Genomic DNA, 72,089 nt, shown 5'->3' on the forward strand with positions numbered 1-72,089 from the left:
TATAAATGTGGAAAACCAGGCCACATTATTAGAAATTGCCCGAACCAGGAGAACACGAATGGACAAGGCCGTGGAAGAGTTTTCAATATTAATGCGGTAGAGGCACAGGAAGACCCGGAGCTTGTTACGGGTACGTTTCTTATTGACAATAAATCTGCTTACGTTTTATTTGATTCGGGTGCGGATAGAAGCTATATGAGTAGAGATTTTTGTGCTAAATTAAGTTGTCCATTGACGCCTTTGGATAGTAAATTTTTACTCGAATTAGCAAATGGTAAATTAATTTCAGCAGATAATATATGTCGGAATCGAGAAATTAAACTGGTTAGCGAAACATTTAAGATTGATTTGATACCAGTAGAGTTAGGGAGTTTTGATGTGATAATCGGTATGGACTGGTTGAAAGAAGTGAAAGCGGAGATCGTTTGTTACAAAAATGCAATTCGCATTATACGAGAAAAAGGAAAACCCTTAATGGTGTACGGAGAAAAGGGCAACACGAAGCTACATCTTATTAGTAATTTGAAGGCACAAAAACTAATAAGAAAAGGTTGCTATGCTGTTCTAGCACACGTCGAGAAAGTACAAACTGAAGAAAAGAGCATCAATGATGTTCCCATTGCAAAAGAATTTCCCGATGTATTTCCGAAAGAATTACCGGGATTACCCCCACATCGATCCGTTGAATTTCAAATAGATCTTGTACCAGGAGCTGCACCAATAGCTCGTGCTCCTTACAGACTCGCACCCAGCGAGATGAAAGAACTGCAAAGCCAATTACAAGAACTTTTAGAGCGTGGTTTCATTCGACCAAGCACATCACCGTGGGGAGCTCCTGTTTTGTTTGTCAAGAAGAAAGATGGTACATTCAGGTTGTGTATCGACTACCGAGAGTTGAACAAACTTACCATCAAGAACCGCTACCCACTACCGAGAATCGACGACTTATTTGATCAACTACAAGGCTCGTCTGTTTATTCAAAGATTGACTTACGTTCCGGGTATCATCAAATGCGGGTGAAAGAAGATGATATTCCAAAGACTGCTTTCAGAACACGTTACGGTCATTACGAGTTTATGGTCATGCCGTTTGGTTTAACTAATGCACCAGCTGTGTTCATGGACCTTATGAACCGAGTGTGTGGACCATACCTTGACAAGTTTGTCATTGTTTTCATTGATGACATACTTATTTACTCAAAGAATGACCAAGAACACGGTGAACATTTGAGAAAGGTGTTAGAAGTATTGAGGAAGGAAGAATTGTACGCTAAGTTTTCAAAGTGTGCATTTTGGTTGGAAGAAGTTCAATTCCTCGGTCACATAGTGAACAAAGAAGGTATTAAGGTGGATCCGGCAAAGATAGAAACTGTTGAAAAGTGGGAAACCCCGAAAACTCCGAAACACATACGCCAGTTTTTAGGACTAGCTGGTTACTACAGAAGGTTCATCCAAGACTTTTCCAGAATAGCAAAACCCTTGACTGCATTAACGCATAAAGGGAAGAAATTTGAATGGAATGATGAACAAGAGAAAGCGTTTCAGTTATTGAAGAAAAAGCTAACTACGGCACCTATATTGTCATTGCCTGAAGGGAATGATGATTTTGTGATTTATTGTGACGCATCAAAGCAAGGTCTCGGTTGTGTATTAATGCAACGAACGAAGGTGATTGCTTATGCGTCTAGACAATTGAAGATTCACGAACAAAATTATACGACGCATGATTTGGAATTAGGCGCGGTTGTTTTTGCATTAAAGACTTGGAGGCACTACTTATACGGGGTCAAAAGTATTATATATACCGACCACAAAAGTCTTCAACACATATTTTATCAGAAACAACTGAATATGAGGCAGCGTAGGTGGATTGAATTATTGAATGATTACGATTTTGAGATTCGTTACCACCCGGGGAAGGCAAATGTGGTAGCCGATGCCTTGAGCAGGAAGGATAGAGAACCCATTCGAGTAAAATCTATGAATATAATGATTCATAATAACATTACTGCTCAAATAAAGGAGGCGCAACAAGGAGTTTTAAAAGAGGGAAATTTAAAGGATGAAATACCCAAAGGATCGGAGAAGCATCTTAATATTCGGGAAGACGGAACCCGGTATAGGGCTGAAAGGATTTGGGTACCAAAATTTGGAGATATGAGAGAAATGGTACTTAGAGAAGCTCATAAAACCAGATACTCAATACATCCTGGAACGGGGAAGATGTACAAGGATCTCAAGAAACATTTTTGGTGGCCGGGTATGAAAGCCGATGTTGCTAAATACGTAGGAGAATGTTTGACGTGTTCTAAGGTCAAAGCTGAGCATCAGAAACCATCAGGTCTACTTCAACAACCCGAAATCCCGGAATGGAAATGGGAAAACATTACCATGGATTTCATCACTAAATTGCCAAGGACTGCAAGTGGTTTTGATACTATTTGGGTAATAGTTGATCGTCTCACCAAATCAGCACACTTCCTACCAATAAGAGAAGATGACAAGATGGAGAAGTTAGCACGACTGTATTTGAAGGAAGTCGTCTCCAGACATGGAATACCAATCTCTATTATCTCTGATAGGGATGGCAGATTTATTTCAAGATTCTGGCAGACATTACAGCAAGCATTAGGAACTCGTCTAGATATGAGTACTGCCTATCATCCACAAACTGATGGGCAGAGCGAAAGGACGATACAAACGCTTGAAGACATGCTACGAGCATGTGTTATTGATTTCGGAAACAGTTGGGATCGACATCTACCGTTAGCAGAATTTTCCTACAACAACAGCTACCATTCAAGCATTGAGATGGCGCCGTTTGAAGCACTTTATGGTAGAAAGTGCAGGTCTCCGATTTGTTGGAGTGAGGTGGGGGATAGACAGATTACGGGTCCGGAGATTATACAAGAAACTACCGAGAAGATCATCCAAATTCAACAACGGTTGAAAACCGCCCAAAGTCGACAAAAGAGCTACGCTGACATTAAAAGAAAAGATATAGAATTTGAAATTGGAGAGATGGTCATGCTTAAAGTTTCACCTTGGAAAGGCGTTGTTCGATTTGGTAAACGAGGGAAATTAAATCCAAGGTATATTGGACCATTCAAGATTATTGATCGTGTCGGACCAGTAGCTTACCGACTTGAGTTACCTCAACAACTCGCGGCTGTACATAACACTTTCCACGTCTCGAATTTGAAGAAATGTTTTGCTAAAGAAGATCTCACTATTCCATTAGATGAAATCCAAATCAACGAAAAACTCCAATTCATCGAAGAACCCGTCGAAATAATGGATCGTGAGGTTAAAAGACTTAAGCAAAACAAGATACCAATTGTTAAGGTTCGATGGAATGCTCGTAGAGGACCCGAGTTCACCTGGGAGCGTGAAGATCAGATGAAGAAGAAATACCCGCATCTATTTCCAGAAGATTCGTCAACACCTTCAACAGCTTAAAATTTCGGGACGAAATTTATTTAACGGGTAGGTACTGTAGTGACCCGAACTTTTCCATGTTTATATATATTAATTGAGATTGATGTTTACATGATTAAATGTTTCCAACATGTTAAGCAATCAAACTTGTTAAGACTTGATTAATTGAAATAGGTTTCATATAGACAATTGACCACCCAAGTTGACCGGTGATTCACGAACGTTAAAACTTGTAAAAAAACTATATGATGACATATATATGGTTATATATATAGTTAACATGATATTTTGATAAGTAAACATATCATTAATTATATTAACAATGAACTACATATGTAAAAACAAGACTACTAACTTAATGATTTTGAAACGAGACATATATGTAACGTTTATCGTTGTAACGACATTTAATGTATATATATCATATTAAGAGATATTCGTACATCATAATATCATGATAATATAATAATTTAAAATCTCTTTTGATATTATAAACATTGGGTTAACAACATTTAACAAGATCGTTAACCTAAAGGTTTCAAAACAACACTTACATGTAACGACTAACGATGACTTAACGACTCAGTTAAAATGTATATACATGTAGTGTTTTAATATGTATTTATACACTTTTGAAAGACTTCAATACACTTATCAAAATACTTCTACTTAACAAAAATGCTTACAATTACATTCTCGTTCAGTTTCATCAACAATTCTACTCGTATGCACCCGTATTCGTACTCGTACAATACACAGCTTTTAGATGTATGTACTATTGGTATATACACTCCAATGATCAGCTCTTAGCAGCCCATGTGAGTCACCTAACACATGTGGGAACCATCATTTGGCAACTAGCATGAAATATCTCATAAGATTACAAAAATATGAGTAATCATTCATGACTTATTTACATGAAAACAAAATTACATATCCTTTATATCTAATCCATACACCAACGACCAAAAACACCTACAAACACTTTCATTCTTCAATTTTCTTCATCTAATTGAACTCTCTCAAGTTCTATCTTCAAGTTCTAAGTGTTCTTCATAAATTCCAAAAGTTCTAGTTTCATAAAATCAAGAATACTTTCAAGTTTGCTAGCTCACTTCCAACCTTGTAAGGTGATCATCCAACCTCAAGAAATCTTTGTTTCTTACAGTAGGTTATCATTCTAATACAAGGTAATAATCATATTCAAACTTTGGTTCAATTTCTACAACTATAACAATCTTATTTCAAGTGATGATCTTACTTGAACTTGTTTTCGTGTCATGATTTTGCTTCAAGAACTTTGAGCCATCCAAGGATCCATTGAAGCTAGATCCATTTTTCTCTTTTCCAGTAGGTTCATCCAAGGAACTTAAGGTAGTAATGATGTTCATAACATCATTCGATTCATACATATAAAGCTATCTTATTCGAAGGTTTAAACTTGTAATCACTAGAACATAGTTTAGTTAATTCTAAACTTGTTCGCAAACAAAAGTTAATCCTTCTAACTTGACTTTTAAAATCAACTAAACACATGTTCTATATCTATATGATATGCTAACTTAATGATTTAAAACCTGGAAACACGAAAAACACCGTAAAACCGGATTTACGCCGTCGTAGTAACACCGCGGGCTGTTTTGGGTTAGTTAATTAAAAACTATGATAAACTTTGATTTAAAAGTTATTATTCTGAGAAAATGATTTTTATTATGAACATGAAACTATATCCAAAAATTATGGTTAAACTCAAAGTGGAAGTATGTTTTCTAAAATGGTCATCTAGACGTCGTTCTTTCGACTGAAATGACTACCTTTACAAAAACGACTTGTAACTTATTTTTCCGACTAGAAACCTATACTTTTTTTGTTTAGATTCATAAAATAGAGTTCAATATGAAACCATAGCAATTTGATTCACTCAAAACGGATTTAAAATGAAGAAGTTATGGGTAAAACAAGATTGGATAATTTTTCTCATTTTAGCTACGTGAAAATTGGTAACAAATCTATTCCAACCATAACTTAATCAACTTGTATTATATATTATGTAATCTTGAGATACCATAGACACGTATACAATGTTTCGACCTATCATGTCGACACATCTATATATATTTCGGAACAACCATAGACACTCTATATGTGAATGTTGGAGTTAGCTATACAGGGTTGAGGTTGATTCCAAAATATATATAGTTTGAGTTGTGATCAATACTGAGATACGTATACACTGGGTCGTGGATTGATTCAAGATAATATTTATCGATTTATTTCTGTACATCTAACTGTGGACAACTAGTTGTAGGTTACTAACGAGGACAGCTGACTTAATAAACTTAAAACATCAAAATATATTAAAAGTGTTGTAAATATATTTTGAACATACTTTGATATATATGTATATATTGTTATAGGTTCGTGAATCAACCAGTGGCCAAGTCTTACTTCCCGACGAAGTAAAAATCTGTGAAAGTGAGTTATAGTCCCACTTTTAAAATCTAATATTTTTGGGATGAGAATATATGCAGGTTTTATAAATGATTTACAAAATAGACACAAGTACGTGAAACTACATTCTATGGTTGAATTATCGAATTCGAATATGCCCCTTTTTATTAAGTCTGGTAATCTAAGAATTAGGGAACAGACACCCTAATTGACGCGAATCCTAAAGATAGATCTATTGGGCCTAACAAACCCCATCCAAAGTACCGGATGCTTTAGTACTTCGAAATTTATATCATATCCGAAGGGTGTCCCGGAATGATGGGGATATTCTTATATATGCATCTTGTTATTGTCGGTTACCAGGTGTTCACCATATGAATGATTTTTATCTCTATGTATGGGATGTGTATTGAAATATGAAATCTTGTGGTCTATTGTTACGATTTGATATATATAGGTTAAACCTATAACTCACCAACATTTTTGTTGACGTTTTAAGCATGTTTATTCTCAGGTGATTATTAAGAGCTTCCGCTGTCGCATACTTAAATAAGGACAAGATTTGGAGTCCATGCTTGTATGATATTGTGTAAAAACTGCATTCAAGAAACTTATTTTGTTGTAACATATTTGTATTGTAAACCATTATGTAATGGTCGTGTGTAAACAGGATATTTTAGATTATCATTATTTGATAATCTACGTAAAGTTTTTTAAACCTTTATTGATGAAATAAAGGTTATGGTTTGTTTAAAAATGAATGCAGTCTTTGAAAAACGTCTCATATAGAGGTCAAAACCTCGCAACGAAATCAATTAATATGGAACGTTTTTAATCAATAAGAACGGGACATTTCATATCACTAACCCTTGGACAACACATATCCGTTCATAAGACCGTTAGGGTACAACACATATATCACTAACTTGGACAACATATATCCTTTCATAAAATCCGTTAGTGTACAACAAATATATCACTAACTCGGACAACACATATCCATTCATAGAATACGTTAGTGTACAACAACATATATCAGTAACTCGGACAACACATATCCATTCATACAAATAAACACATCATATACGTACATGTATACGTATCCCACTCACCTTAACACGTCGGTGATGATCAAACACTTCCGTATACTTCAAAGCAAAGTACCTAATACATTAAGTACACATTCAATACACAAACTTGTGGAACTAACCACATTACTTAACTCTTGAGCATTTAATGACCCAAATGCATTAAATGACCCATTTACACCAAAACCGCCCATTAAAGGCTGAGACTCATTATTAATCACTAAAAGCTAGTGATTAGAGTCTACTAACACCAACTAACACCAACTTAGGGTATTTCATACCCATTTCACCCAATTAGGTCAATCATTACCCATTTGACCCATTTTAATACTTAGGCTTACAAACTAGGTCAAACTTGGACCCATTAACAATCTTTCATCATTTAACTAGTGTATTAGTGACTAACAACATCATTTAACACTTACAACCTCAATTCATAAGACCAAACCTAAGATTAAAGCTATTAGGGTTTCCTTACATCATTATAACCCAAATTCACCCATTTTAGCCCCAAATGGGTCTTACAAGTTCCAAGTGAACAAAACCCTAGCATAAACTAATTAAAACTCAAAACATAGAGTCAAGACTTACCAACACTATCAAATCGTAGCTAGAGATGCAAGGAAAAACTTTAAAACTTGGACTTGGGTGAGATTTGGCCTCCTTCTTCTCCAAGTGAGCTTTCACTCACTAAACCCTAGCGCTCTCTCTCTAAAATTGAATGGGATGTGGTTGAGAAAGTGTTTAATGTTTTAGGATAAGCTTGAACCAGCCTTTAAGTCTCCAAAACCGGACATAAGTGAAAAGACCTAAACACCCCCAAAAGATGCCATTTAAAATGGCTAAAATTGTCAAACAGCAACATCTGTCGCGTTTCGCGACAACCTGTCGCGTTACGCGACAACCATAACGTGACAACTCACACTAGGACAGGATAGGGTAGACAGAACTGGGTTTCAGAAGCTGTCGCGTCCCAGCCAGCTTTGTCGCGTATCGCGACAAGCCAGGATGCGATGAGACACATCAAAACACGATGATGGGCCTGATCAACCATTTTTTCCAAATTTTCAAGATTTAAACTATAAACAAACGATCATAGATGCAATATTAATGGTACACGAGGTTAAATACGCACCTTAAGTCATAATCGAGGAAAATGGGATGTTACAACTCTCCCCCACTTGAATCGGAGCGCGTCATCGCGATCCAAGCCGCATGACAAGCCGGAAGATACACCAATACAAATTCTTCGGGTTCCCATGTAAACTCGGAACCTTTATTTCGACTCCATTGAACTTTAAAAGTTCTCACCTCTTTATTCCTCAACCTCTTTACCTTTTCATCGAGTATAGCAATCGGCTTCTCAACATACTCTAACTTATTGTTCAGTTCAATCTCGTCTAATGGCACTCATGAAGAATCATCCGCAAGACACTTACGGAGATGGGAAACATGAAATGTATTATGGATCCCCGCAAGCTCTTCGAGTAATTCCAAACGATACGCAACTTCACCAACACGAGCTAAAATCTTAAAAGGACCAATAAACCGAGGAGCCAACTTTCCTCGTTTTTGAAACCGAATAACACCCTTCCATGGCGAAATTTTAAGCATCACCATGTCGCCTTCTAGAAACTCAATCGGCCGCCTTCGTTTGTCGGCATACGACTTTTGTGTATCTTGAGCCTTTTTCAAATGAGCCCGAATCATATCAATCTTGCTATTCGTCTCTAGAACCAAATCGGTACTCCCGATTTCTCTTTGTCCCACTTCACCCCAACATATAGGAGTTCGACACCTTCGCCCACAAAGCATCTCATACGGTGGCATCCCGATACTAGTATGATAACTATTATTGTACGAGAATTCCACCAAAGGTAAGTGCTCATCCCAACTATCACCGAAATCGATAATACACGCCCGTAACATATCCTCCAAAGTTTGATTCGTACGTTCGGTTTGGCCGTCCGTTTGAGGATGGTACGTCGTGCTCAATTCCAATTGTGTACCAATATCTTCATGAAACTTTTCCCAAAACCGAGATGTAAAACGAGTATCTCGATCCGAAATAATAGATATAGGAACCCCTTGCCTTGATATCACTTCCTTGATAAACAACTTAGCCAAAGTCTCTGACGATATCGCTTCCCGAATGGAAATAAACAAAGCACTTTTCGTCAGTCGATCAACTATCACCCAAATCGAATCAAATTGGGTTCTCGCCGTCTTTGGTAACTTTGTAATGAAATCTATGGTAATGTGCTCCCATTTTCATTTCGGGATTTCGAACGGTTGTAACATACCATACGGCTTTTGGTGTTCGGCTTTAACTTGCAAACACGTGACGCATTGTTCAACATACTTAACAACATCATGTTTCATGCCCGGCCACCAATACTCCTTCCTTAAATCAAGATACATTTTCGTCGCGCCCAGATGAATGAAATACTTTGACTTATGTGCTTCATCAAGTAGCACTCGTCGATTACCACCCATCTTAGGCACCCAAACACATCCCTGAAAGGACAACAAACCATGCGGGCCTAAGGTAATAGACTCCGTTTGCCCCACGATTCGTTCATCATGCTTGTTGTTAACAAAAACCTTAATTTGAACCTCACCAAGCTTTACAAGGAAATCGTTAGTAATAATCATGCGTAACGATCCTACTCGTATTACCGGATGTTGACTCTTTCGACTTAACGCATCCGCGACCACATTCGCCTTGCCCGGATGATATAAGATTTCACAATCATAGTCTTTCACCACATCCATCCATCTACGTTGACGATAATTCAAATCTCGTTGATCAAAAAATTGTTTCAAACTCTTATAATCCGAATAAATCGTACACTTAACACCATACAAATAATGGCGCCAAATTTTCAACGCATGCACAACCGCCGCCAACTCAAGATCATGAGTCGGATATCTCGTTTCATGTTCCTTTAATTGTCGAGAGGCGTAAGCGATGACTTTACCTCTTTGCATTAGAACACAACTGAGCCCATTTAATGACGCATCACAATAAACCATCATGTCTTCTACACCTTCCGGTAACACTAACACTGGAGCTTGACACAACTTCTCTTTTAACAATTGAAAAGCAATTTCTTGCTCGTTTTATCAATTAAATCTCGCGTTCTTTCTCGTCAACTTCGTCAATGGAGAAGCAATCTTAGAGAAGTCGTGAATAAACTGACGATAATAACCGGCCAATCCGAGAAAACTTCGGATTTCCGTAGGCGTAGTCGGTTGTCCCCAACTCTTCACCTTTTCTATCTTCCCCAGATCTACTTGAATACCATCTTTGTTTACAATATGACCAAGGAATTGAACTTCCCTTAGCCAAAACTCACATTTGGAGAGCTTAGCATACAACTTCTCCTTCCGCAACGTCTTCAACACACCACGCAAATGATGTTCATGTTCTTTCATACTCTTCGAATAGACAAGTATGTCGTCAGTGAACACTATCACTGACTTGTCCAACATAGGTTGGCACACTTGGTTCATAAGATCCATGAATGCCGCCGGTGCATTCGTAAGGCCAAAAGGCATAACTACAAACTCAAAATGCCCGTAACGCGTTCAGAAAGCCGTTTTCTCAATATCTTCCTCACGGACCCGCATTTGATGATAGCCGGACCGTAGGTCAATCTTAGAGAAATACGTTGCACCTTGGAGTTGGTCAAACAAATCGTCAATCCGAGGCAATGGATAACGATTCTTGATCGCAACTTTGTTCAACTCCCGATAATCGATGCATATCCGCATACCACCATCCTTCTTCTTCACGAATAAAATCGGAGCACCCCACGGTGAGGCACTCGGTCGAATAAAACCCTTCTCAAGCAACTCTTGGGTTTGATTTAACAACTCTTGCATTTTCGTTGGTGCTAAACGATAAGGAGTTTTAGCAATGAGGGTAGCCCCCGGAACCAACTCGATGCGAAATTCAACTTGCCTTTCCGCCGGAACACCCGGTAATTCATCCGGAAAAACGTCTTCGAATTCATTAACAACAGGAATTTCACGAATGGATGGTGGCTCTTCGCGAGTATCAACTATATGGGCAAGAAAAGCCATACCACCGCTAGTAAGGAAACGACGTGCCCGTGCAATAGTGCATAATGACACAAGTCTTCACCGCTTCTCACCATGAATAATTAACTCTCCCCCACTAGGGGTCTTCACACGGATAGACTTTTCATGGCATGCGATATCGGCTCTATAATGATCGAGCCAATCCATGCCAATGACAATATCGAATTCACCCAAAGTCATCGGGATAAGATCAATTTTAAACGTTTCGGAACCAAACACAATATCACAATCATTACAAACATCAACCCCTAGCACCGTCTTACCATCCGCTATTTCAACTTCTACCAGATGACTTAACTTAGCTAGTGGTTTATCAAGCTTAGACACAAATCAAGGAGACACAAACGATAAATTAGCACCGCTATCAAATAGTACACTTGCCGGATTAGAGTTAACCATGAAAGTACCTGAGACGACTTCGTTGGATTGCTTGGCCTCATCATTGGTCATCAAATAATTACATCCCCGAGCAGTACCCGCCACCTTCTCTAACTTCTTAACATTGTCGGTGTTCAAATCGGGACACTCAGGCCTTCAGTGCCCTTCTTTACCACAATTATAACAAGTGAGTTTGGGTGTAGATGATTGTTTCGGGCAATCACGAGAGATGTGACCTTTATGCCCACAGTTGTAACAAGTGACCACATGACCACCGGAATTGCCCCTCTTCACACTACCAACGCTTTCGGAGCCCTTCTTGCTCTTATTGTTTGAAAAGTTCGAATGACTCGAACTCTCAAACTTTCTTTTACCGGAAGTAAAGCCACTCTTTCTCAAAATGAGCGCTTCAAAACCCTTTGCCATGTTGAACAATTCATCAAAACTTTTTACCACACTTACACTAATCTTTTCTTAATAGTTATCGTTCAAGATTCGGTAAAAATCTTCTTTCAACATTTTATCATTCCCGACATATTCCGGGCAAAATTGGGTCTTTGACAAGAAAACGGATTTGAGAGTGTTTAAATCCATCGACCCTTGCCTCAAGGAACGCAACTCGTCCTTGAGTCTAGTAAGATAGGCCGAACTTCGGTATTCGTCGAAAAACTCCTTCTTGAATTCATCCCAAGTGAATTCCATGCATTGTTCTTCGCCATAAAGTTGATCTTCGCGTCCCACCACAATTTAGCATCACCTCTTAACATGCTACAACCATACCTCGTCTTTTTATCGAGAGGACATTCACATGTACGAAAAGCCCCCTCCATATCGGAGATCGAACGGGCACTCTTAAGTGGGTCCCGTTCGCCATCAAAGGTAGGAGGTTGTGAATCCTTGAAATTCTTATAAAAGAAGTCCCTTCTTTCAACATTATCCTCTTGAAGGACAACCTTAATTTGTTGTTTTACTACGTTGACTAGTTGCTCGTCAATCGTATCTAGAAACATCTTCTTAACGTCTTCGAGAAACTTCGCTTTATTGACGTTTAAAGATAGCCTCAACCTTTGCTGTAAACTCGGCATCCTCACTCGTACCACCGTCATTGGTGTCGTGTCCGTTTCTCATCTTCATACTATAAAACGGAAATAGATTAAACAACGACACGAAGGACATGCCACAAAATATACACATATACACCTCACCGCCCCATCTTGCTCAAAAATCGTCGTACATCACTTGTTTGACACGATTTGAACCCGTAACAATGGTAGCTAATCATTGTTATGTGACCACGTCGCATCAACTTGCTAGTACAACGTCTATCTCGCTTGATGATTGCAAAAACAACACAAAACAATTAGCGCATAGTTAGTTCACCTAAACCTAGGCACTAACCAATCCCCGGTCCGACCCGTCTCCTACAAGTCCCACATACAACGCATACATAAATAAGTCTAAGTCTAGGCACAAATCTCAAGTCGCATAAATCCCTTAGACCATGCTCTGATACCACTTGAAACAACCCAACCCGTATTTAACATGAGTAATTTTTTTTTTTTTGTAAAGTAATTAAAACATTTACGCGCCATTCAAAAGGTGTAAACCAATCAATACAACCTGTTAAAGCTTACAACAAGTTTAATGATTACAAAAGGCACGAAGGCCAATGATTTAAATGTAATACAAGTTCGACCCATTAAATTGATAGTTTTAATCCAAACTACACCCGAGCATGGTTTGGGGCTAAACTACCCAAAAACGCTAGGTCGACTTCCAAAAGCTTCAACAATAGTCCAACATAGGGAACTAGTATCCAACAACCCCCTTTCCCTTGTCCGCACCTGCATCTAAAAAGATAAACAACGAGAGGGGTAAACTAACGCTTAGTGAGTGCAATAATTATACATATGCATATATAATCTATCTACTTGCATTCACTTACACAATACCACATACAAGCTAGCAATTTAATAGCATACCAATCTCAAGTATAATGCTACAAACCTCCGACCACACAAGCTAGCACGACAATAGCATATAACGCGAACAATATGATATACTACACTACAACACACAACCATGGTTAACCAATCGTACAAAGGGATGGTACTTGAACTTCCCATCGGTGTTCATAACAACCGCTAGTGTACAACAACATATATCACTAACCCTTGGACAACACATATCCGTTCATAAGACCGTTAGGGTACAACACATATATCACTAACTTGGACAACATATATCCTTTCATAAAATCCGTTAGTATACAACAAATATATCACTAACTCGGACAACACATATCCATTCATAGAATACGTTAGTGTATAACAACATATATCACTAACTCGGACAACACATATCCATTCATACAAATAAACACATCATATACGTACATGTATACTTATCCCACTCACCTTAACACGTCGGTGATGATCAAACACTTCCATATGCTTCAAAGCAAAGTACCTAATAAATTAAGTACACATTCAATACACAAACTTGTGGAACTAGCAACATTACTTAACTCTTGAGCATTTAATGACCCAAATGCATTAAATGACCCATTTACACCAAAACCGTCCATTAACACCAACTAACACCAACTTAGGGTATTTCATACCCATTTCACCCAATTAGGTCAATCATTACCCATTTGACCCATTTTAATACTTAGGCTTACAAACTAGGTCAAACTTGGACCCATTAACAATCTTTCATCATTTAACTAGTGTATTAGTGATTAACAACACCATTTAACACTTACAACCTCAATTCATAAGACCAAACCCTAGATTAAAGCTATTAGGGTTTCCTTACATCATTATAACCCAAATTCACCCATTTTACCCCCAAATGGGTCTTACAAGTTCCAAGTGAACAAAACCCTAGCATAAACTAATTAAAACTCAAAACATAGAGTCAAGACTTACCAACACTATCAAATCGTAGCTAGTGACGCAAAGAACAACTTTAAAACTTGGACTTGGGTGAGATTTGGCCTTCTTCTTCTCCAAGTGAGCTTTCACTCACTAAACCCTAGCTCTCTCTCTCTCTCTAAAATTGAATGGGATGTGGTTGAGAAAGTGTTTAATGTTTTAGGATAAGCTTGAACCAGCCTTTAAGTCTTCAAAACCGGACATAAGTGAAAAGACCTAAACACCCCCAAAAGATGCCATTTAAAATGGCTAATATTGTCAAACAGCGACATCTGTCGCGTTTCGCGACAACCTGTCGCGTTACGCGACAACCTGTCGCGTTACGCGACAACCAAAACGCGACAACTCACACTAGGACGCGATAGGGTAGACAGAACTGGGTTTCAGAAGCTGTAGCGTCCCAGCCAGCTTTGTCTCGTATCGCGACAAGACAGGACGCGATGAGACACACCAAAACGCGATGATGGGCCTGATCAACCATTTTTTCCACATTTTCAAGATTTAAACTGTAAACAAACGATCATAGATGCAATATTAATCGTACACGAGGTTAAATACGCACCTTAAGTCATAATCGAGGAAAACAGGATGTTACAAAATTGTAGATTTTTGAGCTACTTTTAATTCAAAAGAGTGAAAAAAGTGTGAGTGATTCTATAGAAGATAGAGATAGGTGAGAGACAGTGGGTAACCGTTGAAAAAAGGCTCACGTTTAAAGGCCGTGATCTTTTGGGTTTTTTTTGCTGGATGCTAAGCAAAGGACTAATCATGTGAAACACATGAGTAAAGGAAGAAAAGACTGGGAAATGGTAAGGATATGTGTAGTGGCATTTGTTATGTTCGAGTGATGGATCTTTGGTTCGGTGATGCCTTTGTCAAATCTAGGATTTTCTTTTGATTGTTACTATGGTTTGAGTCTTAAGGCGGAAAGATTTGAAGGCTTATTGGCTCAGTTTCATTTTAGGCAATTTGGTGGGTTATGAGTCTAAAGTGAAGATGTTTTTGTGTTTTTGGTCTGTTTCCTTTTAGTGCAACAACAAAAAATTTGTTTCTATTATCTGCATTGTGTTTTGTCTATTGAGTTTTAGTCGAATGGGCATTGAAAAGCTTGTAAGCCCTTTGTTGACTTCCTTATGTAATCGTATGATTTTTTCACTTTTTTGTGAAAATTCATTTTTAATTTCAACTCATGTTTTTTTGTCAAAACAATAATAATCCATTTGTCAAGAATATGGAAGGACTTGGTGTATTTTTGGGAGAGCTTACGGAACTCTTTCGGGATTAATTCTCAATAAAGTTGTGGAACAATTTTTCCATATGTCGCCTAAATGACAGGGGGTTTGGAATGTTCTAATTCATTTTTCATTGACTAAGTTTGATGATTGGTAACTGAATCGGTTAAGGAGCATATTGTCGAAGCGACAGTATACGTATTTTGATGCATCTGTATGTCGAGGCGTCTCCGGCGCAAGCCTCATTTATTTGGAATTCCATCGTCCTGACAAAGGTTATTATCTTTTAGTGGGTTGCAATTCAAGGTACTATCTCGTGAAAATTGTGCTTTCCAATAGATACGTATAATAGATTGGTAGTGATGTGAGATGTATTTGGTGCTAGGAAAGATTTGAATCAATAGAGCATATTCTATTACATTGTCCTCGTTTCTATAGCAACTACCCACTTAACGACGCTTCAACCAAATGACAGCCCGAATCGCTAACATTTCTTCAGCCGACAACGACCCAACCCCACCTAAACCACAAAGTCTAATTACTATAATAAATAGAAAAACACTATCAGTAGAACACAAAACACCGAACTAGTGACCGCCAAAGGAATCATCCTAAACCGCGCCATAACTCCACAAACCTACACTGGGGAACTCAACAACACCGCCTTCAAGACCGTCTACTAGAAATCAAGGAAACTAACGCTCGATACAATAAGCCAAGCCAGTTTACATAAACTATAAAAATCATAGAACGAACCCGCAAAACCACCATATTAAACCACCCAGCGGTGATTAAACTCTTGAAAATCCGAAAGCCAACGAGAAGAAATTAAGATCAGCAACAATGCCATATAAGAAGCTAAGCTAAGATGAAAGCAACTTTACATACTTGTATTGATGACTCAAATGCTAATAATTGCAATGTACCTACTTGCGATGTTTAAATTTTTTTTTTTTCCCTGAAAAAAACTAATCATATAACTAATTGGACATTAAAAAAAAAAAGGAATGAAGACCGAAATCTATTACATTCTATGAAAATGCCATTGCCATGACATCATTTCATAATTTTAACCTTAGCTTAAAAAATTATATGGGACACATGTCACATATCTAAGACATCAATTGTTTTTGAATTTAAAAAATAATACATTAACCAATAACAAATATTTTTTCAGTAAAAAAAAATCTTAAAAAGATAAATACAATAAAGGGTTGTTTTAAAGACTAAACAAAAAAAAAAGGAAATAAATATGGGTAATAAAAAAAATACGGAGCCGTGTATAAGTCCTGACAAATGACAAAAAACCTCGCTCACACTCGCCTGCACCTGTTCCAGACTGTCTCTCTCTCTCAACTCTCATGCATCATTCTTTTCCCAAATCCAAAAAATCCTAAATGTTTCAATTCCAATTCCAATTCCAATTCCAATTCCATTTCCATTTCCATTAAACAACAATTCAAATTCAAATTTATACGGAGTAGTATCTTTCTTCTTCTACAGATCTCTTTGCTTCCATTTTTTAATCTCAATTTTTCCTCATTACATCTCAATATTTTTCTACAGAACCGAGTTGCTGCAACATTTTTCTACAGATCTCTTTGTATTTTATAATACATGTTTCATCTAATATGGGTGTTGTAATAAGTGTTGTTTTTTTCAGAATATACAGCAAATCGGAAGAGAAAAAGAAGGCGGAGGAAGACTTAAAACCAGCTGCCGGAGATAAAAAGGTGGGTATGGGTTCGTTGTTTCTTCCATTCCTTCGTGATTTTGTATTTTTTTTTTCTTAATCTAATGTTTTTGTTTGCGCTGCTTTGCTTTCTTTTGTTTATGTGTCATTTTGCTGCTTTTTGTAGTGCCTGCATCTTTTTTATTGTGTTTATATTATTTTTCCAGGTTGTTGAATGACTGGATAATTTTGCTATTGAGGTTTTTTCAATCGAGGTTTTTGCAATTGAAACCCTAATTTTATCAACTGAAAAGTAAGTGACATGTTTATACTTCTCTGTGTTTTTAATTGTTGTGTTACCGTATAGTTACAGCTGTAAACACAAGTGCCATGTGTATGTTCTGTGGCAGTGTATACAGATTCACTATCTATAACTACTTGCATATGCTGCTGTTTATGTATTAGGGTGTTGGTTACCTTTTACTTGGTAAATGATTTCTATGGATGAATAGTTATTCACATGTAGGTTTTTTTTCTGTTTACGATGGTGGTTAATTCTATTTCTTCTTTATTGCTACGGTATCTATGGTGTGTGTTATCATGGCTATCTTAATATGTTTTCCTCTTATACTGTGTTTTGCATTCTGCCTATTTATAGCACGTTTAAAACTAAGTGGTGTTCATGGGGTGGGCGATGAAAAAATGATGGAGGATTTAGTGTAGCAGTATGAGGAAGTGGCTAAGTCTCGGATATATTACAAAATGATGATTCAATTGTTTTTTTTTTTGTTAATGTATATATGCTTAGTAAATTCGGTTGCTAATGTTGTTCTCAGTTTGGCAGACATGGAGCTTATAGTAGACGCAATGATGTAACATCTTTTGTTCAAAAATATTCTTCATGAATTCATGAAAGAAATCAGATAAATATATCTGAAATGGCTAGAAGAAAATGAATCTGAACTTACCAAAGAGGAATACATATGTGACTTACATCGACATAAGCTCATAAAGAAATTAAATATTGTTTTTGACACCGAGCCTGGTAATTTCAGCAAAATCATGGAGCTTATGCAAAAGATTTTAAGAATGTAGCCAACCCCTAAATCATATTGAGAAAGAGATTGTTGTTGACTTTGATGCATCATTTGTCAGTCAACTGTAAATACATTTTCTCATTAACTATAGTATTTATATTGATATGCATATGTTGAATGACAAATTATTAGCTTCTACCATTAAACTGAGTAAGCCCGTTCAAATGTGTAAGGTACATTATTTTGCCCATTTTTGAATTTTTTATTATTTGTGGATAAGTTCTACTGATTTTAGTGTATTGTGTTGTATTCGCATTTCAAATAGTTTTTCAACTTTTAATACTGTATAACTTAGTGGTGACAATTTTACCTACAATTTATATTAAAATAGAGAGGGGGGTAATTTCTCTGAAGGATTTAATGAAGTTTTGGAGCATTGTGTATGAATTTATTTTGTTGCTTCATGTTAAGGTAGGGTTCATTTTATTAGAATTTTTTCTTATATCATGTTTATATTGTAAAATTTCTGAAGTACCCACTTTTTTCAGTATCATAATAATTTGTATGTTATCTCCTTCAATGAATGTCTACTTATTTGGTTGATTATTATTAGGTAAGCAATGACAATTCCTAAGATCGATAAGAAGATTGTCAAGTAAGCAATGACAATTCCTAATGTCTACACATTGTTTTGTAAATAATTTTTTAGGTGATGAATTTTCTAAATGTTTTCCATTGAGTTGGGTAATGCATGTTTTGTCTTGATTGGAGTTTCTTACATATTACGGAGTACGAATTTACTCTGGTCGTAGTGGTAGTGAGTGGGCACATTATCGATTTACTGAGATGTTCATTTGTGTAGGGAAAAATGGCATATTGGACTAGGCATCAGTGTCTGTTGAATCATATTTTCGGGATAAAACTTCTATTAGTGGTATTAGTCTTTCAGGTTTGTAAATGTCTTTTTTTCATTGTTTGGTGACATCAAATTATTTCAGCTGGGATAACTACATGTGTCAAAATGGGTAACACAAAGATTTTGAGTAGCGGTGAATGACCCAGATAGTGGGGTATAACTAGGTGTGTCAAAATGGGTAACACAAAAGTTTTGAGTAGCGGTGAATGAATTATTGAATGACCAATGGTTCACTTGATTTCATAAGCATCATTGTTATGGTTCATTTGATGTGGTTTCATCTATGTGCAAGAGTTTGTTCATGTGTAGATGAAAATGGTACAAGTTAATTACTTTTCTATACTGATTTCACTTAATTTCTATCATATTGTTGCCTCAAGTTGAATGAGCGTGTGTCTATCCAGGTTATCTAAATTTTGATGATGATGTGTGTGATGTTGATGGTGATTGTGCACCTGATGTGGAAACAACACAGGTTTTTGAGTTTCAATAATTGATACATTCCTTTCAAAAATTAAACAGAGTAACCATACATCATAAAAAGATAGGTTTGGTGAATTTTATTTGTTGCTTTTGCATTTCCCTTATCTTTTTCGCTTAAAATTTAATTGTGATAATTTGTGTTAGGTTCTTGATTTCTATGTATACTGTGGTTGTTTTAGTGCAAATTCACAATGACTTAAAATGTCCATTCAAACCAACCATTCTTATGTGTATTATGTAGTTTTTTTTTTTTTTTTTTTTTTTTTTTTTTTTTTTTTTTGCCTAGCTGAAGTGTGGAGGCCTTTATTATGGGCAAGTTATTGATCATATTATTCAAGTATTCGGTTAAACATTTTGTTAAACATTATTCAACATATCATTCAAGTATTCGGTTATTCACTTAAACATTGTTGTTTTCTATTTCGTATAACTTGAAAAATCATGTTATTTTATCTACATGTTGATTGTATAACATATCATTCAAAAAAGTTTTCTTTAAAATCCCGTGATTCCACGGGTCTCTGCACTAGTTTATGTTATATTCTAAAAGCCAAAACCATATATTGTTCAATTTATCGCATGTCATTTCCCTTTATTTTTAATATTATTATTTTTTAACTAATTGCAAACAGTTATCAACATAATTCTCAGAATACCCTTTCAGGAGAAGAACTGAAACTAGCTCGACCCAAACAAAAACAACCAAACTTCAACAAACACAAACAAACAAAACTAAAAACACTTTCTTGCAATGTTGCAATGTACTCCTAATACTATAATTTACTATGAGTACAAATTGTATTTACGTTAATAGAAGTGTCAGAGTATATTAACAACACGTAATATCCTTACCGTCCATTTTATATTTTAGCTAACATCTTTTCAACAATACAAAAAAGTGTTTATGTCTATCGACGTTAGTAGAAATAGATAAAAATAAACAATTTAAATTAAATTAAAATTATAAGTTGCATTTGCTTTCGATTGCTTTTGATCATTTATCTATTGTCATGATTATGTAGAAAGAGATATTTATCTACAGAAAATATTTCCATTTATAGCATGGTGGGTTTCCCACACTTTGGAAGCTTCCTTGATATAACAAAACATAATAATTACAGAGTATATAAAATTCATAAAATAAATAAAAACTAACAAAAATAAGACTTTAACATGTTATTCTCAAAAGTATATACATTATTATATACTCCGTATTAGCTAGTTAAAGATCGGCAGTTTCGCAGGATTTTTTAAGGGTCTAATCATTTAAGCTATAAAATTAAATATATAAATTAAAGAAACTATTATTACATTAAACCAAATGTTTTTTAAGGGTTTGAAATTTTTAAAGTTTCAAAATGTACTAACGAACTATTATTAAATCTATGATGAACATTAAACCAAATGTTTTATAGGGAATTCAAATTTTTAAAGTTTCAAAATGTACTAACGAATAAATAAAAAAATAAAATTTTGATTCAAATTAAATAAATCATCTCCGATGTTGTGATGCAGTTTTATGCAATTGAATTAAGAATTGTGAATTGTTAGATGATCATGAATTGTGAATAATGTCATAACTCTTTGTCTTGTTGTTAGTACTTTGTGCATCCGTGAGAAAGTCTTCTGTCGTAATTCGCCAGTCTATAATGAATTGAAACATTATATGTAATAAAATGCATAATATTGTAATATTTTTTTTTTAATTGTTTAGAAGATGTATGAAGTTTATGATTTAGTATACCTCATCCATATATTTGTGCATAATAGTAAGTTTACCAACTAAAAATGACTTAGAATTGTAATAATTTGACATTGCCACTTTGTCTCCTTTATTCACAAAATGTTTTCCTGTTAAAGTATTTGATATTGTGGCTTCTATATTTTTAAATTTTGTAGTAAGTGCAATCTCTTCGTTCGTAATTTCAGATGTTAAAGATTTCATTTTTTCAAGTTGAGGTCCAAAAACTTCAACATGATTGTTAATTAACTGTCACAATCAAGATCAAATTAATGTATGTTAATCTCGAAATTGAAATATGAAAAAATAGTTAATATAAAACTAATAATAATAAATAAGGTAAAGAAATAGTTTCATGTACTTGCCTGTAGCATATCAGTTGGATGTAATCCACCAATCCACATTATACACCGCTGAGTAGAACACATCCAAGTACCATAAGTAATAATAAAGACATCAATTTAGTAGCAAATTTTTTCATATTAAATAAGCTATAAAGATGTGATAATATGTTTTCGATAATCGGTAGAATGTCGTCTTCAATGAATTCTCCAATCAAACTTCTACATAGTTGTAATATACGTTGGTGATGTTTAGCAAATCAATCACTATACTTTTTGCTAAAGTTAATCGGATCCTCAGGAAATATTTAAACAAAAACTTATAATATATACATAGTATTTTTTTTTATAAGATCAAAGTATATAAATTATATTAAATTAAGATGTACTACGATTGGGGTCTTGGTTTCTGGCAATATGTAAATGTGATATAATACTTTAGCAATGTAATTGTAAATGGATTGAGAATGAAAGTCATAAATTCGTATATTTTCTTGGTGAACATGTATTAAAAAAGTACCTTTTTGTGGTAGTCGTTTTTTAGTTGTATTTCCCTGTTCAGTTGTATAACGTTTTCTTCCATCTTAGTGAAGTACGTTTACAATAAAAAACAAAATTGTACGTTAACTATAACAGTTTGAAATTAATAATTACTATTGTCATTATAACAATTGGAACCTTTTCTTTTCTTTTTTTTTCTTTTTTTGGTGTTTCATAACTGCTTTTCTATTCTTTGCTTTTTTCTTTTCTTTCTGCTAAAAAAATAAATAACATATTAATTATATTTGACTCATGTAAATGTAGTTAGAATAAATTATTTCAATTTTTGTAATCTCATACTTTATAAGTTAATAAAACATATTATTAATGCTTTTGTTATTTCAGAATTTCTACCAGAGTAAATATTGTGCATATAACCCAATATGACAACATAGCTAAAAAGGAAACAAATAATTTTGGATAATTCCATTACTACTATTTTCAAGAAATAGTCCGGTTCATAACTCAATATGACAAACAAAAAACATCAAAACATTATAACCCAAATTTGCATTCAAAAATCATGTTGACCCATCATGACTTTAAAATACGTAATAACCCATTATAACCTTAATTTTACTTTTAAAACCCATTATAACCCTAAATTGACTTTTCAAACCGGTTATAACCCATATAATCATGTTGACCCATTATAACTCAAACCCATTATAACCCTAATATGATTTTTCAAACTCATTATAACCCTAATTTAACTTTTAAACCCCATTATAACCTATTATGACCAATTATGACCCATTATGCACATCAACGCAATCAGAAAGTCATTCTGATTCTGATACATATTAAAATTACATATATATTATCAAATTTTTGTAGTCATCGCAGAATTAAACCGTGATACGATAAAATTGGTAAAATTACCATGAGAGTGCATCATTTGCTTCAAGATAAGATGATTCATCGAACCAGAGAAATTCAGTATTGCCTCCATATTCATGCATTTGCTACATACATTTAAAAAAAATAAAAACAATCCATTAGTAACAGTTTAGTAATATAGTTGAACACAAATTAAGTAATGTGCATGATGAGTAAATGTAAACTACAATAGGGAGATGTCTGGGTGATATTGAACTGTTTCACTTTGTTAACCAGCGAGCCTGACCCGCCCATTTTACTATCTATACAACAAAAAAAGATATGTAAACAAAGAGGAATGAGCAATTGGCTAAGTTAATTGAAACTAAATTATTTTCATTGACAATAAGCACAACCAATGTATAAACCTATATAAATACTAAAGTAAGTTCAAATATTATCAAAACAATAACAAACTTGCTGTAATAAACAATTGGCGCAATATCATTTGAGAAAAGACCCAACAAAACTAAAATACCCCACTCACAGACCCAAACCTATATATATTAGAATTAAAACTAAGCATATTCTAGCTAATGTTCTTTAATAAGAATCAAATTATATAAATGCATACATCCAACATCTAACAGTAGATACCATTTCTCAAACAAAGCATCTAGCTTTGATCTAATATATTTTCATTAGCAAAAATAATTAAAATTATTCAGCTAAAATCTACTAAAAAAACACTTCAGACTGTTATAACGAATGACAAATTATGACCCACTGAAAGTTCTATTAAACGTGTTTGTAGATTCAGAATCCCTTATACCAAAAAAAATGTCACACAATACTCAAATTACACTCCGTATTCTCTAGGAAATAAGCAATCATTATCGATCCAAAAAATATGAACATAACATACCCTCAGTACAACAATGATACATGCACCTCTGAGTTACCATGCTCAACATCTTCAAAGAGATCCACTTCCAAAACACGACCTACAGAGGTATGTATGATGATATCATCAGATAAAGTCAAAAGTAGCAAACAAAATGAAAATACCAGAGTATTGACATACAACATAATGCTTTTACCTGTTCCGGCATCTGATGCGATAAACAATCGGACGATCCAACAAAACCTAGTAAAAAATAATAAAGCAAATAAACCTCAAATCAAATAAAGAACAATATCATTGGAAATAAAAAAAATACAGTTAGGCAAAAATATTGAAAGAATAACAAAGCAAATAAACATTAAATTAAACAAAGAGCAATACCTTTGAAGCATAAGCAAAGTAATTGTAGTTATCATTGACTGATTACGATGTGTTATCACTGGATCGACTCACGTAAGCTCTCATATCAACTAAAATTAGTATATCGTATTTGACAATTATAGATATTCAAGAACATGTTATCTTACTAAAGGAAGATGAATTGTGAAATTGATATATAATTATGTATGAAATTGCGAAAACATTGCTACAAATTGATCGAATTTATTCAAGAAAAACTATCAGATTGAATGTTTGATTGTGAATTAGGGTTAGATAAAGTTTAAGAATTAATGAATTTGTTGGAAACGAAAAATGATGATTATGAACGTAATTTTGACTATCAGGGTTTTTAGGGTTTGTAATCGGGAATAGGATCACTTGATTCAAGTGGGAGGGTAGTTTACCTAGGTTTTAAGCAAAGGGTAAATCAGGTATAAAAATATTAGAGGATGATTTATTAGCTAATGAAGATAATCAATGGTTTATATGATGGGGTGATTGATGGTCTTTTTTAATTCAATGGCTTAAAGTGGTGTTTGTAAATAATTATTAAGTAATAATGACTCTTTTTAATGTATAGTAGAATTTTGAAATAAATAATTAGTATAGGCCATTCATTATAGTATAATGAAATGCACTATTGTGTAGTTGTATAGGGAATTACGTTGGCGTAACATTGTTGTGGGAATATGAGATCTTTGTGGTAAATATTGTGTTGTGGTGTGTAGAGTTTTGTGAGTGATGCGTTAAAATATAATTAGTAGTTAAGTAAAAAGAGAGAAAAAAAATTAAATATGGTATAAACCCGTTAAATAAGAACAAAGACTCAAGTCCTCATCGAATCTGGGCTCTGTATGAATCAAATGAAATATTTCCTAGAGTCGTTACATGAAATTGATTTATTAGGGTGTAAACATTTGTCTACACGATTGAGCAAAATCTATCTATTTCAAGGACTTAAAGTGAAAATGACAAATTGATTCAGAATAAATATTATTATCAAAAGTTAGTTAGCAAACTGATTTACATAATAATTACTTAGTATATCTGTCGATGTTCATTGTTGAAGTCAGTTTATGCAAATTCCCTTACATTTACATATTAAACTTACATTACATTTTCGCTATCTTAAGCTAACTTCAGGGAAGGGTGCATCAATAGTAAAATCTAATATTTGAATTTTAGTGCTTATGTTGATGTTGATTAAGTTAAAAGTATATATTTGAAAAATAATCAAATGATTTTTGAATATTTTTGGGTTCATCTTTGATTTTCTAGAATAGTAAAAAGAATAAAATGTTACTACTAGATCTATTGATTTGACCATATGGCAATGAGTAATGTTACTTCTGAAGTATTGTGAAACTTAAAATTGTTAGATTAAAACTTCTTTGCTTATACCTTAATGTGATAATAGTTCAACTATGATCGATGCTAACTTCGATTTCCATGAAAGAACAGAGCACTTGGAGGTAGATGTACATTACATTCGGAAAAAGGTTAGTGCTTATACTTTGATTAGGTCTTATAATTAATTTGCTGATATTTTCATTAAAGGCCTAAGATTAAAGGTTCATGATATGTTTTGCAAGCATCTTGATCTTGTTGATCTATTCCAAACTAATGGGGAAGTGATAAAATGAGCATGTTTGTGATATAATCTTATTTGGAATATTTTGTTCTGAACTTATATTGAAATACTTTCTACTAAGTATGAATTGAAGAAGTTTAGTGTCAATCTAAATTTATGAAACTCAATGGACCACTAATGCTATTTCCAAAATACATACATACATACATATATATATATATATATATATATATATATATATATATATATATATATATATATATATATATATATATATATATATATATATATATATATATATATATATATATATATGCCCTATTCGTCGAATAGAGAGAGAGAGAGATGACTTTCTCTACTTTCGAGAGTTCACCCTAGGTGGAGAAATGACTTGTCTTTATTCTCGAATAGGGGAATGATTGTCTACATCTCACCTCCCCCGTACACCACTTATCTGTTATTGGGTTTTGTTGTTATATATATATATATATATATATATATATATATATATATATATATATATATATATATATATATATATATATATATATATATATATATATATATATATATATATATATATATATAGTTTTAGTATTATCATTTTAATCTGTCAATCAAGGTTTCTGATCCCTTTTTATTCATCCCATATTGTTTGTATAACTGATTAACACCTCTTTATGTTATTTCATTTAGTGCATTGAGTGAGTTCCTTGTGTGATTAAATGAAGATTGAAGTTTCTACTCTTGTTTTTGAGTTTTTTTCTGTTTGATTGATTAATGAAATGTTTCACTAAAACGCCCTTGACTCGATATATATATATATATATATATATATATATATATATATATATATATATATATATATATATATATATATATATATATATATATATATCTATTGTTTTAGTATTATCATTTCAATCTGTCAATCAAGATTTCTGATCCCTTTTTATTTATCCCATATTGTTTGTATAACTGATTAACACCTCTTTATGTTATTTCATTTAGTGCGTTGAGTGAGTTCCTTGTGTGATTAAATGAAGATTGAAGTTTCTACTCTTGTTTTTGAGTTTTTTTCTATTTGATTGATTAATGAAATGTTTCACTAAAACGTCCTTGACTCGATATATATATATATATATATATATATATATATATATATATATATATATATATATATATATATATATATATATATATATATATATATATATATATATATATATATATATATAAACTGACCAGATTGGGCGCCTCTCCACTCGTATGCGTCACATCTACTGCGATTCGTAGCATCCGACAGGAGTGACTGTGTCAGAATTCTGGTCGAGAATTCTGGTCGAGCCAGAAAAATGCGGCTTATCTATACGAAATACAGTGCATATGGACTTGTACAAAGGTTTTTGATCATTTTAACGTCTAACGCGTTTGACTCCAAAAACTTGCAACTTCTATCCCTTACCTCCCGAAATCCTATATAGGAGTCCCGAGAGATGTTTCGGGACTCTTCCTTCCGTTTCTACAATAAATCAACTTCCAACGGTATTTCTTTCAAAATAACACATACATTTCAACAAACCATTTTTGACATACATAACCTGTATAACTTTGACCCAAAATCTGCATAAGCATGAAAACATCATATTTTCATAACTTATGACCCAAAGTTACAAATAAAAAGATAATAACGTTTGCTTCCAAGTGGTCAAATATCTTCACGGTGGCAAGAGTAGGAACAATCCACTTACCACAAGTCTTCAATCTATCTTTTTTTTTTTGTTAGAACGATAATTTTAGCATCGAATCCTCTCATTTGCCACCTATTTTTTCAAGGATACGGGCCTAGAACCAACTGATGCTTTTTATCACTCAGCCAATAGTTCGGTGGTCTTAAATCTATCTTCCAGCTACACTTCTCTTTTCATATAGATCCCGATGCATTAACACTTACAACAACATATAAACTCCACAGGTAAGCATTTAAGCTTAGTGAGTACATGTGTATGTAAAACCCAAAATCTACAAATAGAAATGCGAAGTAAAAATGTAAACATTACTGTTTACACTTTGCATTAACGGGGCCGTAGCAACTACAAAAACATGGCAATTGAGCTAAGCAATTAAACCACCTGCAAATAACTAGCCTCGGCTAGCAAATTGGCCTCGACCAAACTATTACCCAAGTTGAGGACTCGTCCCTGACCCAATTATGTACCCATGTACACACCTTGCAAAATGTTCACTAATGAAGACAAGAAAAGGAACTTCGTTAGCAACCTATCAATGTAACCAATACATATAATTAACTCCCTAATTAACCACTAACCATTACTTTCACTTCAAATCTAGAACTGTGTCACGTCACACATTTTATTTTCTTTTTACCAAAAACTCATTTTTCTTGTTTCCACTAACACTAATGAAAATGAAATTTCAACGTTTCGACTCAAGTTAAGCTTCCAACATAATCCCATTCTATAAATTACTTCCTTTACTTAATCATTTTTCCAATGAAACATAACTAAAACATGACACTTCTAGTTTCAAAAATCAAGTTTATGACTTAAACACTTTCAAACATGATTAGGCACGGAAGTATACCTACGTTTGTTTCTATGTTTTTTGTATGTTTATGGATGTAGGTATTTTAGGGTATATGTATGTGTGCGGGAATGTTTGTTTGGATGTATGTACGAATGTATGTTTTCATGTATGTATGCTTTATGTATTGATTAGGCACGGATTTAGGTATGTAGGTTTGTATGGATGTATGTAGGTTTATGTTTGTAGATATGTACGTCTAGGTGTGTTGCTGGTTGTTGGTATGAGGTCATATATGTTTATTGTCCTTTTAGTGTAGCTTTTTCTGGATATGTCTTGAGCTCCGCAAAGCAGTCTAAGGTACGTTCCCATATATATATATATATATATATATATATATATATATATATATATATATATATATATATATATATATATATATATATATATATATATATATACACACACACACACACACACACACACACACACACACTATTTTATTTTGTTTCCTAGGTCTTTTTTTTACGACCATATTATACGAGGCAACAGCAAGCGTCAATCCATTGGCGACTTGACTGCCGTTTAGTGGCTAAATTGAACTCCAGGTTTGATTTAAAATCCATGGAAATTTGATTCTACCATTTTCATGGCGTCTCCTTTCTATTACTTCCCATCATGTCTTTTTTTTTTTGTATTTATTTATTTATGTCATTTTATCTAAAGTATTTACTTTATTTATTTATTTATTTTTATTTGTTTTTGCTTTATTTTAGTTTCTCCTACTTTTTGGGGCTGAGGTCCTCTTGGAAACAATCTATTTATCCGTCGAACAGAGGGAGGGAGGACTTTCCCTACTCTTGTGAGTGTTTCACTCAGGGTGGGAAAATGATTTCTCTTTATTCTAGGATAGAGGAAGGATTGTTTACGTCTCATCTCCCTCATACCCCATACACGTGGGATTGGGTATGTTGTTGTTGTTGTACTTTCAAACATGATTAACTTAACACTTTCACTTCATCAAGTAGCAATTTAAGAACTTCGTGACTCAAAACACAATTCTTAAGATTTCAACATTTTTTACGTACACTTATCAGCTCAAAACCACAAGTAATTAAATAACTCCAGAACTAGGGTTTTTAACAAAAGATGAGTTATTGTCTTCAAACACTCCCCATATTCCATCAATATCCATGAAAATCATCATGAACCTCCTTTGACCTAATTAGATACTTTATAAAGTTATCAATTACATTTCATGTAACAATAATAACACCCTTACAACCAAAATCATCAACATTACGCTTTTTCCTCCCATAATTTAACTAGAAACATAAACTCTAACAAGTAACACTTTGAGTTAGAGATTTCTTACCTCTAAAATTGAAACCGATAGTGGAGATCAGGGGCGAGTTTACATAGACACCCGTAGGGTAATGGGACACTGCTAGTTATAGAACACCATTAAATTTAATTGGAGGACTCCATATTTTTTTCAAATTTATAAATATTCTTTTAAATTGTGTAGGTCACTACTAAATTTAACCAATTGGATCTCATATATCATTCGAATTTGTAATTTTTTTTAAGGTAAACTACCACTAAGAACAATATTCAAATATCATTAGTGCTGGAAAAAATTTCGGTACCCCATTCAGTCGTAATTCTAGAATCGGCACTGGTGGAGATGATGTTATTTAGGCCTATACCTTCTCTTGATGCTTAACACTTTATTCTTCTTCAATTTAGAGCACGCTCTCTCTCTAGAACACACCCATGGAGAGGGTTGGTGAAAGATGTTTCCTGAAGCAAATGAGGTGGTTCTACCCTTTTTTAGTCTCAAAAACGAGTTTAAACCCAATTACACAAACAATCCCTCCAAATACAATATTTGACAAAAATTATGTCAGCCACCGGATGCGACATATCCTAAGGGATGCTCCACATCCATCCTTTTTTTCCTAGCTCTCAAATTTTTACAAAAATGTACGGACTCGAGTTGCAGGTCGTTTGACCTTTTAAATCACCTCATTATGAATCCGTATGAATGAGATATGGAATCACCCATTAACATCTTTGGAATAATAAAATCTAGTTGGAAAAGGAAATCCAATTAGAGATAAGCTGCCCATGAGCATCATGGCATAGGTAAAAGGGAATGAGGAGGCAAGCCCCCCCATCTTCCGCATATCTTACTCATCCGACATGGCATGAATCACCAAACCTGCACTCAGGAATAGTAATGCTTTGAAAAAGGCGTGATTCCTTAAGTGAAAGACGCTAACCGTATAGTTAGAGATGCCACAAGCAAAGATCATATAGCCTAATTGACTGCAAGTTGAATAAGCTATGATCCTCTTTAGATTGTTTTAAGACGTATTTGATTTTGTTTGTGTATTCGTCATTGATTCTATAGAAGTTTTTTATAATTAATTTTTATAATTATTATTATTATTATTTTTTTAACCTGGGTATTCAAACGGCCAACTTGACTAATCCCAGGGCGACTTTATTATTGATCAATTAATGTTCATTCTAATTAATGATACATAGGGAAAAATCACATGAAATTAATCACAAGAAAGTCACGTCGATACATAGATCAAAAAGGTATTTAGTACTGTAGGACTGTAGTAGTCTTGGGGAAAAAAGGGAAATTCCCCAAAATACACTTTTTAAAAAAGTTTTATTCCAAAATACACTTTTAGCAAAAAAAATTGTCTATTTATACCATTAAGTCGACCACCCTTTGGGTCGACTACCTCTATACCAGGTCGACCACACTAAATTTCAATGTGGTCGACCACCGTTTATAACTGGCAAGGTCGACTGCAGTTGGCTATCGATCGACCACTGTATTCGACCTCAAAAAACACGGGCGACCTTAATGATGGTCGAGTATACAAAAAGACACTGAAATAGCGAGTTCTGATAACAAAATTCAAATTTCAACTCTAACAAAAATTTGCTCCACAAGCCCTAGTTACGAACCCTGATTCATCAACCCTCATTCATTGCAGATTCAATCAAGAGATCACTTCAATAGTTTGTAGATAAACCCTAATTCCATCGTCAGTGTATCTATTTCATCCCTAGATTCAATCAAGAGTTCCCTTCAAAGATGATAGATATTGAGGTAAAACCTATTTCGTTGTTGTATGTATATGTTAGTTTATCTGTATGTGTATATATGTGTATATATGTATATGTATGTATGGGTTCCTGTATTTATATCTATGTGTGTATGGATGTATTTGTATGTGTGTACATATCAGTATATGTATAGGTATATGTATATGTATATGTATATGTATATGTATATGTATATGTATATGTATATGTAACTATAGATATACAATTCTCCCATTGTTTTTGCTAAAGTGTATATATCTGTATATGGTTATGGGGATGCCTTAGGTCAGAAGATAACTTGAATACTCGACCATTCCAAGGGTCGACTGCCAAAAAAATACACTATAGTCGACCCCATTTTGGGTCGCCTATAGTTGAATAAAACTGTAGTCGACCAGAAAGAAGGTCGACTATAGTGTATTTGCTTTTCAATTGTATGTACCTATATGTATGTGTATGTATATTAACATTTATGTATAATGACATTATCATTGTCTGATTACAGGTTTGGTTCGAGGCCAAGGTCACCATTCGAAGCAAGATGTCTCTTATAAGGGAGATTAAGAACAAACTCACTCCGGTTCAGACAAAGATTTTCAGAGAGACGTGTTTCGGTCATTGGTTAGATATAAAGTGTGATGACAATGATCCGGGATACATACATTTCTTATTAATGAATCAGACTGACCGTTCGAAAAAGTTTTTAATCAACAGACGCGAAATATGTGAGGAGCCAGAAGAGCTATGGTTTCGAGTTACCCGGGACCATGTCATTATGTGTGGTAGACGTGAGTTTTGCTTGGTTACCGGGATGCGGTTTGGTCCAGTTACATCTTTTATAGATTGGATAGGTCAAGAGAGGTCGGATTTTGACCAATCGGTTTCATCTCGTGTTTTTATTAAACGACATAGTGGTCAACGTCATCTTTCGGAGTTTCACGACGCCTTTTTTAAAGATGAGTTGAAAGGAACTGACAAGGATAAGGTCATAGTCGCCATTGCGTTGATAATTAACTTATGCTTCCTTGGGAAGCAGTTGCGGGATAGTGTAAACGATGACATGCTTCTTTTATTAGAGGACTTTGAGTTGATGAACAAGTATCCGTGTGGTTCTTTCTTATGGACCAAACTTTACAATAGTTTGCATCACGTGTTAGTACCTTATAAAGAGAGGGTAGCAGATAAAACCCGGAAGGGCGTAATGACATACCATTTGAGCGGCTTCACTTCGGCGTTTAAGGTAGTAATCCGTACTTATAAATTTTAAGCAATTAACATGTTTCATATTTAACCAAATTTGGCTTTTGTTTGTAGATGTGGATATGGGAGGCATACAAACACCGAATAGAAGCATATGCTTTCAAGTCGGAAAGTGAAGGCATACCTCGTGGAATCCACTGGAAACGAAAGAAGAAAGTCATGGGCTGGAATGAGTACGTTGAGTTGATGCAACTCCCGGTGAGTATAATTATACCAAAATATTTATGTATGTGTTATGTTTATATGTATGTGTATATCTATATGTAAATGTAACTGTATATGTATGTGTATATGTAACTGTATATGTATATGTATCTGTATATGTATATGTAACTGTATATGTATATGTATTTGTATATGTATATGTAACTGTAACTGTAACTGTATATGTATATGTATATGTATATGTATATGTATATGTATATGTATATGTATATGTATATGTATATGTATATGTATATGTATATGTATATGTATATGTATATGTATATGTATATGTATATGAATATGAATATGAATATGTGTATGACAGGATGATATCCAGGACGAAGAACGACCTCTCAATCATTTGAGGCCCACCAAGACAGAGGTTAAGTGTGAGTGGTAGGTTGCTAGTGTAAACTATTTCAAGAACCCCGATGCTAAAGTACCGGTGAAGAAAGTTGATGATCCGAAGAAATTTGATGATGAGACGAAGAAGGAGTTGACAGATATGATTAAGAATTTGACAAAGAGATTAGATGATCAGGAAAACAAACATGCCAAGGAGATTAAGGAGATGAGTGATCGGGTTGAGGCTGGCATCCGTGTTACACGTGAGACACTAAAGATAGTGCAGAGTTTATATGTTTCTAGAGGCGTCCATTGGACAAGTATTTTAAAACTCCATTCTATGATACAAAACCTACAACAACAACAACAACAACAAGAGCAGGTAATTTCTTATTATATAATTCATTTATTCTGCAAGTTGGTAAGTTATATAAACTGTCCAGTGTGCAGATGAGTAGTCGAACCTTCATTGGATCGACTATCACCATGTTTACATTGTAGTCGACCATTACCTAGGTAGACTATATTAAATTTATACTATAGTCGACCCTTGTCAAGGTCGACTATATATCTGACTTTCTGTTGACTTATTGCTGTGTGTTTCTGTGACAGGATGATGGTGGTTTCATTGGTGGATATGTGTCAGATGTTGAAGTTCAGACAACCAAGAAAGATATGTTTGATAATGTGAAGGTTGCTTCACCAGTTTTTGTGAGGAGAAGCAAAAGGGACCGTCGGGTTGCACGGGCAAGGATGTCTCCCTTCGTTACACCATCACAAATGATCAAAAAGGGTGCTAAAAGAAAGCCTGACATGCCAGAGAAAGAAATCCCGATAAAACAACAGAATACGGGGAGACTGAGGGCTCCGGTAGTGCCTGATAATGTTATTCTAGAAATCATTGACGATTTGATTCATGGATCTGGACTTATCTATCCTGGCCCTTCCACATTATATGATGATGAAAGGAATCTGGACGGCCCTAAGACACCGGAAGAGATGATGGCTCCACATTACGAGTGCTTATCGGTATTTGTTCGGGGCCTATCCGACGGATTTATATTCATCACTGACGAGTTTTGGGAGCGGATCTACAACAAATTTGAAGGCGGTTACTTAGATAACTTTGTAAGTGTTTTATAAACTTATTATTAATATACAAAATTTAACTTCGCTAACTTGAGATTGACTAAGTGATTGTTAATTTCAGAATATTAATGGTTGGGGATCGATGTTGTTGTGGTGGAGCTACCATTTAGATCAAATGGATTTTCAGCCACTAAAGGACCGCCAAAGATGTACGATCATGCCGGTTGACATGATTAAGTGGATGGGGATTTTTAAAATGGGTGTAACACTTGACCCGAATTACACCAATCCCAATATTACTTGTTATGCAGACGGATCGAGACTCCCTTTCCCACATTGGTCGAAGTGTCAGAAGGTTACAATATCAAATACATATACATATACAATTTAAATATACATAGACATATACATTCAGATTAGAGTTATCTGTATAACTTTCTAACTTTAATTGTAGGTCCTATTCCCAACATGTTTGGAAGATACGGATCACTGGGTGCTTATTGTGCTTGATCTTAAGGACTTCACCATCGTCATTTATGATAGTTTTGTCAAGCACAACTCAATTGACCACCGCGCTTATTATGTTTCCGAGTTGGGTAAGTGTCTGCCAGAGTTTTTGAGGGCAATTAACTACACTCCTCCACCACACGTCTCGATGCCATCTACATTTACGTATATCGACTCACCTCAGCAGTCAGGATATTACGGTGACTGTGGTGTATGGGTTTGCATAAACATGGAGCGTGTATTTTGTAAGCTAACCTACCCATTCGAGAAAGATACTGCGAAGGTTGCATTAGAATACAGACACAGGATGAGGAAGACATTCTTTAGATCTCGAATCGAAGTACGTAAAAGGTAGCTCCAATGTTTGTGTTGGTATTGTATTTTGAACAGGTTATATAGGGTTGCTCAAGTTGTATGTATTTGTAGTTTGTAGATGTATATTAAGTCAGCAGGTTGAACAGGCTCCACTGTAATCTTTTGACAGTCACCGTTTGCCTGGTCGACCACTGGTGTAAAATGTGGTCGACCACTGCTTAAATACACTGTGGTCGACCCTGATGTGGGCCGACCACTTAATAAAAATGACTTAGTCAACCACAAGCTATGAAGTAGTCGACCACAAACGATTTTCATGATTAAAAGGGTAACCTAGGTCCCACATTTAGATAACATTTCTTATCCTTATTAGCTATGGATAGGAAATCCATCTTTCATGAATTTAATTGGATAACGGTAGATCCTTTTATTCCTTTTATCCATTTGTACTCTATAAGTAATGAGATCTCATAAGTAATTCCCATATTTAATAAATACCATACATGATCGATATTCAAACACACCAGATTCATATTCACAACAAGTTAGTAGTTGAAGTTAACTCTTTGCGCAGTTTGAGGTCATCACTTATTGGTGAGTAATCTCTACTTTTATATGTCTTTACATTTATAGTGATGAGTAAGTTAAAGATATATATTTATTCAGGAGGTTATTTTGAACATGTCAATAGTCATATAGTTTATATGCCACTTAATTGTCCCAGAGTACCTTTGAAACTTACAATCGCGCCAAACAAACCCTTAAATCGTACGCTTTTGTTAAAATATGTGTTAAAAAAATCGATCTTTCACAAGATTTAGTTATATCTATGAAATACGTTGTCGATAACTGTGTCTTGGATATCACTGATGATGAAGATGATTTTAATGATTTTACGAATTTCGCCATCTCAAATCAACCCGTTCACATATATCTAGAAGATATTACGAATTCAATGCATGTTTTAGGTCGAAACCTTACTAATCCTAATGATCAGTTCAACCCACAACAACAATACAATAATCGGTTAAACCTTCAACATCCGACCAATAATCAGTTCAACCTACAAAATCCTTACAATAATCAGTACAACCTTAATCATCCATCAAATAATCAGTTCAACCTACCTCAGCAATCCAATAATCAGTTCAACCTACATCATCCATACAATAATCAGTTCAACCGACAACAGTCATCCATCAATCAGTTCAACCTACAACAGTCAACCATCAATCAGTACGACCTAGAACACCAAAGTAACAATCAGTTCAACCTACACCACCCATACACTGATCAGTACAACCAACCACATCCATACACAAATAATTCGAACCTACAAAATCAATCTGTAAATCAGTTCAACTTACAAACTCAAACTATATATGAAATCAACCAACAAATATAATACACCAATTTGTTGAATGATAAACAACCACCTTTTGAAGGTAACGAAGATCCTTACATCGTTGACCTACCTACATCTGATCAAAGTGGATCCGAGCATGATGATATGGAAAATGTGAATCCAGTCAAACCAACAAAACACCCTTTTTCTAACTACATAGTTGATGAGGGTGATGTTCCTGATAGTGATGATGAATACGAAGATGAATACGTCGATCAAACACAAACTTATGACCAGCCAATTAAGTATAATCCCCAACCAGATGATATATTTTGGAACATGCCACCGTTACTGTCGAACACCCAACCCGAAATGAAACCTAGATCAATGACAATATATGAAACCTCAGATCTAGTTAAATTGAATCAGACTTTCGAAAACAAGGAAGATTTTATTATGCAGTTACGTACAAAGTGTGTTACTGAAGGGTTCCAGGTAAAACCAAAGTACTCAGACAAGTCAAGGTATACAGCTACATACATATCACCAAATTGTTCATGGCAAATTACTGCTAGGTGTATACAAGATAGCAACAACTTTCAAGTACGGAAGTTGAATGATCTACACATGTGCTCAAATACCCAAATTCTTCCGAACAATAAGCATGCCACCAAGAAGGTCCTAGGAAATATACTGAAAGAGGTGATGAAATAAGAAGGTCGTGTCTATCGACCGAATGATATAAGGACTGATATGTCGGCGCAATTTAAAATAAGTCTATCATACCACCAAGCATGGAAAGCCAAATGTTACACAATTGAGATGTTGAGGGGTAGTTGTGACGACCCGTCCTAATCCACCTAGACGAAGTCATCAACATCTGGTCCCATTACTAGGTACTGACCTAAATATGCCATGAATGACTCCAAGTAATATCTTTAAAATGAGCAAATGCATAGCGGAAGATTTCTTTCATACCTGAGAATAAACATGCTTAAAAGTGTCAACCAAAAGGTTGGTGAGTTCATAGGTTTATCATAGCAATCATTTCAATATATTAATAGACCACAAGATTTCCGTTTATAAATATATGTACACTCGCAAGTGTATAAAGTATTCTATAAGTTGTTGAGCGCTTCGGTAACCATACTTAACAATTAATGTGGCATATTCCCTTTATTATGAAATCTCCCTACACTGTACCAAGTGTAGTAAAAACGAAGTACTATGCAACCGTTTACGATACTAGAGCAACTAGCCCGGTTGGGGTTGTCAAACCCGATAGATCTATGATGGTTAAAGCTAAGGGGTATAAAATACTATTAAATTTTACAAGAAAATACTATTAAATACGATACAATTTTACACAAGATATTTATTTATTTATAGAATGGATATACTTAAACGTTGCTACAACACTTATAGGCAGTGTACCTAATCATACAGTAGTGTAGTTTTTAGTAAGTTCGGTTCGTTCCACAGGGAATCTTTTAAACAAAGCTTAACGCTATATTAATTTTATTTTATAAAAATACAAATATATAAATAAGTAATATTATTATTATAAAGGGGGGGGTTTTTACCGTTTAATGACCGGTTTGTCAATTTTAAAAATTTAGTTGCAGTTAAAACCTAATGTAAAAATAAATACAACTTAATTTAAAGCGTAAAATAAATAATGATAATGAAATTGCGATAAATAAAAGTGCGATAAAATAAAATTGCGATAATTAAAAAGTACGATAATTAAAAGTGCAATTAAATACAATAACAATAAATAAAAGTGCGATAATTAGAAGTGCAATTAAATATAAAATAAAGGAAATTAAATATGAAATAAAAGAATTATGCTTATTTAAACTTCCGTAATCATGATGTTTGACGTGTTGATTTTAGTTTTATGCCCATGAGTTAATTGTCCTTTGTCCTGGATTATTTAATATGTCCATACGGATTTGTCCATAATAGTCCATCAGTCATAAATATAAAGAGCGAAAGCCTTCATCAAATTATTCTTATTCCCGAAGTCAAATATTCCAACTAATTGGGGACTTAAACTGTAACAAGGTTTTATTACTTTGTTTAATAATCACACCAGGATATCGACTGCGTGTAACCCAAGGTTTTAATACTTTGTTATCAATTATGCCAAGTGTCCTTGTACATAATTTCACCCCTGTTTTAATAATTCTAGTGACTATTAATCCATTCCCGTGTCCGGTTAAATGAACGATTATTCGTACATATAAATATCCTGCCCATCGTGTCCGATTGAGTGTATATGGTTATTTATAGGGACGTCTAATTGTAAATCTTTATATTAAAATTAACAAACTATCATTTAGTTAAACAAATATAAAGCACATTAATAGCCCATAGTCTAATTTCCACAAGTGTCGTTCTTTTGTCCAAACCCCAATTATGCTACAAAGCCCAATTACCCAATTTTAGTAATTAGCCCAACATCATGATTACTTCGTTTTAAATAAGCATAATAATAACTTAGCTACGAGACATTAAATTAAAAAGTTTGAACATAACTTACAATGATTAAAAATAGCGTAGCGTTACACGGACAGAATTTCGACTTACACCCTTACAACATTTGCTAACATACCCTTATTATTAGAATTAAAATTAAAATTAAAATTAAAATATAAATTATAAATATAAATATTACGTATAGATATAGAGAGGATGGATATATGATATTAAAATTCATCGAATTGCGCTGGCTTTTATAGGGATTTTCAAAATTAGGGGCTCCGTGACTCGCGGCCCTTTCCTTCTTCAAACTCCGCAACTCGCGGAGTTCGATTTTACATCTCCTCACTCCATTTTGGAGCCTTTCTTGCCGACGGATTATTATATAAATATAATATATATAATTTATATAATTAATTATATATTATATTATATTTATATACATAGTTAACTTGTAATTTTTAGTCCGTTGCATCGAGCGTTGAGAGTTGACTCTGGTCCCGGTTCTGGATTTTCGAACGTCCTTGCGTATAATTTAATATCTTGTACTTTGCGTTTTGAATCTTGTACTCTTGTAATTTTGAGACGTTTCTTATCAATAATTGGAACCTCTTTGATTGTATTTTGTACTTTTGAGCTTTTTGGTCGTTTGCGTCTTCAATTTGTCGAATCTGTCTTTTGTCTTCACCTTTTATTATTTAAACGAATATTACTTGTAAATAGGACAACTTCAACTAAAAGCTTGTCTTTCTTGAGGAATAATGCTATGAAATATATGTTCGTTTTTAGCATTATCAAATATTCTCACACTTGAGCGTTGCTTGTCCTCAAGCAATATAGTCTTGAAATACTAGAATCACTTTTATTCTTCACACTTTGTACATCAGTGATTTCTTTACGGCGGTATAAACAATGGTAGTAACGGTGTGGTTTACAGTCTCACATGACTATAAAAATTTAGATCCATTAAGGAAATTGGATCTTTATGAAAATATTTGATCTTTTTGAAAATTAAATCTAGCTTTTACCCTAGAAAAGTTTTTCGGAATAACCCTTCACCGGTGTTTGCAAATTCTTTTTGTGGGTTTGGTGGGTTTCATATTTGAAAATTTTAGCTCAAAACTTGCAGTTTTGTGTCACCCACTTGCTAACCTTGTATTGGAAAAGCAACATGTCCAGTTTACTTGCTCCGAATATTACCTTTCGATAAACTACCGTCCGGTTGTAAAGGAAAGCATTGAACAAGCAACTGTTAAGGCAATGTCCCCTGACATGCTTTTAATTATGGTCTATAACGTGTCGGACGCAATTACTATCCTTGGTAGGAGCAATAGTAAAGCTCACCCTTATAATTTTTTGGTCTGGCACAAGGTACTGTCTTTGACCATGCTATGCAACCACCATTCTTACGATTGACACCCGATTTGGTTCAGGTGACCTAATGAATTCCAGGTGAATTCCTAGGATTTTACGTTCAATGGTAATGAACGCATTGAAAATAGGGTTTTCAGAAAATAAATCGGTTTTAATTTGAACAAAATATTTTCTCGTTCAAGCTCGAGTTTAGATATCATCGAATTCCATGAGTTTGTAATTCTCAATCTTTAAGGTCAATCTCTAGGATTAAGTAATATCAGTCTTAAAAGCTGATTTTTTTGATCTTTAAGGAGATTATCCTTTCTGGGGATCTGATTCATTAGTCTTATCCAGCTAATTTGCACGGTGCCCCCCATTGTACGAGATAAATCCTTCTCATGGTTAGGATAAATCTGACCACTTGGCGACCCTGTTTTATGCTGAGGTCCGTGGATTTCCTGCTGATTTTAGTGATGACTTTTCTAGATTTTTCGTCAACCTACAGCTGGTCTGGACGACAACTTCATGACCTAAATCAAGAAGCGCGTTTTTTTTTCGGAAGACTTTACTTCCTTTTAAATGATGGAATTGATTCATCGTGTAGATCCATCTTTCTTACAGTAAATCGGGTAAAACTTTTTAGTTTAGTCCAAAACAAAAGTATTTTCAATTATTTGTACAAAAATATGTGATATATGTTTTTAATAACTTGGTGAATTTTCCCACACTTGGCTTTTATTTTTCCTTTTTGTTCTCCTCTATTCCATTTTAAATGAATTCTAACATTTTGGTTTGTTTCTCAATTTATGTCCTTTCCGAGGTAACAATAATTTTGGTGTTAACACCTAGTTTTATTGTTCATAAATATGTATAAACATAATCTTGAGTTCATTTAATTGAAAATTTTGAAAATTTTTACTAGAATTGGGTAGTCAGTATATAAGACTAGGGCTGTTCTTTATCATCAGAGAGCACTAGATTCTAATAAAACTACTACGTTACTAGTATTTTTAATGGTAACCAAGTGTTTAAGATAAAAATTTTAAAAATCCGAAAGAATTTAACCCCTTCCCACACTTAAGATCTTGCAATGCCCTCATTTGCAAGAAATCAGTAACCATTTAAATTATTGAGGGTGATTAGCGTAGAAATGATTAAATTTTACCAAAGTTTCCAAACATATTTGTGTTTGTTTGCTGAATGATAAATGGTGCACATCATTTGTTCATTCCGTCTTGTTGTTATTTCACATATATTTTGCATCTTGTCGTCAAAATTAGTTGCTTTTGCTGAACTTAATGCCAGTATTTGAAAATGCGTTATTTTACCCTGTTGTGTACATAAGATAAACTGCAAATATATATACATATTTTTGAAGTTTGGTATATTACCCCACATTCAAAAATTATTAAAATCTAAAAATAAAAGTTAGTAAATTATAAAAACTAATACAATTCCAACATAAGTATTAAATGTATCAACATTACAAATAATAAAATAAATAAAACTAAGTAGACTAGGGATGATACTGATACCAGAAGGGTTTTCCATGCATAACCATATGTGTTATAAAATGCTTCAGCTGGGTTATAAGTAGGATACGGTGGTTGCATCTCTATAGACCAGGGAAGAAATATGGGTGTTGGAGTAGGAATATAGTTTCTACCTATATGTTGGCAATAAGCTATGATTTGGTTTTGATAAACTTGCCAATCTTCAAATGCTCGATGTCTAGCATTTTCGTACTCTTGTGAAGCTATAAACCTTTGCATTTCTGTCATTTCATTTCCCCCTCCCACATTACCTGGCTGTTGATTTCTCTCAACCTGTGGATGTCTACCATTATATCGTACTGCGGCATTATTTCGCCTCTTCAAAACTTTAGCACCATGATATACATTTAAACCAATTGTATCGTGGGGTTCTGGTTCTTCGACTAATAATCCCCCCGACTTATATCCACATTGAGATACTCAGCAATTAGTGTAATAAATATACCACCTCCTATTATACTGTGCGGTCTCATCCCCCTAACCATAGCTGATAAATAATAACCCACACAATAAGGTATACTTACAGCGCTTTGTGGGTCTTGAATACACATGTGGTAAAACAAATCCTGTTCATTTACCTTTTCCTTATTCTTACCTCTTTGTGTAATCGAATTGGCTAAAAACCTATGAATTACTCTTAACTCAGTTATATCTATATCCAAATAAGAGTAATTTCCCCCTTTAAATCGGTGATGGCTAGTCATTTGACTCCATACACCATGCGTATCAAAATTTTCATCAATTTTCCTACCATTTAATATCAACCCTCGACAATCGGCAGATCTAGCTCCTCAGGCGTATATATACGTAAGGCCTGAGCCATGTCTAGTAGAGACATGTGGCGCATCGAACCTCCTAACAAAAATCTAATAAAAGATCGATCGGTTAAACTAACTACACGATCATTTATTTCTATACTACACAATAATTCTTCACACCATACTTTATATACAGGTCTACGCATGTTGAATAATCGTACCCAATCGTTAAAAGTAGAATTACCATACCTCCGTGTAAGTAATTCTCTAATTGGCCCGGCCAATTCTACAGCTTCTAACGGTTCCCATTCTATTACCCTAGGTACTTCAACAGCTTTAGAATGAAGAGTATGCAAGCCCCTTTGGTATTTTGGATAATCTATCCAAAGTCTGTCAAATCTCAAGTTCGGGTGCAAATTCTCCACGCGCATATCTGAAAATATCATAACTGGATGAGGTATATCTTGTTTGTAATAATTATCCACCTCCTGTTGTTCCGCATTCTCAGGAGGAGCATTGCGAGCTTGGGATGAAGATTCACCCCTTTCAGTCTGCAAAACACATCAAACACAATTTTTGTGCATCCAAATATGCATTAGTGTCAGCAAAATCATCAATCAAAATAATTACAATGACATGTTCAATTTATATCAAACTTATGCTCATTTTCATATTTTTATCAAATCTACACTTTTCCAAATAAGCATATACGAAAATGTTCGTCAAGTTCATAAGCATTCAACTCAAATAAAATGTCAAAATAATCATTACTAGCAATTAAACAAGTTTCAAATGGCATTATCTCTCAAAAATCAAGTTCATGAATTTTAGACTTGAAAAAGTCCACTTTAATTCTCAAAAATCATGTTTAGGCTCAAAATTTGGATCATTTAACTACCTAAACATGTTACACTACTTAATTTAGCAATAATTCATGACAAAAATCGGCCATAACCTGTTTATATCAAAAAGCCCCAAATTGCTCAAGAACACAAACCCTAGATTAGTCAAAATTTGAAGTTTAAGGCTTCAAATCATGTTAAATATCATCAATCTAGGTTATACAAGCATAATACATAAGCAATTTAAGCATAATTACACTAAAAAGCATCAAAATCGAATTGGGTATAAAATTGCTCAAGAACACTAATTTTCGGATTAAATGGTGTTTAGGTGTAGAAATTTACCGTTTTTCTTGAGTAATTCCTTGATAGCATCCTTCTCAACATGATTTTGTGAAAGATTTGATGAAAAATGGTCAAAAATTGTGAATTTTGTGTGTGTTTTTCGGGTTTTTTCGCAGTGTTTTGGTGTGGGTGTTTGGGGACTGATCTGTTCGGCCCTTATATTTTTTTTCTGGAATTTTTGTCCTCCGCGACTTGCGATACTTAAGTCTTTCATACTCCGCGAGTTGCGGCCTTCCTTTTTTTTTTTTTTTTTTTTTTTAATAATCCTTAACTTATAAAACAAATTTAAAATAAATTTAAAATTTTGTTTTCCTTTGTTTTTAGAATGAGGTCATTTCGGATCGATGTCCTAGTCCGTCCCTCGACAAAATTTTAAAATTTGTCTTTTTGTAGCGATTGTTTTAAAAGCTTAGATTTTTTTGGTTTTTTTAATGTTTTTGGCATACTTTAATTCAATAAGATTAAAAATAATGATAATAAAAGTTCTCGTCCCTCCCTCGGGTAAAGCAATTTCGGTTCAAAGACCTAGTCTTCAACTTACGACGAATTTTAAAAATCATATTTTTAACTTAGCGACATAAAGTAAATTTTTGTTTTTAAATTCACACAACTTAAATTTAAAAATGCATAAAATTAAAAATTCACACCAAACTTAATTAAAAATGCATAATATTAAAAATTCACACCAATCTTGTATTATATTTTTGTTTTTATACATACAAACTTATATAAAAATATTAATTTTTCAAATATTGACAAACTTAAATATATTGATTTTATTTAAACAAGTTTACAATATTATTTTAATATTAATTTTAAAAACAAAGTAAAAATAAAATTAAAAATCTTTTTGACTTTTATCCCACTTTAATCAATCAAATATTATCAAAAATATGCGCCCCTCTTTTCGGTAAAGTAATTTCGGTTCCATGACCTAATTTAACTCATGACGAATTTTTGAAATATTTTGAGTTGATTGATTAAAGATATTTATACCTTAAGAATAAACGTTAAATTTCGCCGTGATGTAATAAATTTTTGTATGATATCAATAATTTCGGTCGCAAGACCTAATTTCATCGAATACCAATTTAATTACTTTATAGCGAACAAATTAGCGTTTATTATCAAAAGGTTAAAAATAAAAATAAAAACTGTACAGACTTACCTGTGAAATATATTTCTTAGTGATATGCTCTAGCCCACTCATAAGATAGTCGGACTAATTGATTTTCCATGGATACATATGCGTAACCTCGAGCATTTAATGTTTTTTCTTCTAAACATATGAACGGTCCATCTCTGCATAAAGTAACAAATTCGGTGTTTGAATAAGTTTGATTATTTGAACATTTACCTCCATGTGACCATTTTTCGCATTTGTGACATTTTTCAAGGTGTCGTGCTCTTCTTTTCGCTGCGAATTTTGATTTTCCTTTACCAAATTGTAACTTATTATCTTCGCATCTGGATTCTTTTCTTACTCCGTCTAATCTTTCTCTGATTACTGATACCAGTTCACTCAGTAGTGTGTCATTATTACGTTTAGTGATCAAAGCGTGTAGCATTAGACCATGGTTTAGTTCACAGGAAGTCTTCATTTCGTAAAACATAAAAAAATAAAAATTCAGAATGGGGGGAGAAGACTAGTTCTTTAGGGTCTGCTAGGGAAAGACCATTCGGGTTCCATTTTCGAGAACTACACGAAAACAGAAAATCTAACTCTAACAGAAATACATATTATCCTTTAAAGACTTGATTCTCCCTACACTTAGTTAGCTGTGGTATCGAAATTGTGATTAACTTCGTTTTCAATTGAATCATCAACAACTTGTATATCTTTGACTTTTACTTCAATCCATTTGTTGATTTCCTCCGTAACTTTCACAAATTCAACTAACATCGCCTTTTCTTTTGGCGATAAATTGGATAATAATCGGTTACATAACTTAAAGTTTCCCTTAATCTTAGCATCGTGAATCCGTTTATAAAGTTTCTTCGTTGAACTGTTAACAATGGGTTCATCTAATTTTGTATCATCAACGGCATTCTTTGTGATTGGATCATCATTAAGTGTTTCTTCATCTTCCCTACACTTATGCATTTTTATTGGTCTAACAGTTTTGGTTGGTGGAGATCTAAACTTTCGGTTCACAAAGGTGATCGATGTATCACCATCCCTAAGTGTCATTCTACTTTCTCTTACATCAATGAATGCCTCGGTGGTTGCTAAAAATGGGCGACCTAGAATTAGAGGAATATCAAGGTTTTCCTCCATATTAATCACTATGAAGTTTGCAACAAAGGCCAAACTTCTCACGTTAACAAGTAAATTATTTGCTATTCCAACCGGGTGTTTAATGGTTTCGTCAAATGTTTGAACACCTATTTTGGTTGGTTTATTTTACCCATGCCTAATCTTTTGTATAAGGAAAGAGGCATAATATTTGCACTTGCTCCTAAATCTGCGAGTCCATTATATACAGCACCATCATTAAGCAAGCAAGAAATAATAAATTCACCCGGGTCTCCTGCTTTAGTAAGTCGAGTTGGTTTGTAAACCTTTTTAGGGTGTTCTTTTCTTGGTTCTTTCACTTCTATTTGAACTTCTTGTTCACATTTTTCTTCGTTTCTTGGAATGGGAGGTTTGTATAAGAATTCTTCTTCATCACTCAAATTTGACTCCTCCATAAATTCCAATTTTGATTTTTCATATGTTGTTGATAACATATTTATGTTTTCATTTTGAAGGTTTTCTTGGGTGATGAAATTATGATTAACTTCATTGTCAACTTCTATCGGACCATGTATGTAATGTTTAACTCGGTGACCATTAACTTTAAATTCAATCCCATTTGAATTTATTAATTCTATCGTTCCGTATGGGAAAACTCTTTTGACTGTGAATGGTCCAGACCATCTTGATTTCAATTTTCCAGGAAATAGCTTGAATCGTGAATTGAAAAGAAGAACTCTGTCTCCTTCTTTGAATTCTTTTAAACTTCTAATTCTTTTATCATGCCATTTCTTCGTTCTTTCCTTATAGATTAACGAATTTTCGTATGCTTCATGTCTTAATTCTTCTAATTCGTTTAATTTACTTAACCGTAGACGTCCAGCTTCATGTAAATCAAGATTACATGTCTTCAAAGCCCAAAATGCTTTGTGTTCAATTTCTACTGGAAGATGACATGCTTTTCGGTAAACGAGTTTAAAAGGTGTGTTCCAATTGGAGTTTTGTAGGCTGTTCTAAAAGCCCAGAATGCATCCTCCAATTTTATGGACCATTCCTTCGGATTTGATCCTACGGTTTTCTCTAGAATACGTTTTAAAGCTCGGTTGGTATTTTCAACTTGTCCACTTTTTTGTGGATGATAAGCGGTGGAGATTTTATGAGTTACTCCATATCTTTTAAGAACTTTCTCAAGTTGATTATTACAGAAATGAGTACCCCGATCACTTATTAAAGCTTTCGGTGTTCCAAACCTTGCAAAAAGACGTTTTAAAAAGTTGACTACAACTCGTGCATCGTTAGTTGGGAGAGCTTGTGCTTTCGCCTATTTAGATACATAATCAATGGCTACGAGAATGTAAAGATTATTATGAGATTTTGAAAATGGACCCATAAAGTCAATACCCCAAATGTCAAATACTTCACATACTTGAATGACATTTTGTGGCATTTCATCACGTTGACTTATTTTTTCGGCCCTTTGACAAGCATCACAGGATTTGCAAAGAAGGTGTGCGTCTTTGTAAATTGTAGGCCAATAGAATCCAGCATCGTAAACTTTTCTTGCTATTAGTTGAGGACCATAATGCCCTCCTGTTGGTCCTGTGTGACAATGGTTTAAAATTTTACTACCTTCATCTCCGAATACACATCGGCGTATTATTCCATCTGGATAACTTTTAAACAGATGTGGATCTTCCCAGAAATAGTGTTTTATATCACTAAAGAATTTCTTTCGTTTTTGGTACGACAATCCTTTTTCAAGAAATTCACATACTAAGTAGTTTGCATAGTCTGCAAACCATGGAATTTCATTATAATCTATCTTCAATAGATATTCATCATGAAAGTTGTCTTGTATGGCCGATTCATTTAGAACTTCTAATTCGGGATTTTCAAGACGAGAAAGATGATCAGCGGCGAGATTTTCTGCTCCTCTTTTATCTCGGATTTCAATATCGAACTCTTGTAAGAGTAAGATCCAACGGATTAATCTTGGTTTGGCATCTTGTTTCGAAAATAGGTATCTAAGAGCAGAATGATCGGTATAGACCACCGTTTTTGCTAGAACGAGATATGAACGAAATTTGTCAAAAGCAAAGACAATAGCAAGGAGTTCTTTTTCAGTAGTTATGTAATTTGTTTGTGCTCCTTGTAACGTCTTACTAGCATAATATATAGGTTGAAATCGTTTTTCAATCCTTTGTCCTAAAACGGCTCCCATTGCAAAATCACTTGCATCGCACATTAGTTCAAATGGTAGATTCCAATTTGGTGTTATCATGATCGGCGCATTAGTAAGTTTCTCTTTAAGAATATTAAAAGATTTGATACATTCATCTGAAAAGATGAATGGAGCATCCTTTTCTTGGTGTTTATTCATAGGAGTGGCAATTTTAGAAAAATCTTTTATGAAACGTCGGTAAAAACCGGCATGCCCTAGAAAACTCCTAACTCCTCTAACATTGGTGGGATGTGGAAGTTTAGCGATTACATCTACTTTAGCTCTATCCACTTCAATTCCTTCCTTTGAAATTTTATGTCCAAGAACGATGCCTTCTTTAACCATGAAATGGCATTTCTCCCAATTAAGTACTAGATTTGATTGTACGCATCTAATAAGCATTCGTTCAAGATTAGCTAGACATGATTCAAATGTATCACCGAAGACTGAAAAGTCATCCATGAAAACTTCCATGCATTCTTCTATCATGTCGTGAAAAATCGCCATCATGCACCTTTGAAAGGTTGCAGGGGCGTTGCAAAGTCCAAATGGCATGCGTTTATAAGCAAAAGTACCATAAGGGCACGTGAATGTGGTTTTCTCTTGGTCTTCGGGTGCTATTGGAATTTGAAAATATCCGGAAAATCCATCAAGAAAACAATAGTAACTATTTCCGGCTAATCTTTCCAACATTTGATCAATGAAAGGTAAGGGAAAGTGATCTTTTCTGGTGGCGTCATTTAATTTTCTATAATCAATACACACACGCCATCCTGTTACAGTCCTAGTAGGAATAAGCTCATTTTTCTCATTTGTAATGACAGTCATGCTACCCTTCTTAGGTACGCATTGAACTGGGCTTACCCATGGACTATCAGAAATTGGATAAATTAAACCTGCATCTAGCAGTTTAATAATTTCTTTCTTAACAACATCTTGCATATTAGGATTTAGTCTTCGTTGGCGTTGCACATACGTTTTATGATCTTCTTCCATAAGGATTTTATGTGTGCAATACGAAGGACTTATTCCTTTAATATCATGAATCTTCCATGCAATGGCTGGTTTATGAGCTTTCAACACAGAAATGAGTTGCGATTTCTTATTTTCAGTAAGAGAAGACGATATTATTACAGGTAATTCAGATTCACCATGTAAATAAGCGTATTCCAAATGGTTTGGAAGTGGCTTTAACTCTAATGTCGAAGGTTCTTCTATCGATGATTTATATCGATATCTGTCTTCTTCTTTTAGCATTTGAATTTCTTCTATTGTTGGTTCATATCCATTAGCTATTAGTGTAGCTAACATTTCATCTTCATCAATTGGTTCAGTTCCTTCTCCTAAAGAACATTCTCCTGTTCCTTGTAATTCTGGAAATTCTTCTAACAATTCTGCATGTGAATCTATAGTTTGAATATAATAGCATGTATCATCTGCAGATTGCGGTTATTGCATTGCTCTATCAACTGAAAAGGTAACACTCTCGTCCTCTATACTTAGGGTCAATTTCTTACCAAACACGTCTATCATTGCTTTAGCCGTGTTTAAGAATGGTCTTCCTAATATGAGAGGAACTTGAGAATCTTCTTCCATGTCCAGAACAACAAAATCTACTGGAAATACTAAAGTACCAACTTTAACTAGCATGTTCTCCATTATCCCTCTAGGATATTTTATTGATCGATCGGCTAGTTGTATACTTATTCTTGTTGGTTTCAATTTTCCAAGGTCTAGTTTAGCGTATAGTGAATACGTCATTAAATTTATACTAGCACTTAAGTCTGCCAATGCTTCTATTAAACTAAGACTATCCAGAACACATGGAATTGTGAAACTTCCTGGATCAGATAATTTTTCTGGTATCTTATTCAACAGCACTGCTGAACAATTAGCATTCATAGTAACGGCCGAGAGTTCTTCCATTTTCTTTCTATTTGAGATTAGATCTTTCAAGAATTTAGCATATCTAGGCATTCCTGAAATCACATCAATGAAAGGAAGATTTACATTTATCTGTTTAAACATATCCAAGAATTTGGATTGCTCGTCTTCAAGTTTTTCTTTTTTCATTTTACTCGGGTAAGGAAGTGGTGGTTGGTATGGTTTAACATAAGGTTTAGCCTTAACTGTGTTATCTTCATTAACCTTTTCAACTACCGGTTATTTTTTCTTATCTTGTTCAGGTTGTGGTTCTTGTGGAGTAGGAATAGCTTCATCAGAAGTTACAGGTATTTCAGGTGGTTTAAGTGTTGTACCACTTCTTGTGGTAATAGCTTTAGCTGTTTCATTCCGGGGGTTAGCATTTGTATCACTAGGTAAACTTCCCGGTTTTCTTTCACCTATTAACCTTGCTAGGTTACTTACTTCTTGTTCCAAGTTTTGAATAGAAGCTTGTTGATTTCTAAATGCTTGAACATTTTGTTCATTCGTTTGTTTCTGAGATGTGAAAAACTGCGTTTGAGTTTCAACTAGCTTCGTCATCATATCTTCTAAATTTGGCTTTTTATCATCGGTTTGTTGTGGTTTGTTTTGAAAATTAGGTCTTTGCTGATTGTAAGTATTATTAGATACTTGTTGATTGCTAGGACCTTGTTGGTTGTTGTATGAAACATTTCGGTTATAATTCTGGTTTTGATTGTAAATCGGTCTTGTCGGTTGATAATTATTCTGATAATTATTTCCAGGCCTTTGGTTTAGATATGAAACATTCTCTCTTTGTTCCATTGTTAATTCAATACTGAGACAATCTTTTGTCAAATGTGGTCCTCCACACTGCTCACAACTAATTCGTATTGAGTGGATATCTTTAGTCATCTTTTCCATTCGTCTCTCGACAGCATCTGTCTTTGCTGAAATGGAATCTAAGTCATGGCTAGAATCGGCTCTAGCTGCTTTAGATGATCTAACGATATCTTTTTCTTGGTGCCACTCATGTGAGTGGGAAGCAGTGTTATCAATAATTTTGTAAGCATCAGTTTCGGTTTTCTTCATAATGGAACCACCAGCTGCAATATCTATGTCTTTCCTTGTAGTGATGTCGCATCCTTGGTAGAATATTTGTACTATTTGACAGGTGTCTAAACCATGTTGTGAACATCCTCTCAATAACTTTCCAAATCGGGTCCACGCCTCATATAGAGTTTCATTCGATTTCTGTGTGAACGTAACAATTTCTCCTTGAAGTCTTACGGCTTTAGATGCCGGAAAGAATTGTTTAAGAAAATTTTCAACTAAAACGTCCCATGTATCAATCGCCCCTTCAGGTAACGATTCCAACCAATCTTTGGCTTCTCCCTTTAAAGTCCAGGGAAATTACATGAGATATATCTGTTCATCTTCAACTTCTCGGATTTTAAATAGTGTGCAGATCCTATTAAAGGTACGAAGATGTTCATTTAGATCTTCCTTCGGTGCACCACTAAATTGGCATTGATTAGTCACCATGTGTAGAATTTGTCCTTTGATTTCATAATCTGGCGCATTAATGTCAGGATGAGTAATTGCGTGACCTTGGCCAGTACGTTTAGCTCTCATTCGGTCTTCCATACTTAAAGGTTCCAGATTTTCCATAATTGAATTTGTTGAATCTGAATCACTAGAGGATTCTGATTTAATGGTTCGTTCCTCAACAATATCTGTTTGAATGATTGGTGGTTCCGGAGGAAAAATTAATGGTTCAGGATCTATGAATCGTCCCTGAATATTTTCCGGATTCTCAATTGTGAGGTCGGGTTCAAAAAATGGATTATCGAAAATTTGAATTGGAGTACTTGGTCGACTGGATGACGATTCTAAAGAAAAATCAACGGCGGTAATATTTACTAAATGTCTTGATCTAGTTACAGGTGGTGAACGTACAAAAGGTGGTGAACGTCTTGCTCGGTGCATTCACTGAATATCCTATTAGTTTTTAAAAGGAAAGAAAAATTATATAAGTTATCCAATTAATAGACTTTTCTGATTTTGTCCACGTTTCGAATAGCCAAAAGATGCAGCAGAGGGGCAGGATTCGTTTGGTCTTAATATAATTGAGTACTGTTTGGCTCCAATAACCCGGTCCACGTACAAATCCAACTATTACTACGAATCAGAAAATTTTTATGTCTATCAATTTAACCACTTAAAATAAATTTTCGTAATTTTAAGAAATTTAGATAAGAAGTAGAATAAAAATCTATGTCCTAAAACTAGAATGGCGAGAAATAAGAAAGAAAAAGAGCACGTCGAAAAAGGTCGAAAAAGAAAAGATCGAAAAATAAAAGGCGTCGAAAAATAAGAAAGAAAAAGAGTGACTATAAAACTTAAAAACACTCGACTAACCCAACCTTATTACTATCACTAACTTAAAATTATAATCGCAAATTGAGATTACTAATTGGAGTGATAATTGATACATAGGTAAAAGGCGTCGAGAAATAAGAAAATAGCTCGTCTAAACTTAAAAAGGAACTAAAAACTAAAAACTAAAATTTGCGTCTAAAAATATTAAAGCTTACAAGTAAAACTATATCCCAAATGGAAATAACTTAAAAAGGAACTAAAACTTAAAAAGGCGTCGCAAAATTCTAAAGCACTTAGATCTTAGTCTAAAGAGAAAGCACTTAAGGGATTTTACGGCAAAGCCTAAAAATCTAAAAATAAAAATAACTATGGCAAAAACTATATTTAAAACTAATTATGAGCAAAAAATACAAAAATTACGCTAAAAACAAATAAAAGGGTCAAAATATAAAAATAAACTAAAAGTTGTAAAAAGTATTTATTATTTTTATATTATTTATTTTATAAAAGTATTAATTTTATAAACTAATTAAACTAATTAAAACTAAATAAAACAAATTAAATAAATAAACTAAACTAATTAATAAATAAATAAAATCTATTTAGGGTTTTTTATTAAATAATAATAATAATAATAATTACACCGTAATTAATGCCTGATTAGGGCTTCTGTGTGCCCGTGTTAGACGGCTCCGCGAGTCTCGGTGCCACCTGGAAATAAACGCCGCGAGTCGCGGTGGATGAAAATTCAACTCAGGTGCAGGTTTTTGTTCGACAGGTTTTTTTTATTTATATATATATTTTTTATTTTTCTGTTTTTAGTATTTATATAAAATATTTATATTAATTAAATAAAAACTTATGTTTTTTTTTATATTTAGCGTTACGCTTCCGGCTTTTAAGCTAGATTTTTCCCGGCAGCGGCGCTAAAAATACTTGATGGTTAAAGCTAAGGGGTATAAAATACTATTAAATTTTACAAGAAAATACTATTAAATACGATACAATTTTACACAAGATATTTATTTATTTATAGAATGGATATACTTAAACCTTGCTACAACACTTATAGGCAGTGTACCTAATCGTACAGTAGTGTAGTTTTTAGTAAGTCCGGTTCATTCCACAGGGAATCTTTTAAACAAAGCTTAACGCTATATTAATTTTATTTTATAAAAATACAAATATATAAATAAGTAATATTATTATTATAAAGGGGGTTTTTACCGTTTAATGACCGGTTTGTCGATTTTAAAACTTTAGTTGCAGTTAAAACCTAATGTAAAAATAAATACAACTTAATTTAAAGCGTAAAATAAATAATGATAATGAAATTGCGATAAATAAAAGTGTGATAAAATAAAATTGCGATAATTAAAAAGTACGATAATTAAAAGTGCAATTAAATACAATAACAATAAATAAAAGTGCGATAATTAGAAGTGCAATTAAATATAAAATAAAGGAAATTAAATATGAAATAAAAGAATTATGCTTATTTAAACTTCCGTAATCATGATGTTTGACGTGTTGATTTTAGTTTTATGCCCATGGGTTAATTGTCCTTTATCCTGGATTATTTAATATGTCCATACGGATTTGTCCATAATAGTCCATCAGTCATAAATATAAAGAGCGAAAGCCTTCGTCAAATTATTCTTATTCCCGAAGTCAAATATTCCAACTAATTGGGGACTTAAACTGTAACAAGGTTTTATTACTTTGTTTAATAATTACACCAGGATATCGACTGCGTGTAACCCAAGGTTTTAATACTTTGTTATCAATTATGCCAAGTGTCCTTGTACATAATTTCACCCCTGTTTTAATAATTCTAGTGACTATTAATCCATTCCCGTGTCCGGTTAAATGAACGATTATTCGTACATATAAATTTCCCGCCCATCGTGTCCGATTGAGTGTATATGGTTATTTATAGGGACGTCCAATTGTAAATATTTATATTAAAATTAACAAACTATCATTTAGTTAAATAAATATAAAGCACATTAATAGCCCATAGTCTAATTTCCACAAGTGTCGTTCTTTTGTCCAAACCCCAATTATGGTACAAAGCCCAATTACCCAATTTTAGTAATTAGCTCAACATCATGATTACTTCGTTTTAAATAAGCATAAAAATAACTTAGCTACGAGACATTAAATTAAAAAGGTTGAACATAACTTACAATGATTAAAAATAGCGTAGCGTTACACGGACAGAATTTTGACTTACACCCTTACAACATTTGCTAACATACCCTTATTATTAGAATTAAAATTAAAATTAAAATTAAAATATAAAATATAAATATAAATATTACGTATAGATATAGAGAGGATGGATATATGATATTAAAACTCGTCGAATTGCGCTGGCTTTTATAGGGATTTTCAAAATTAGGGGCTCCGCGACTCGCGGCCCTTTCCTTCTTCAAACTCCGCAACTCGCGGAGTTCGATTTTACAGCTCACTCCATTTTGGAGCCTTTCTTGCCGATGGATTATTATATAAATATAATTTATATAATTTATATAATTAATTATATATTATATTATATTTATATACATAGTTAACTTGTAATTTTTAGTCCGTTGCGTCGAGCGTTGAGAGTTGACTCTGTTCCCGGTTCCGGATTTTCGAACGTCCTTGCGTACAATTTAATATCTTGTACTTTGCGTTTTGAATCTTGTACTCTTGTAATTTTGAGACGTTTCTTATCAATAATTGGAACCTCTTTGATTGTATTTTGTACTTTTGAGCTTTTTGGTCGTTTGCGTCTTCAATTCATCGAATCTGTCTTTTGTCTTCACCTTTTATTATTTAAACGAATATTACTTGTAAAAAGGACAACTTCAACTAAAAGCTTGTCTTTCTTGAGGAATAATGCTATGAAATATATGTTCGTTTTTAGCATTATCAATCTATCAATAGGATTCGCGCTTACATGTTCTTCCAACATGTAAATATTAGTTACCAAGCTATTAGGGAAGATATGCAAAGTGGTATAACTCAACATAGAATATATTTTAAGTACTTGTGTCTATTTCGTCAAACATAAAAGCAGCGCATGTATTCTCAGCCCAAAAATATATATTGCAAAAGCAATTAAAAAGGGAGCAAATGAAACTCACAACACACTTAAAAAGGGAGCAAAAGCAAATGAAAAGTGTAGGGTTGGCCTTGGATTCAGAACCTATATCATTTATATATATATATTAACACACATAATTGTAATCGAACAAATTTATATAAATGTAAATTTATTAGTTATATCATTTCTATATTAATAACTTATATGTTTCATATATTCATTTTATATATTTAAAATATTAATTTTGTTGTGTTATATGTATTAAATATATTTATATACATATATATCGTTTGTTTATTAAAATTATAATAATACTAAAATAATATTATTAATGATAAAGTAATAATAATAATGATAATAGAGTTAAAAATGATACTTTTAATAAAAATGTTAATTTTAATGATAATGAATACTAATAATAATAGCTATAAAAATTATGATTTTACTAATAATACTTATGATCATAATAATAATAATAATAATAATAATAATAATAATAATAATAATAATAATAATAATAATAATAGTAATAATAATAATAGAAGTATTTACTACCTTAAAAGCTTTTCCCAAAAAAAATGCGTCAGACAAGGCTCGAACTCGAGACCTCTCGGTTAAACCCATAAACTATTAACCATTCTTCTAATTCATTCATTTCTGATACAACACACTTAAATAAATATATAACTCGTCTTTTTCCTTTCTTCTTCTTCTAAATTTCGAATTGCCAGGAACAAAATCCATCTTCATTCATAAATCGTGTTATCATTTTCTTTTAAATTGTTTCACAGACAACAAAAATATTACATATATCCTCCTTATGATCCTAATTGTTATATGCCCACTTAAATAAAAAAATGAAACATCCCCCTTTTGTTGTTCCCTTTTGGTCGGCCCTCACACCCACTATGTTCCACATTTTGTTTAATAAGGTGCTGTATTATTTTACTTTCAAGTTGACAAACTTTAATTAATATGTGAACATGTGTACCCACTTCCTTGTTTTAAAATACTCGACATATAAGAATGAAATTTAACAACAGCCGTAGTAAAATGAAATAGGGTGTTTGGCTTTTTTTTTTCTTACAACAAAACTGCGGGTTTAAGTGGTGATTTTTAGACGGGAACACAACAGTATGAGTTGCTTGCTCGATCAGGTAACGGAACAGAAAAATCATGGCAGTGACCAAGGGCTGTGGTGGTCATCTTGGTGGTGATTTGGATTGTTGTTGTGTTCGGAGTAGGAGAAAATAAATGAGAAACCCAATTGGGTTTGGGTTCATATGTTAATCGACAAGCATAAACAGAAAAATAAGTTAGTATGTGCGGTGGTTATAGATTAAAGGTGGCGTAGGGTTTGTGGGTTTGTGATGAAACATGAGATAGTATCACATAGTGATGGTGGTTATTTGGTGGTGATATAGTGTAGGTGACGATTTGATCGATGGTGGTGGAGGAAAGGTGATGGGGTGGCGGTAGTGGTGAAGTGGGTTTCGTGTATATATATATATATCCCTATGTGCGTATATAATGTATATGTATATATAACTTTAGAGAGAGAGAGAGAAAAGAGATGAAGGTTCATGGATAGTGGTGGTGAAAAGGGGTTGCAGTGGTGGTGGTTCGGTAGTGGTAGGAGATGTGGTGATCACAAGTTAGAAACACAAACTAAGAAGTGGCCGGGTGTTTGGTTTTAAGGTGGTGGTTGTGGGTTTTGGAGTGGTGGTGAGGGTCTCGGTTTGTTGGTTGCCGAAAGGAGAAGAGATTTAAGGTGGGAGATAGATTGAACACCTTATTGCAGAGAAAACAAACTATGTACAATATTTGGTGATATAATTCAAATATGCACAGTAAAATAAATAATTCATCGGTCTCTAATTTGGATTAATGTGCCGACAATTTTCACGGCCGGGCTCCGTTGATTACTCAGTGGCGAATAAAAGTCTTCGAAAAATTTCCAAATTTTAAAATTAAGTATCTTTATTTATTTTGGTCATTATGGTATAAAATTCAGTCATTAACTGTTAAATAAAAATTACATTAATTATTCACTCCCAATCCTAAGTAAAATATAAAAAAAATTAAAATTCAACAGATAGTTCCTAAATATATTTTTAGTAAGCCTATAATTTATAAAACTCATTTTCGGATCACCGTTTATTTTAAAATCACATAAATTTCTTTTTAACTCGTGTGATATCGTTCGAATGACAATTTAACGTTACCTTCGTTTACTAAATAGTTTCGAAATCACAAAATATATATTCTGTATACTTTATTTATATATAAATAATATTTATTGTATATTATCATTATTTTATATATCTAATTCTAACAATTACAATACCTAATAATTCATATTATTATATACAATATATATATATATATATATATATATATATATATATATATATATATATATATATAAGCATATTTATTTACAAGTAATCGTATAGTGAGTCGTCGGACATAATCAAAGATTAAATGAATTCATGAAAACAGTTCAAACATTTTGAGACTCAGTTTAACATACTTTGCTTATCTTGTCGAAATCATATAAAGATTGAGTTTAAATTTGGTCAAAAATTTCCGGGTCGTCACAGTACCTACCCGTTAAAGAAATTTCGTCCCGAAATTTGATCGAGGTGGTCATGGTTAACAATAAGAATGTTTTCCTGACGTATATGAGTTGATAAATAAATTTTTATCACCATTAAGTAATAAGGATAAAACAATTTGATTTCTTGAAGCGTACGAATGAAGCTATCACTTAAAGAGTGAATTTAAAAAATAAAGCTTGTCTTAACTTTTGACGTTATCACATTTGAATTTAGAAAATAAGGTGCGTCTAATCTTTTAACATTGTCTTGGTTGAACTTCAGAAATTCAAGGGATTAAGGAAATCTTCGAAATCTAAATAAGATCCGAGTCTTCGGAATTTAAAGAAATTAGTAACTTTTTAATTAAATGTGGTCATCTGTCTTGATTGCTACGTCTGATATTTTCATTATAAATTAAACCCTTTCATTCCATTATTTTCATCACTCCTATACTTTCTCTCTTAATTCTTACTTCTAAAAGATTGTGAAAGTGCTTCATCCAGTTCTAATCCTTGATATTTTTCTAATTATCATTTATGTCATCATTCTTTTAATCTTCCACCAGAAGAATCTGTTTACTCCTACTATTACCTTGGGGTGATACTATTCTTAATTCTACCGTGTCTTTATATTGCTATTCGTATTAATATCCACGATCTGTAACCTCTGTGTTGTTATTGGGCTTTATATTTTCTCTTATATTTTGGAGCTCTTTGCCTTTTTATTTTCTTCTCGACCTCTAGTAAAGCGAGTAATGGTCCAGAATTCGTAAGTATGAGGTTTCGAATGAACTTAATGTTCTAAACAAGAAAGAACATAATATCACGATTTGATTTGTCAAAATACTAGAATCACTTAGGATAGAACTATCATGAATATATTTTCTTGATATGTTCAAAGGTTAATTAGAATGAAAGAGTTATGTAACATGGTACATGATGACGGTATAGTCTGTGAATCATCACGTTCCATTAGAAATTCAGCATGACTTACTGTAATATAATCACGTTGGCCGGGCATCATTATATTATACTAACTCATGCTTCAACTCCCAACACTTCTCCAGAAATCATTCATAATTTAAACTTAAATTTTATATAAGGATAGAAACTAAAACAGTTTCTTTTATGATGTAACACGGATAGCATGAAGAGATAGATAATTTCGAACAAGAATATTTATGAAAATATCTTCAGAAATATTGAGGATATTTATAATGATATTTTGGAATTTCTAAGTTCGAAAGTTGATGAAGAAAAATTATCGCAAGATTTTAACATGAGTTCGAAGCAAGATATTCTCTAAAGATTTCATCGGATTCAGAATTACCTGGATTCTTTAAATATAGAGTTTGGTCCTTGTATTTGTCCTTGGTCTCCTTCATGGTTAGCTCAATCCATTTTTTTTTCAGTACCAAATTTTCTATCGAGCGTTCCCAACATTCCATTCTTTATTATCAAACTTTTGGCCATTTAGACCATCTACAACATGCCGCTTCGTCAGCATTTTCAAAGTTAATGGATCTGGATCATCGGTTATCAAACCGAGGGTTTTCAAGAATATCGAAGGTTTTTTTTAGATGATTAAATGCTGATTGTGGTCGTCAAGATACAAATGATGTTTAAGATGAAATCAAGTGGCAAACTTGAAGAATTGTTTAGTTTCATATGTTATAATCAGTATTTTAATTCATTTTAATTGTCCAATGTTAGTAGTCCACAGTTGATAGTCCACAGTTAACAATCCAATAATTCATATATAGCTTAATATATAATATTCGAATTAATTAATACTTATCGTGACCCGTGTACATGTCTCAGACTCGATCACAACTCAAAGTATATATATTATTGTAGAATCAACCTCAACCCTGTGTAGCTAACTCGATCATTACTGCATATAGAGTGTCTATGGTTATTCCAAATAATATATATAGATGCGTCGATATGATATGTCAAAACATTGTATACGCGTCCCGATATTTAAAATGCGTAAAATAAATAACAGAAATTAAATGACGATAAATAAAATTGCGATAAATAAATTGCGATAAATAAAATGTAATCAGTTAGCTAGGAACAGTTAGCGTGGATTCTTAATAGAATTTCTCATAGTTAATTTGTTTGTTTCTAACAAATTTTATTTTTGTCCAATGTTTTCTTCATTATGCCACTTGTTGGATTCTGGTAAGTCAAAATCCAAATATGAAATTGAATGAAAATGGTTATTCTGTGATGAACGGATTCGTATATCTGTTGATGTAAGTAGGATAGTAAATGACTGTTGAATCAGATTCGAAGGATGTACAGGGTAACTTATTAATGTGAAATCTAAATATTCCTCGGGTATTACCTACCCGTTAAAATATTTTCACCATTAACAGTTTGTACGAAGGAATTTTTAATTACAACCTTTATGAAAACATATATACATATATATTTTCTTCAGATGTAATCATGGATTTAACGAGTCAATATGATATTAGACTTATTTGATTTACCGTTAGAACAAGAATATATAATCTCTAAAACATTAGAGATTACATAATCGCCATGAAGAACGAAGACAATTGATGTAGAACGGTACGTAGAATGATGATTATACTCGAGGTATAGAATGAGATGTTGAGGTATGGATTGTTGATGGTACTGGTGCTGTTATTGATGGTACTGTGGGTGCCGGTGATATTGCTGAAGCTGTTAAGTTTTGCACCATATTCTCCAAATTGATTACTCGAGCACGAAGTTCGTTAACTTCTTCTATTATTCCTGGATGATTGTCGGTCGGAACGAGCAGATGAATAAGGTTTAGAATTTTAGATAGAAGATAATCGTAATGAGCTACTCTGGAAATGAGGCTGAAAATGGTATTTCGGATAGGTTCACCGGTAAGTGCTTCAGGTTCTTCGCCAAAAGGTGAGTTTGGTTGGTGAAAAGGATCGCATTCTTCTTGTCTCCACTGGTTAAGTCGACTATGAACCCATCCCCATTTCATCCAAAATAGGTGATGGCTAAGTGGTTGATCCATTCTGGTTACGTTGCTTTCGGAGCTCGAGTGGGAATCTATATCGGAATAGCTGTCGAAATCCGAGGAACTTGAACTAGTTGCGAGTTCCGTCTTGTACGGTCGGATAGAGGATTTTCGATATGAAATGATTTTCGAATATCGGATGATATTCTAATTACATAGAATACCTATATATAATATATAAATTCCCGTAGATTACGGAGGAACTTTCGGAAACTGTCAGGCAAAGTTTACAATAACAGATACGCTAGGATATAAATTTATCTATAAACTATCTATGCAATAAGTGCAGGAAGTCGTGTCTAGACTTAGGAATGATAAGCAAGAAATTTTCCACTAGGAATGATAAACAATACTTATAATATGCAGCTAAGGTCGAAGTCCAGACTCACTAATGCATCATAACAACTATCAGTTAGACACAATAATGCAAGACCTGGTTCGCTAGGACCAACGCTCTAATACCACCTGTGACGACCCGTCCTAATCCACCTGGACGAAGTCATCAACATCTGTTCCCATTGCGAGGTACTGACCTAAATATGCCATGAATGACTCCAAGTAATATCTTTAAAATAAGCAAATGCACAGCGAAAGATTTCTTTCATACCTGAGAATAAAAATGCTTAAAAGTGTCAACCAAAAGGTTGGTGAGTTCATAGGTTTATCATAGCAGTCATTTCAATATATTAATAGACCACAAGATTTCCGTTTATAAATATATGTACACTCGCAAGTGTATAAAGTATTCTATAAGTTGTTGAGCGCTTCGGTAACCATACTTAACAATTAATGTGGCATATTCTCTTTATTATGAAATCTCCCTACACTGTACCAAGTGTAGTAAGATCGAAGTACTATGCAACCGTTTACGATACTAGAGCAACTAGCCTGGTTGGGGTTGTCAAACCCGATAGATCTATCAATAGGATTCGCGCTTACATGTTCTTCCAACATGTAAATATTAGTTACCAAGCTATTAGGGAAGATATGCAAAGTGGTACAACTCAACGTAGAATATATTTTAAGTACTTGTGTCTATTTCGTCAAACATAAAAGCAACGCATGTATTCTCTGCCCAAAAATATATATTGCAAAAGCAATTAAAAAGGGAGCAAATGAAACTCACAATACTGTATTTTGTAGTAAAAATACATATGACGATATTGAACACGTATAGGGTAGGCCTTGGATTCAGAACCTATATCATTTATATATATATTAACACACATAATTGTAATCGAACAAATTTATATATATGTAAATTTATTAGTTATATCATTTCTATATTAATAACTTATGTGTTTCAGATATTCATTTTATATATTTAAAATATTAATTTTGTTGTGTTATATGTATTAAATATATTTATATACATATATATCGTTTTTTTATTAAAATTATAATAATATAATAATACTAAAATAATATTATTAATGATAAAGTATTAATAATAATGATAATAGAGTTAAAAATGATACTTTTAATAAAAATGTTAATTTTAATGATAATGAATACTAATAATAATAACTATAAAAATTATGATTTTACTAATAATAATACTAATACTTGTGATAATAATAATAATAATGATAATAAAAAATAATAATAATAATAATATTAATATTAATAATAATAATAATAATAATAATAATAATAATAATAATAATAATAATAATAATAATAATAATAATAATAATAATAATAATAATAATAATAATAATAATAATAATAATAATAGAAGTATTTGCTACCTTAAAAGCTTTTCCCAAAAAAATGCGTCAGACAAGGCTCGAACTCGAGACCTCTCGGTTAAACCCATAAACTATTAACCATTCTTCTAATTCATTCATTTCTGATACAACACACTTAAATAAATATATAACTCGTCTGTTTTCCTTTCTTCTTCTTCTAAATTTCGAATTGCCAGGAACAAAATCCATCTTCATTCATAAATCGTGTTATCATTTTCTTTTAAATCGTTTCACAGACAACAAAAATATTACATATATCCTCCTTATGATCCTAATTCTTATATGCCTACTTAAATAAAAAAATGAAACGTCCCCCTTTTGTTGTTCCCTTTTGGTCGGCCCTCACACCCACTATGTTCCACATTTTGTTTAATAAGGTGCTGTATTATTTTACTTTCAAGTTGACAAACTTTAATTAATATGTGAACATGTGTACCCACTTCCTTGTTTTAAAATACTCAACATATAAGGATGAAATTTAACAACAGTCGTAGTAAAATGAAATAGGGTGTTTGGCTTTGTTTTTTTTTCTTACAACAAAACTGCGGGTTTAAGTGGTGATTTTTAGACGGGAACACAATAGTATGAGTTGCTTGCTCGATCAGGTAACGGAACAGAAAAATCATGGCAGTGACCAAGGGCTGTGGTGGTCGTCTTGGTGGTGATTTGGATTGTTGTTGTGTTCGGAGTAGGAGAAAATAAATGAGAAACCCAATTGGTTTTGGGTTCATATGTTAATCGACAAGCATAAACAGAAAAATAAGTTAGTATGTGCGGTGGTTATAGATTAAAGGTGGCGTAGGGTTTGTAGGATTGTGATGAAACAGGAGATAGTATCACATAGTGATGTTGGTTATTTGGTGGTGATATAGTGTAGGTGACGGTTTGATCGATGGTGGTGGAGGAAAGGTGATGGGGTGGCGGTAGTGGTGAAGTGGGTTTCGTGTATATATATATAACCCTATGTGCATATATAACGTATATGTATATATAACTTTAGAGAGAGAGAAAAGAGATGAAGGTTCATGGATGGTGGTGGTGAAAAGGGGTTGCAGTGGTGGTGGTTCGGTTGTGGTAGGAGATGTGGTGATCACGAGTTAGAAACACAAACTAAGAAGTGGTCGGGTGTTTGGTTTTAAGGTGGTGGTTGTGGGTTTTGGAGTGGTGGTGAGGGTCTCGGTTTGTTGGTTGCCGAAAGGGGAAGAGATTTAAGGTGGGAGATAGATTGAACACCTTATGTTTTTTCTTCCTGTGAATGCAAGTATGTATATATATATATATATATATATATATATATATATATATATATATATATATATATATATATATATATATACATTTAAATATTGCAGAGAAAATAAACTATGTACAGTATTTGGTGATATAATTCAAATATGCACAGTAAAATAAATAATTCATCGGTCTCTAATTTGGATTAATGTGCCGACGGTTTTCACGGCCGGGCTCCGTTGATTACTCAGTGGCGAATAAAAGTCTTCGAAAAATTTCCAAATTTTAAAATTAAGTATCTTTATTTATTTTGGTCATTATGGTATAAAATTCGGTCATTAACTGTTAAATAAAAATTACATTAATTATTCACTCCCAACCCTAAGTAAAATATAAAAAAAAATTAAAATTCAACAGATAGTTCCTAAATATATGTTTAGTAAGCCTATAAATTATAAAACTCATTTTCGGATCATCGTTTATTTTAAAATCACATAAGTTTCTTTTTAACTAGTGTAATATCGTTTGAATGACAATTTAACGTTACCTTCATTTACTAAATAGTTTCGAAATCACAAAATATATATTCTGTATACTTTATTTATATATAAATAATATTTATTGTATATTATCATTATTTTATATATCTAATTCTAACAATTACAATACCTAATAATATATATATATATATATATATATATATATATGTATATATATATATATGTATATATATATATATGTATATATATATATATGTATATATATATATGTATATGTATATATATATATATATATGTATATATATATATATATATATATATATATATATATATATATATATATATATATAAGCATATTTATTTACAAGTAATCGTATCGTGAGTCGTCGGACATAATCAAAGATTAAATGAATTCATGAAAACAGTTCAAACATTTTGAGACTCAGTTTAACATACTTTGCTTATCTTGTCGAAATCATATAAAGATTGAGTTTAAATTTGATCAAAAATTTCCGGGTCGTCACAGTAGTCTTGAAGATTCCTTTCAAATACTACCTAATTATCTATATAATCTTAGATTGTCTAACCCAGGTAGTGTAACCAACATTCGAACGGACAACAAAGGCAGATTTGTTATGAGTTACATGTCCATTGGTGCAGCGGTATGTTTAATGCTCTCTTTATTTACTTATTAATTTAACTCGTATTTAAAAATAATGTTTCAATACTTTAATATGCCGACACATTCGTTTGTTAACTATGCATGACCAGTAATCATATTCGATGGGGCTCATTTAAAAAGTCGTTACTTGGGGACTAACTTGATTGCTGTCGCTATGGATGCTAACAATGGAATCCTTCCATTAGCCTACGGTATTGGAGCAGGAGAGACCACCGATCATTGGACATGGTTTTTTTGGTAATCTAAGAGACTCTCTACAGTCTTCGAGGTGTTGTATTGTTAATCTTACCATTATATCTGACAGGGCACCTGCAATAGCTGCTGGCATATCAAACGTATTTCCAGAAGTATTTTATGCACTATGTGCTAGACATTTGTTGGGAAACCTCAAAAGTGTGTCTAAAAGGGTTAAAAGTTACGAGTGGCACTACTGGAAAATGTGCAAAGCGTATAGAAAATCTGATTTTGATCACCACTATGGTATACTAGCACGATGTATCCCAGACAGTACACATACACTCACTACTGCTGGCCTCAACAGATGGTCTAGACATCATGCAGATCGTGTTCGGTATGCTTACCTAACTACTAATAGTGCAGAGTCAATGAACGCACTGTCAGTTCATGCGAGGAAACTCCCGATTACAATGCTTTTTGAATTCTTTAGAGCTTCAGTTCAACAATGGTTTTGGGAACACCGAAACACTGCTGATGGCTTAACAACACCTGTCACACCATATGCAGAGCATAAGCTGGGTAAAAGAAATCGTAAGTCTCTTAGTTGGACTGTCAAACCGATATCACAAGTTAAGTTTGAGGTATTGGATATGAAAAAAGGCGGTAAAGTCAATCTACAAGATAAAACTTGCACATGTAAACAATGGCAGTTTTCCGGTATACCCTGTGGACATGTAATGGCAGTAGCAAGGTATTTTGTCCTACGTAACGTTACTACACACGTTCAGAAGTATTTCCACACTGAAACGTACAAGTCGGCATACATGGAAGATATTAACCCGCTAGATCATATTTCTGAATGGATAGATCCAGGACACCTACAAACCGTCCTACCGCCATTGGTTACAAAGCGACAATCGGGTAGACCGAAGAGTACTGCTCGTATACCGTCCCAAGGAGAGGACAAAGACAATTTCAAATCTAAAAGAAAATGCAGTCGTTGCTTGGAATATGGACATACTAGATCAACTTGCACCGCACATTATGATCTTTCTGAAGGTAAACAAAAGTCCAAGTGTAACTCAAAAACAAAGGCAAAGCCGAAGGGGTTGGTAAAGGGCAAGGGTAAAGGAAAACGTGAAGACTCATGCTCAACACAATTTGGCTTCACTTACAATTTGAGTGATGATTAGCTTCTTCTTTGTGTTTTAAATGTGTTTAACTGTCATGGATGATAGGTATGTGTGTTCGTATGTTTTCTGTTTAACTGTCGTGTATGTTATATGTCTGTAAGTTGTGTTATTTGTTGTGTAATCCATAAATGTAGTATGAGATAATAGATAATATTTGTTGTTCAAATTAAAGTTTATTTCACTAAATTGGATGGTAACACAACACAACACATAATGGTAAATAAATCTCCAAGGAAAGATTGAGTAGGAATTAAGTAAAATGTGGGGTTATTTATAGTCGTGAAACAAAATCGAAAACCTTATCTAAAATCCTAAAAACCTTATCTAAATTCGCAATAATCTTATCTGATATATCTTATCCAATAGTAGTATGTTTTTATGATTAGTCGACCAACTTATCGGTCGACTACAAAGCAACTGTGGTCGACTATGTTAGTCGACCGAGTTTAGGCCAACAATTCGGTCGACCCTTAGGTCGACCATAGAACTGAAGTAGTCGACCAACAACAATGAAGAATGGAGGTCGACTACCTTGAAAACTAAAGTGGTCGACCGGGTAAAGGGGTAGTCGACCCAACTGGTGGTCGACCTAACGGTGTAAATAGACAATTTTTTCCCTGAAAGTGTATTTTGGAATAAAAGTTTAAAAAATAGTGTATTTGGGCGAATTTCCCTACCAATCCATGTGAAAGTGTACCCCAACCTTAAATTCATGAAGCACTTTTCAACTTCAAAATTTAAAATTTAATTCATGAAAAATGATTGATGGCTGTTTAGATAGATACATACTAGGTTTAAGAAATTTAAGATTATACGTGTCTCAAATTTATAGCATCATGTATAAGAACGAAAGTGTATCAACCAATAATACGTTGAATGTGTCTCAAATTTATAGCATCATGTATAAGAACGAAAGTGTTATAACCAATAATACGTTGGACCAACTTTAAAATACATATACATATATACGTATAAGTATATGTGACATAGATCTTAATTCATCTCTCAAAATCATACTCATCCCTTGACATACAACAACAACAACAAAATGTAATTCCAGAAAAATGAGGTATCAGATGATAAGATGTAGACAAAACTTCCTCTAGTGTTTCTCTCTTTTTTTCTTGAAAAGCAAAGTGTTATTAAAACAACAGAAGGTGTACAGAAGAGTTTGAAACCACAGATGCTTTGCATCCAAACTCACACGAAACAGATGCTAAAACTAAAAGCCTACACGAACAGTTTGCGAGTTAGCAAACGTTTAAACAATGCTAATCTACAAAACACAAATTATGTTAAAACAAGATAATCACAAGGGTTGTTTAACCATGAGAGCCACTTGATCTTCCTTCCAATAATTCTTTGGGAAATCCATTCGAATGATTTGATTTGGATTTCGTTTAGGGCCACCGGAGCGCTCCACGAATTACCTCGAAATACCAAATTGTTCCTATTTTTCCATATATAATAAGCACAAACCCATTCAACTGCTTGCCATATTTTTCTCCCGAGAGTAGACATTTGACCCGAAGCATTACCATTGAGGATCTCATTGGAGCTAAAGTTCGCGAAGTTACCGAACCCCCACCATCTGTATACCCGATTCCAAACCTCCATAGAATGTGAACAAAAGATTAAAGAGTGGTCGACCGTCTCCAATTCATCATCGCATAAGGGACATCTAACACTATGCAAATCGATACCTCTTTTATCAAGTTCTGTCCTAACCGGTAATCTTTTTTTGCGAACCCGCCACACAAAAATATCCAGTTTCTTAGGAATTAAATTGTTTCTTAAGGTTTCCTGAGGCGTGAAACTACTCGATAATACCTGTTCATCGATAATACAAGAAAGTTGCTTGACTGTGAATCTCCCATTGTTGGCTAAAGGCCATCTCTACACATCGTTCCTTCCACAATCAAATGTATAATCAGCTAGTAGCTGCGTGAGATCTTCCAGTTCTGTTTTTGTATGACTCGTAGGCTGCCTTAACCAGTCGAAATGTGTAGAAACCGTCGTACCAGCAACTTCCACTCGATCACAAACTCTTGCAGCTTGAAACCTCTCTAATCTGAATAGCCGAGGAAACCTTTGGCACAGCTTGTCCCTCTCTAACCAAACATCATTCCAGAAAGCTGTCGAAGACCCATCACGGACAAGCTTGTTGAATGATGCCTTGAAAGGAATGCCGAGTGTGACAACCCGAAAATTTCTGACCAAATTTAAACTTAATCTTTATATGGTTTCGACACGATAAGCAAAGTCTGTTAAGTTGAATCTCAAAATTTCAAACTATGTACATGAATTCATTTAACCTCGACCAAATTTCGACGATTCACGAACGATTATATAAATGGATATGAATAGGTATATATATATATATATATATATATATATATATATATATATATATATATATATATATATATATATATATATATATATATATATATATATATATATATATATATATATATATATATATATATATATATTTGTTGAGTCCCCAAAATAATTAAGGATTTAATTATGACAAAACTGTAATTTATTTGCACTAAAATGTTATGTGCAGCCAGCACAAGGTTGTTTATGTATAGACAGCAGATATTGCTGTGTCGAGTGTTTAGTTTGCTGCTCAGTCTACCAGCACAAGGTAGACAGTGTTCTTCAATCAGCATAGGATGTGTACTCAGCAGTTCAAGAATATCAAATGTCTCAGCAATGAAGAACCAACACAAGCTGGAATGCAGCTTACTACATAAGACAGCTATGCTCCATTATAAGCATAATAGTTTCTCGAGTGGTCTACATCAATGGTACTATTCAACAGAAGTCAAAGACAAAGTTGAACAGAAAAGGACACGCGTCGGCGGCTACAAGTGACCTTACAAGACCATGTGGGAATGCAGAAGTTTAATGCATGTGCAGACATGGGTTATACTTTGTCAACACCTAGGGAACACAACATTCTATTTGTTTAATTAAATAGTGGTGCCAAACCGAATTGGGATGTTCCTGCAAATAGCTACCAAAGAGGAAAGAGGAGAGCATGCTCTCTGATGCAGTTGTCCCCACAAGTACAGACATTCTATGTACCAATGCACAATAGAACCATTACACGGTTAATAAGACTACTATAAATTGTTGTATCTACTATTGTAATAACTAGTGGTGTGGGTTTATTTATTTAGAGGCAAAAACGTGTAATAGCTTTTAGTTTACCTCTTAGCTATATTCTAGGCAATCTGTATCAACCAACTATCATTCCGCCAAGGATAGTTGTAATTCTTTGTAATTCAATCAATAAAGAATAATAGTTGAAAATTACCTGTGACTCTATTTAATTTTCATGTTTGAATACTAATCGTATTTAATTGTTAAGTTAATTAAAAGAAATTGTATTCACACCCCTCTACAATACTCCTGTTGTTATCAAGGGACCAACAACTGGTATCAGAGCTTCAGTCTTGATAATTAATATCTTGGATCTGAATTCTCTTATGGCTTCATATTCAAATACAGCTTACCTTGAAAATGGCTCATCCAATAGACCACCCAAATTTGATGAAGATGAGTATGAAACTTGGAAGGCAAGATTCATGTTTCACCTTGAGTCTATTGACCCACTCATGCCTGGTATTTCCACAGATGGTCCATTTGTTCCCACTGAGACTATTGGTAGTGCTGCAGCTACAGCTGACACTCCTGCTGTCCCTGGCAGAGAGGTTATTCTCACCCCTTCTAGATGGGATGCTAAGGATAAACGTCGTGTTGGACTTGACCCTAAAATCAGAACCCTGTTAGCTATAACTTTGCCTAACCCACTGTTCAAACTGATTAAGGGAAAAGAAAATGACAAACTTATGTTGGACTATCTAGATGTCACCTATGAGGGTATGGGAGAAGTAAGGTAGAACAGAATGATTGCTTTGAAAAGAGAATATGAAATGTTCTTTGCCTACAAGAATGAAACCCTTAAGCAAACCTTTATTAGGTTTAACTCCCTGATTGCAGACCTGATCACTTTGAATGTTACCTATACCGAATTTAAACAAGTAAACAAATTCATTGATTCACTGCCTACTAAATGGAAATCTATTACTGACCCTTTAAGAACCACTCAGACCTTAAAGAACTTTAATATGTCTTCTCTCTACAGTTTACTTTGGAACCATGAGAAAGCAGAGGCTAAATTTAAACTTAACTTAAAAGAAAACTTTAGGTCTGCCCCCACCACTTCAAAATCTTCTAAGACAGATGATACTGCTCTTATTGCTGCTGCTAAAAAGAAAGCTCAAAAGGCCTTACTGGTTCAAAAGTTGTTGGCAGAAGAAGAGACAGCTGAGAGTGATGTGGATAGTGGTACGGGGTCTGAAGAAAGCAGTAATGATGAAAGTGATGTAGAAGGGTTTGCTGAAGGTATGGCTTTGCTGGCTAGGCAGTTCAAAAGGTTCAATCGTAATAGAACCAGCAAGTCATACAAAGGGAGTAAGAAACCAAGTGCTAGGTATAGCAGCAAGTCAGTCAAGGGTCCTAAATCTGAGTGTTATAATTGTGGGAAGGTTGGAAATTTTGCTGCTGAATGCATGTCCAGGAATCCTTCAACTTCACATGCTAACTCTTTCTCAAAAGCTGACAAGTACAAGAACAAGTACAAAGCTATGAAAGCTCAGATGAAGGAAAGTGCTAAGACTGATAAGAAGGGTAAAAAGCCAGAAAAGGTTCTAGTTGTTGAGCATCATGATTGGGATGAAACCAGCTCGTCGTGTTCCTCTGATAGTGATACTGATGATGATGGTGCTGGTCATGCTCCAGATAAAAAGCTGTGTTTAATGGCCAAGGAGGTCAAGGAGTCTAATGAGGATGATAGCAGTAGTAAGTTTTTGGCTGATATGAGGGAAGCTGATCAGAAAAGAGATTCACCTCAATGGAAAATTGAATTGATGTATAA

General features: G+C 33.7%; 2 protein-coding genes and 1 long non-coding RNA gene across 3 annotated transcripts; 1 reads left to right on the plus strand and 2 right to left on the minus strand.

Moving 5' to 3' along the window:
• Positions 1 to 21,271: 21,271 nt before the first annotated feature.
• Positions 21,272 to 21,886, minus strand: LOC139867804 (transcription factor TGA2.1-like). The gene is made up of 3 exons (XM_071856156.1): positions 21,848 to 21,886; positions 21,486 to 21,731; positions 21,272 to 21,385 (listed from the first exon to the last, which is right to left on the minus strand). The coding sequence occupies exons 1-3, from the start codon at positions 21,884 to 21,886 to the stop codon at positions 21,272 to 21,274; spliced, it is 399 nt and encodes a 132-aa protein (XP_071712257.1).
• Positions 21,887 to 22,608: 722 nt separating this feature from the next.
• Positions 22,609 to 24,885, minus strand: LOC139867573 (uncharacterized). Its single transcript, XR_011765880.1, has 3 exons — positions 24,468 to 24,885; positions 24,283 to 24,329; positions 22,609 to 23,328 (listed from the first exon to the last, which is right to left on the minus strand). It is a non-coding gene; the product is annotated as an uncharacterized lncRNA (long non-coding RNA).
• A 41,037-nt stretch (positions 24,886 to 65,922) lies between these two features.
• LOC139867805 (uncharacterized) lies at positions 65,923 to 67,138 on the plus strand. The gene is made up of 2 exons (XM_071856157.1): positions 65,923 to 66,005; positions 66,073 to 67,138. Exons 1-2 carry the CDS (start codon positions 65,923 to 65,925, stop codon positions 67,136 to 67,138), a joined length of 1,149 nt encoding a protein of 382 aa, XP_071712258.1.
• Positions 67,139 to 72,089: the final 4,951 nt, after the last annotated feature.

Source organism: Rutidosis leptorrhynchoides, chromosome 9, assembly GCF_046630445.1.
Source record: "Rutidosis leptorrhynchoides isolate AG116_Rl617_1_P2 chromosome 9, CSIRO_AGI_Rlap_v1, whole genome shotgun sequence".
Classification (NCBI taxonomy): domain Eukaryota; kingdom Viridiplantae; phylum Streptophyta; class Magnoliopsida; order Asterales; family Asteraceae; genus Rutidosis; species Rutidosis leptorrhynchoides.

What these genes read in the sequence shown, in the direction of transcription:
- LOC139867804 (XM_071856156.1), bottom strand. Translation starts at nt 21,886, where the DNA reads ATGTGGATTGGTGGATTACATCCAACTGATATGCTACAG. An exon ending in ATCCAACTGATATGCTACAG is followed by an intron (nt 21,732 to 21,847) that starts GCAAGTACATGA and finishes TGATTGTGACAG; the next exon opens with TTAATTAACAATCATGTTGA. An exon ending in TGCACAAATATATGGATGAG is followed by an intron (nt 21,386 to 21,485) that starts GTATACTAAATC and finishes AATTCATTATAG; the next exon opens with ACTGGCGAATTACGACAGAA.
- LOC139867805 (XM_071856157.1), top strand. Translation starts at nt 65,923, where the DNA reads ATGGATGCTAACAATGGAATCCTTCCATTAGCCTACGGTATTGGAGCA. An exon ending in CATTGGACATGGTTTTTTTG is followed by an intron (nt 66,006 to 66,072) that starts GTAATCTAAGAG and finishes TATATCTGACAG; the next exon opens with GGCACCTGCAATAGCTGCTG.